The sequence below is a fragment of the Chlorocebus sabaeus genome, chromosome 26 (assembly GCF_047675955.1).
Source record: "Chlorocebus sabaeus isolate Y175 chromosome 26, mChlSab1.0.hap1, whole genome shotgun sequence".
NCBI classification, from domain to species: Eukaryota; Metazoa; Chordata; class Mammalia; order Primates; family Cercopithecidae; genus Chlorocebus; species Chlorocebus sabaeus.
Window position 1 is genome coordinate 11,812,376 of NC_132929.1, and position 72,089 is coordinate 11,884,464.

Below are 72,089 nucleotides of genomic sequence, written 5' to 3' on the forward strand. Positions count from 1 at the left end.
TCTGATTTTGGAGTACATATGTATGGAGATTTTTGCCTTTATAAGCAAAAGTCACTTCAGACATTTCTTTTTCTCTGAAGAGTAGAAACATTTTATTGCATTTTTCCAATATAAGACAATATTACCCACTGCATAAATTAGTTTCTCTCACTATCTGAGTTTTAGAAAACAACATTAAGGAAAATGTGTTTTTAAATCTTCCTAGTGATCCTTTAGGCCTTCAGTAGCACAGAGAAGAGTAAAACATTGCCTACTACTTAGTGGAGGAGTTATTTAATGCTATTATCTGTCAGATGGGTTACCTGACCAATAGTGATACAAGGGGAAAACAAAATCTGGGGGTTAAAGCAAGGATTTCCCTACACCCTTGCTTCCCCCTCCTTTCCACTACCCACTCTTTCCCCATGCCCCACTTCCAGGAAACTGGGACAGCTGGTTATCCATCTCATTTCCCTAACAGTTGCATGCTGACTCTGTCACCAAGCTGTGCATTTGCTAGAACAGTCACTTTTCTTCATAATACTGGTGAAAAGAAAGCAGAAGTACTATGCATTGTTTTTCTTAAGGTTCATCATGTTCTGTGTGTGTGTGTGTGCATGTCCCCTAAGTCAGGGGAAACTATTAGGAGACAGCCAGATTTCTTTAATGAGCCTAGAGGTAATGCAAAATTCATGTGCTTTCACCTGCAGCTGGGTGAAGCCTGGTACACAAACAGAAAAGGGGGTGGCAGGAAGGGTCTGTTTATGATTTTGTTGAAACAGGTACCCTGGCTGCTACTGGGCATCCTGACCCACTTGTTCATTTTTTAGGAAGAAGTAGATACTTTCAATGGGAGCGACTCAAGCATCAGATTTGCTCCTTGGAGCATTAATAAAAGGGCTCAGTTAGCTTCATCTCATTATTTTACTATGAGTATTGACTTTGGCCTAGAGTCATGTATAGATAAAATGGTGCAAGGGCTTGTCCTAAGTGATTACTCAGAATTACAAATCATTTCACGTGTAACTGAATACTGCAGTCTAGCTGGCACCCTGCCCCTTGCTTCTCCCCCCTCCCCTTTCTCTAATAGGAGCGCAAATCCAGCTTTGTCTGAAGAGGCAATTAATCTTATTCACTGAAAGCTGAATTTTAATTCAGCAGCATGTGGAGGACATATTTGCCTATCACACAGAATTAGTTTAACAAGGAATTTAGAAAAAAAATACTGGAGGTCTTGGCATTCTTGGACAGGGAAAATATCTCATAGACATTCCTTTATTAGCCATCTACATACTTGCATATCAGCTTCTTTTTGTAAAAATAACTCTATTAGGGTAAACTGGATTGGCTGATTACATTTTGTTTTATGTTGAAAACACAAGATATGTGTGTTTTGGAGAAAAATGAACATAAGGTAAGAAAGATAAATTTTAGTTTTCTGGTGATTCTAAAAGGCTATTATTTTTAAGGGCACAGTTTAGAGAAGATCAGAAAAATAAAGGGACACATAAAAGTCCTAGACAGCCCACATATATCCAAATCAAATCATAGAGAAGGGTAAGTGTTCAGGTACAAAGTTGACAGGTCTACCAACTCTGCATTGTAGACTATCATGTGAAATCTGTTAGGCAAATACTGTGTTTCCCTAGTGTTTCTGCTGTGCTGTATTTTAACAATTTTCCCCTGAGCAAGACCCCAGCGTTTTGTCTGAGGTTTGTTTCACATGTAGACAAAGTGTTAAAAAAAAAAAAAAAAAAAAAAAAAAAAACCACTTCCTGAAGCAGTTTCTTAGTTCAAGAGATTTGGACAAGAATTTGATTTAATGCATGTCCATGCTTAGTTAGATATCAAATTCCCATAAGGTCAGAAAATACATTTCCTCCTGTTTCATACTTGTATTTAACACGGCACTCCTCAAAGGCTGCGTTATAATACAGGCTAGATCTCAAACCATGTAACTGTGTCCTTTCCAGTGACAGAGAGAATTTCATAAAAAACAAGAGTGCAGATGATCTTGTATGCCAAGTAATTACTCGTGCAGCATAAATCTTAAGAGTTACTCTAGGAGAGTTAAAAGGTGCTATTAGCTTTTCTGTGGCTCCTTCTCCAGTCATGATTGTCTAATACTCCTAGAATTAACCCTCGAACACGATTGCTTCCTTTGCTTCTTCCAGGAGCGCACAATTGAATACTTGAGATGAGGACACAGGGAACCATGGAATGTTTTTCAAAATTTATCCCAATGTTCTAAGAGTCTTTTTACTGTTTATAGGTGTGGAATGTGAGTGGGTGTGTAGGCGGGAATCTATCAGATTAAGTGTGCCTAATGGTCACCAAATGTCATGGCGTAACAGTTTAAGCACGGAGCCATAAACTCACAAAGCGTTATTGCCTTGTCAAACCATTTGCAGTGCTAAATCTGGCAATTATTATTAAAGGAAACAATTTAAAAATTCAAGGTTTTCACATTATTACCAAAAAAAAAAAAAAAAAAATCACTGTGTGTAGTGTCGGTGCCCTAAAGATACATTTTTGGAGCCTCTGTGTAAACTTCACATTAACTATATAATATTTGCAATTTAAATTGCACAGAATTGGAATTTGGATATGTGAAAGCCTGGGAACACATATTTGCAAATACACACTTGCAAATGTCCCAAGATATGAGTGAGGCATCGAAATGTATGGCAGTGTTCACCCATTATTTATTTACTTAATTTTTGTTAAGTTCCACCACTATATGAGATGCCTGTGTGTATTTTGAGAGAAAATGGCTTTTGTGATTTGTTTGCCTATTTTATAGTCAGATTTTCAGTGCTGTTACCATTTGACCTAGAAAAAAAATCAAAGGTAAGGGGAAACATATGAAAAGGCAGAGCTTTCAATGATTTGTTGTTGTTGTTGCTTCTCAAAGCATGAGAAATGTTCTGTCTCCATTCTTCTTCGCAGACATCACATTAAACACACACCATGTAATGGAGATGCTGGATGATATTCAACTAGCTCCTCTCTCTCAGCTATTCAAGTTCATCAGTGTAGTCCTTTCTAGTGCAAAAGTGAAGAAGCCCTTCATCAGTACCTGAATTTGCATGGAGGGCTAGTTTGTCCAGTAACATAAGAATCCAGTTCTCCTTCAAAAGATGTGACATTCTGCTCAGAATTCTTGATGAGGCCCCAAATAAATAAGTATATTTTCATGTAGAATTATTCTTTCCAAGCCTCTAATATTTCGTTTGAATTGTCCTGATCATTCTCAAAGTCTGTCTATTGGTGGTCTGTTTGTCAAGGTAAAATTAATTGAGGTTTTTATGAATGCAAAATAAGGTCACCACAATCATGGCTATGCTCCAAGCACAATCTTATGAGGCAGATCCTATTATATCCATTTAAAGCTGAGAAACAGAGGCCCTATTTTATGTATGTTATATAATGTGTTCAAGATAGAGGAGATATGATTTGAACAAGGACCTTTTGACTTCAGAGCCTATGCTTTAAAGTACTTTACTATTTTGCTTTTTTATATGCTACAAAGAAAAATCATTTCCATGATTTAAGAAATGAAAATGACCAAAATAGAAAGCATAAAGAGAACTAAAGTCAGGAGAGGGATTTGTTTCCAGGTCTTAAAATAAAAATCTCTGGATCTCATCTTTGTTATAGTAGATGGAACAAAGTAGCCTTCCTGTCAAGCAGTCCTAGGAGTACAGTTCCAGGGCCTAAGGCTGGTATCAGCCTTTTGCAGAATCAAACCAGATTCCTGGGTTCACACGTGTGGAGCAGGAAGTGCTTGTTGAATTTGTTTTGAGAAATGTTTAGGATGTTTTAGATTGCAATTCATTAGAAGACTACAAATATCCCAAACAGTATGTATTGTTTTAATTTTTTTTGTGTGTCACATAATACGAAGTTGGAAGGTCAGTATCTCAGGGTTGAGTAATGCCGTGTTTCAACTGCATCACCTAAGGTCTAAATTCTATTCCTTTTCCCATTCTGCCATTCTCAACATGACTACTATTATTGTTGGTCTTGAAAAGGCCACTCAGCTCCAGGTATCACATCTCCATATGCCAACAGTAGAGACAGAAACCGCAACTGCTTTTATCTTGTGTATTTTTGCTAAATAAAGAAATCTTTCCTAGAAGTAATTGTCTCTAGAATATTCTCCTCACATATCATATATTGTCATCCCAAACTTGATCTCATGTTTATCCTGAGAGCAGCCACTGGTAAGGAGAATGGGGTACTTCTCTATGATGAACTTAGACACATTAATGATGATTTACCAGAGTCTGATTGGCTGGGTAGGCCCCATAACAAACCTAATCTCTGCTATCATGGTACTCACAGGGGATGAGATCCACTTGGTGCCCCACACACCATCCCAGTGCTGCAGAAGCAGGAAGAAACAGCACATGGGAGGCAGGAGCAAAGCCCCTTTCCTTTTCCAGTGTCCCTCCAGCACCCTCTACTAACAAAGATTAACCTCATGCCGACTGGCAAGGAAGAAATGTTCCAGGATCACAAGCAGGCAATGAAGAGTGGCTTTGGCGATAAAAGGCAATAAATTGATAATTGGCACAGTTGGCTTGCCTGTCAAATCCTAACTCTTTAGTAAGAACCTTTTGAGATGCTGACAACACGAGCATCCAAGAAGGCTCTGTGAAAAGAAAGCCTAACATACAAAAATGTGACCAGATAATTTATTTTGATGTTATGTTGCAGGTACTGAGAGCAATAGCACTTTTTTGAACTCGAAGAAATAGATTACAAGCCACTATGTTATTTAGATACATGTAGATAGTTTTTATTTAGAAAAAAAGAATATTAGATCAGAAGATGAGGCAAGGGCAGAGGAATTATTTTCCCTAGAAAAAATGCTTGAAAAATAAATTGGAGAAAGGAAAAGAGGGAATATCATTGCATTCTGGGTATTTCCTTTGAGAATCTGTATCCTAAGGAGTATCCCAACTCTTATTCCCTTGTAGTGCATCTGTGGAGACAGAGTGGGCAATAAGCTAGGGTTTACCATCTATTCCTTCATTCATCTACTTAGCAAATATTTATCAGATGCTTTCATATGTCATGAACTGTGTTGAGTGTAGGAATGAGAGTGAGGAAAGAATAGCGGTAAACAAGTCAAGAAAATGAGTAAGATTCTACATAAACTTTGTAGGTCTTTGTCCTGGACAAATCAGGCAGGCTCTCCCAGGAGCAGTGAACTGTAATGCACTAATATATATGACTTTTTTAGGAGATCCAACTGGAACAAGAGGAAAGGGATTCATGTTGTCTGCTAATATTCCAGGGTCCATAACTGAATGTCGTTAGGGAGGAGCTGCCTAGGGGGAAAAGGCCCCCATCATTTTTACTTTCTACCCTTTCTTAGAAGATCTTCAATCCATAAAAGGATTGCAGGGACCATTCCCTTTTTAGGTGCCTAGGATTGTTATCAGTCATATGGAAACTCAATCATGGAAGGAAGGCAAATCCTGCCAGATTATCTAAGCAGAATCATATTTCTATCTGAAAGAAGACTTAATGTTAAAAATATTTCTATGTAATAAATTCCGACTTCTGATGAGGACCAATAAAGCTACTGTGTTTATCCAATCAATTCTCTGAACCATTAAAAAATATAAAACACCCAAATTTATATATCCAAATGTGTATTGAAAAAAATATTTTCGTACGCCCTGAAGACCTCAGAGAAGTATCCTTTTTTTTTTTTTTTTTTTTTTTTTTTTTTTTTTTTTTTTAGTAATATCTGTATTGTTGGAATAAGTAGAATGCCTCCTTACAGGATTATTTTAAATACTCCTCTGTATAATTACTTAAAAAGTGATTGACTTGATTTACACTTTAGAATGATATCTCATGTAAAAGAATTCATGTCCCTCTATATCAGTACCTGCTTAATGATCCCGTAGACGGTGGTTAGAATAAAACTTGGATGCTCAACAATTTGAGGAAGTCTGGAGAAACACAAGATCTACCCTGCTACCATTTGCAGTTTCCAAAAATCAAAAGGAGAGTGTGAAGAGAGAACGAGAGAAAAATGGGGAGAGGAGTAAAAGAGATGAAGAAGCAGAAGCAGAAAAAAATGAAAAGGAACATACATGATTTTGGAAATCTCAATGGGTCACTCTAAAAGTTACAAAGGTAACTACAGAAGAAATGTCCAGATATCAGTATGAAGAGATAAGATATCGATATGAAGAGATAATACACTAGGCACCCTTGAGAATTGGAACTGCTGACAATAGGATTTAAAATGACATCGCACTTATTGGGAAATTGCATTGCTTCTACATATTTCATACAATATATGCCTTTGGGGATTCTGGTTAACATAGTTTGGTTGATGATTACGTTGTTTTAACATCCTGTGGTGAAAGCAATCTGGCAAATTTGCCACACTACAGGACAGGTCCTAAGGGAAATTTACCAAAACAAAGAAAGTTGTCCACTCTCTACTCATTTCTACCTGGTGGCTGTCTTAGTCTGGTTGGGCAGCTGTAACAAAATACCATGAACATTGTGGCTTATAAACACCATAAATTCATTTCTCACAATTCTGGAGGCTGAGAAGTGTAAGATCCAGGCACCAGCACAGTAAATGTCTAGTGAGAGTCCACGTTCTGGTTCATAAATGGTGCATCTTGCTGTATTCTCACATGATAGAAGAGATCAGGGGTCTGTCTCAGGCCTCTTTTATGAAGGCACTAGTCCGATTCATGAGGGCTTCATCCTCACGGCCTAATTGCCTGCAAAGGCCCCACCTCCGACTACCACCACCTTGGGGATAGAATTCTAACATATAAAATTTAGGGTGGGGGATGTTAGGGAGGTGGGGATATTCAGACCATTATAGTGGTCCTATTGAGAACATGAATGGAAACACTTCAAGAGCTTATGTGTTAATATCTGTTGAAATGCACTGAACATTCAACTAAATGATGCTTAATACTTATTATTAATTTTAAATACCATTTATGGAGCTCTGATTACTAGGTTAGATATACTGAATGCAAATATGAATAAGATATAAAACCTACTTCCAAGGATCTTATATTCTGGTATGTCAAATAAACATTTAGGTTTCCATAAAAGGGGAAAAAAATCAAAAGCTATGTTTCTATGATTATTAGAGAGTCACTGGGTCTTAGAGATTATTCTTCTTTTAATTTAAAATTTTGACTATGGCTTATAACTTACCAATATGTGATTTACGGATATGACTTACTAACTCAAGCCCATAGAATTTCTTGAGTTTTTTTTTGGCACTGGTTATAACATAGCCTGAACTAAGATTGAGGAAGAAGTTGGGGATGGATATGGGAAAAAGTAATAATGCAAAAGGGATTTTTTTTTTTTTTTTTGGGATGGAGTCTCGCTCTCTCACCCAGGCTGGAGTGCAGTGGCGCAATCTCAGCTCACTGCAACCTCCGCCTCCCAGGTTCAAGCGATTCTCCTACCTCAGCCTCCCGAGTAGCTGGGACTACAGGCATGTGCCACTGCACCCAGCTAATTTTTTGTATTTTTAGTAGTGATGGCGTGTTAGCCAGGATGGTCTCGATCTTCTGACCTTGTGATCTGCCTGCCTTGGCTTCCCAAAGTGCTGGGATTACAGGCGGCCTAAGGGATATTTTTTAAGCAATTCAATTTGATATTTTTTTTAGCCTTATCCATTAGGTACTAGTACTGAATCAGGGGTGTTAGTCATGCTAACCAGTGAATCATGAGATATTGGTGATAGATATTTTGAAGGATAAGTGGGTGAGGTGAAATGTGCACCCAGATGATCTGAATTAGACCATGTAGCTAAGGAGCCTATTGTCCAAGAGGGTATCACTTACCCTTTTTGTGTGTGTGTGTGTGTGTGTGTGGGCTCAGGTTATGAACTCATGAGAGCTTTGATTCCTAGAAGCAGAGGGAAAAACAAGTAACCCTTAAAAAGAATTAAAAGAGTTATTGAAGATGACTTGTTTATAGCTCTTTGAGATGGAGAATGCATATTCACAAGTTGCTTGTAAATGCATTTTTAAACACGTTAGAAAATCTGACATAAATAGCAGATCCCTAGTAATGCATCTATTCAGCATTTTTGAACAATGACATTTTCTTCAATATTAATTTGGAATATCAAATACGAATGATATAGGTATGGGGCATTAATTCTGTACCTTGAATGGTGTATAGTTCTAGTGATGAGAAAAATTATTAATTGTATTTAGAAGGGGGAAATCTATGTAAACAAATTTCAAATAACACATAGAAAAGCACAAAAGTGTTCTCAACAAAAGTTTAAAGCAAATAGTAAAATACAAAGCACCTCCAAATAATCTATCTCTGTTTTATTTTTTTCTCCATTTGCCTTTCTCCATTTCCTTGGAGCAAGGTGCAGTGTGATTTAAACCCTGAGTATATTTCCTCTTGTTTTCGTAGGTTATAAACATAGATGAATACAGTATGTTTAGTAAATATAGCTGATTTTGGTTATAGTTCTACTTTTGAAGAAGATTGTATTTTGTGGTAATTTCTGGTCTTTAAGAATATTGATTGAAGATGAGTCTTTCTGAGGAAATCAATATTTCTTTCATTCAGATCTGTGGGATTCAAACATAGCATATACCTGTGGATGGTCTATAGTAATTATCTCATTAGTGTATATTGAATTAATTAAGTCATAATAAAAACAAACAAAGCTCAATCCAAATAAACATTTGTCTACTTGATAAAGGAAATATAAGCTTTTATGTAAGTGGCTGTTCCTCAATTATGTAGATGAGTCTGAATCTGTAACACAGGAACTAGACAACATAAAAGCACGGTTCTTTTCTTTTGTATTTGACATTTTGAGTTAATGAGTCCCACCTGGCTGAATTATAGCTAAAGGAAAGGTAATTCTGAAAATGTTCTGTTTCATGTTTGAAGTAAACACCCTGAACCTTTTAAAAATGTTATGATTTTCTCTTAGAAACTCACTAATATCATAACTACAACTAATAAAAGCATAATGTATATTATTAGGTCTGAACTCTTGGCCATGGGTATCTGTGCATTTTAGAGATGGTCTCTGCACAAGTGTCATAAATGACCATTTTATAGATAGATAATGTTCTTAATCCATAATTCTTTATTGCTGATGGTTATTGCATTAGATGATGACCCTTAGCTATTAAGAGTCAGTTTTTAATATCACAACCATTTAGAAAGGTTAATGGACTCGGTTTTGCGACTTAACCTTTGGATGCTGCAGGTTGAGAGGTTATATTTGTGCACTACACTGCCAGAAAATATCTACTTATTTTCATTTATCTATGCACTTTTGAGTAGTGTGGTTTTGTACAGTAACTGTTATTTACAAAGCAAAGGGAAAGAAACAGTGTCCACATAACAAGTTTCTAGAGCAGTGAGATTCTTCTAAAATATACATTTCATATTTGGCTTCTATCATTTTTCATTTAGACATAAGAATTGAAATGTGAACAGATGTAACCTAAATCAGTTGAGGAATATTTATTATGGCTGCTTTAAAAAAAATAGACCAAGATTATAATTCATAGTTTTCTTGGCTTGTTTGGAAAGTTCACATGCGTTGTAATGAGACACTGGGTCATTTAGGAAAGACACAAATCCCTTACAGATGATACCTGTCTGCACTCCAGAGTTTTCCAAGGAATAAAAATAGGGTCTATCTGGTTTCAGTTAATCCCATTTCAGAAATCTAATTAAAGATCCATGGTGGCTATTTGTCATTTATTTAGCCACCCATTATCCATTACTCTTCCAAATATCACCTTATTCTTTTTAATTCCATTCATTTCATTGTGAATAGGTTTTAGGGGAGAAAAATTCCAGGTACTTCCCCTTTATTATGGAAGCTAGAAGCTGAGTGTGTAAATGTAATGCCCCCCAGTGATCATGGCTTCTGTATCCGTGCCGTTGTGGCTCACCCACACGTATATGGACTCCGGGCTTGACTCTGTGACTTGTTTTGGCTGACGGGACCTAAGCAAACATGCAAGCAGAGGCATGAGAAGAGCTTGCACATTGGGGGTGCCCTCTGTTGCATGCTGCTTTTAGAACCCAGCTACCATGTGCAAATGCCTAGGCTATGAGGCATGATGAGAGACCTCTAACCCAGTGGCTTTCCTGCGTATCTAATCGTCAGACATAGGAATGAGGCCACCCAGCCCTAGTCCGTCCTCTGCTGACCTACCGGTCTCCTTTTCCCGTTATCTAACCTCTCATTGACTCTCCCAGCTTTTTGACTGTTTTTCAAGAAATAGCCTTTTACTAAATTAGGTAGAATTGGTCTCTAATGCAAGCAAGAACCCTAAATAATATAGATTCCTAAGTTGAAAATGCAAAGAATAAGAATAACACAAACCACCATGAACATACTTACACAGATATGCTTAGAAGTCAAATCATGAGTCGATTATATGAACCTTGATTTAGTTTGGTTATCAAATATCCTTTGCCATGGAGTGACTGATGGAACCTGTTATGAGCCAGAGGGTGATATCAGCTTAGCCACCACTGGGCAGGAATCTGAGTTTCCATCTCTCATTGACTTATATGTGTTTCATGGAGCTCAATCTAGAAGTTAGGCAAAGAGCAGTGTCCTCAATTAAAGACTTTGTGTACTGTGCAGCATTCTCCTTTTGCTTCTGTGTTCTCTTGTACTTTTTTGTGTTCATTCTTTCCTCTTACCCCATGTTTCTACCTTCTGTGCCCCACAGTGTCATGAAATTTTGCTCCTGAAAACTGCACCATCCCGAGAGCCTCCCAACATTGTCTCTATGGTTTCCGAATGCTGTTGCTCTCTTCTCACATCTCTGAGCTCATCACTTGCTTTGTGCTGTTGAAAATTTCCCCTAGGCCGGGCGCCGTGGCTCACGCATGTAATCCCAGAACTTTGGGAGGCTGAGGCGGGTGGATCACGAGGTCAGGAGTTTGAGACCAGCCTGGCCAATATGGTGAAACCCCATCTCTACTAATAATACAAAAAAGCCAGGCATGGTGGTGGGTGCCTGTAATCGCAGCTACTCGGGAGGCTGAGGCAGAAGAATCACTTGAACCCGGGAGGCAGAGGTTGCAGTGAGCCGAGATCATGCTACTGCACTCCAGCCTGGGCGACAGAGCGAGACTCCATCTAGAAAGAAAGAGAGAGAGAAAGAAAGAGAGAAAGAAAGAGAGAAAGAAAGAAAGAGAAAGAAAGAAAGAAAGAATCCCCTAAAAGCCACATACCCTCCAATTTTTTCCTGATGGATTTGTCCTGGTGAAGGCTCTGTTTATTCTCCTCCCAGCAAGGACAAGGGATTCTTTTCAGGTAAAATACTAGCAAGACCAACCCTCTCTTCAAAATAGTTGCTGGTAACTTAGATTTAAAGAATTACCCAAATGAAACCAAAAGTCAGAGTCTGAGATTATCAAAGTGCCCAACCCCAGAGTCATAGTACTTTTATTAGTATTAACTCATCACTGATACAATGTGAGAATTACCCTAAAAGATATTGTGCTTTTTATTTCAGCCACAGCTCTTTTCAAAAGCTGAACTGCACAATAATTATTGGCAAATGTTTCTGTTTTCACCACTTTAAGTTCAGAGGCCATATCTTGTCCCTGCACTGCTTCAATTCTTTAGTTATAAACTGGTGTTGCTGGTCTGCCAACCTGTGGCATGCGTGGGTGTATGTACTTCATAATGAGAAGATCTTGGCTCTCAAAGACATCTATTGCCACAAAGAGGTAATCATGACACAGGGGATGTTCAATCAATGTTCATTGACTTGAAGTTAAAGTAATTCTCCAAGATTGGAGAATTGGTCTTCATTCTAGAACAAAGAAACCTACAGGTTCTGATAGCATATAACCACTTCTGTAGTAAAAGAAAAAGAAAGATATTCCCTTTTGATAAACAGACTTTCAGTCACAAAAGATGAAGAGCCATGAGATGACATAGAAGAGGGATATGAAATCTAAAATCCAAGAGAAAAAGGGGCCTTGAAGGTTAAGTAACATTTCCCTGTTTTCCCCAGCATCACTCCACCAAAGCTATCACAATCTATTCCCAGACTGTAAATTTGGTATTTTGTACATTAGGAGGTACATTCAACTGACAATACTAGGAAATCCATTTTTACAACTTAACAATTTCTGTCAACATTTAAAAAATGTTTTCAGTATCCATTTCCTGGGAGACTCATAAAGTTGGCTTTCCCGAGTATTCTTGGTTTCTGCTGTTTGTTCATTCTTTAACTATTTTTTCCTTCCATTTCAAGGAAGGCTGTTGGCCATTTTCTCACCCTCTTTGGCTTTGGCTGTGATGTTAGGTGATTCAATATAATTAGGTGAGATGTTTACAGGCCCTCAAAGGCTAACAAAATAATAGATGTGGCAGTTCAAATAATGGCAATCATAGCAGGTCAAGCAAAAAAAAAAAAAAACCCTTTGGACTGGAATTGACAAACTCTAACAATTATCAGAGTTTGGAAATACATCACATTTTCTTTCTTGTTTTTGGCTTTCTTACTTGCTTTTCTGTATTGCATGGGGATATTTGCATTCTGTCTCACCTGTTACTGATTTTTAAAAAATTTTCGATGGACAGATTCTGCTTATGATGAAATACTCACGTATTACTGCAAAATGAATCCTTGACTTTGAGATTACGTTCATTCTAGACTTTCAAAAATATACCCATTTCTGATTACTCTTTTATAAACCAAGTTATCACAAATTTATTTGAAATGCTTTTTTCTTCTGATTTTAAAAGTAATATTAAACATCTGTTGTAGAAAACTGGGAAACTATAGAAAATCTCAAATAAGACAAATTTTTCTCATCCATTATTTACTTTCCTAGTGTTAACACTGCTACCCTATTGTTTTCTAACCTTCCAGTCTCTTTTTTTAAATGACTAGAATCTACATGTGTATGACATTTATACAATTGGAATCATGCTTTTCTGAATAAATAGTAAGAAATACAAATTTCTTGACAATGAAAATAAGGATTTACAAGAATTCAAGCAGTAGGATTTCAAGAGTAATCCTTTTTATAATTAAAACATGGCAGAAATTTTTGATAGTGTGGATCTAAGAACAAACACTCTTCAGGTATGAATAGCTCTCACAAATTTGATGGGTGGGAACTAGTAAAAATGTAACTACGACATATATTAAAATAAGAAAGATTTCAGATGGCTCCGGGAGGAATGTCCTACAACCAATTTTGATATTTGGTTATTTTCCAGGTGGCTTTTGGGCTGCTGTTTTCTCAATCCTCTCCTAGCATTCTGTCCCTCACGAAACTCAGTTGTTACACATAACGGATCCAAGTAAGCAGGGGAAAAAAAAAAAAAAAAAAACTCACATCATTTTTCTTTTATTTCTTTTTCCTTTTTTAAAAGCACAGTTTTATTCATTTTTCCCATCAACACTTGGAAATGCAGCTTCTGAAAGATAACGAGGCGTGGTCCATAGCATGCCATCGCCTCTCTTTTTCTCCCTGCTCACTGCTAACTCTTTTGTTTGTACAATATTCTTTTATTCTGAGCAATATAACATTTTAGTTCTCGTAATAAATGCCTTCATGTGAAGCAGTTCAGCTAAGAGAATGTTATTAGACTGTGCTCCCAGGCAGCACACCTCCTCACGATCAATACAAAGCTGGGCCTCAGCTCATTCCCTCTTTGCTTAAATTCCCAGCAAATGTGCAAGAGAAGCAGCAGAGGGTGTCATCAATCACAGGCCACTGTGACATATGCTGAAACCTGACCAGGGCCGAGATGTTTTAATAAGGCATCCATTAAAACCCTCAAATAAATTGCAATTTGAAAACAGAACATAATACCAGCCAAGTTTTCCTCATCCATCTTGTGGCATGTCATGTAATGTAATTGCGTTGTTAATTTATCCAAGAACTTTCTCAGTACAGTGTTTCGTTGGCACTGCTTAATTTCCCTGTAGACTATTTGTGTGTGTGTGTGTGTGTGTGTGTGTGAGAGAGAGAGAGAGGGGGAAAAGAGAAAGAGTCTGTGTTTATTTCTGTATGTTTGTGTGTCCGTTTGTTCCTTGGAGGAAATAGTCATGTTCTGCTTAGCATGGCACTAGCCAGAGAGCTAGTCAGAAATTTGAAATGGTTGACATTTTATCAATGGCCCCTGAGCACCCCGATGTTGCCTCTCCAAGCCTGGCCTACAGCAGGACCACCTTCTCTCACTGATCAACTTGCCATTGGTTTATGCCCCTCCAGAGTGGGATCACTCAGAGTGCCTGTGGATCCTATCAATAAATATTGACAGAAGTGTTTAGGGGTCACTTAAGATCACCACATAATGATACTCAAAACAGGTCAGTACTGATTTTGGTTCCCTGGCTCCTGGGTCGTAAGTGAGAAGTTTTAACAAGGGTAAGAAAAGTAAGAAGTTATAAATCAATAAGAGAGAATGAAAAAGTATTTCTCTGGAATAATGTCAAAGTGATTAAATTGAAGAAAAAAATATATATATATTTAAAAGCTTGGTGGGAAGATACAGGCAGGCAGGGGCTCCTATAGATTTTGTTTTGTCTTCTAAGCATAAATCTAAAAATAACTAATGCAATTCTTCATGTGGGGCTGCCTCAGCAGATTCTTCACCTTTATTTATTCTTCTGCATTTTCTTGATCAATCTGTTGTCTTGTTTTCTATGGAAGAAGCCAATGGGAGGCACAGGGTAAATTAGCCACACATTCCGTCTCTATTGAGGATGTCACAGTAACCATGATGCCAATCAAATATTGGTTTAAACCTGCCAAATGTATTTTCTAGGTCTTTTGAAGTGATAGGCTGTTGAACAAATGGCAGAGGAGAGAAGACAGCATGACAAGAGAGAAAAATCTATCATAAATCTATTTGTGTTGCTACTGTTTTATTAAGAGCAAAAATTGTTATTTGGGATCTAGCAAAAAAAAAAAGACAATTAAATGCAAAGTGTACTAGTCAATAAATTAACAGCCACTCTCTCGGTAGGTCCTTATATCTAAAATATGTTATAAGTTAGCTGGAAGAACTTGGTGACATTCCAGTGTGCCACCTGCATACAAACCGTTCCTGTCTAAGGCTCCCACTTAACTCTATGCAAACTATTAGATGATCATAGAGTATAAATGGTGCCGGGGAAAGCCAAATTAGTTTCTGCTTTCTGCTAATGGATGACCTTTGTGATTTGGATCAGGTGCTGAAATTCACTTCGTTGGGAAGGCAGGAGAGTGGGGGAAACTTCTAAAATAATTTTCTCTCCCTACAGAGAAGATGCCTGGCTACCACCTGCCCAATAAATGTCAATTGGGTTACTTTTAAAAAAATAAAGAGCCTGATTCAGAAGTATTAGAAGCTGGATTGAGAGGTACAAGGGAGAAGGAGTGAATTCACTTAAGAATATAAAGCCAAGAAAGACAAAACTAAAAGAAAAACCATTGAAAATTAGATATAAGAATGGTTAGTGCTTTCCTAGGAGAGTTTTGTTAACACCTCTCGATTCTACATAGTCTCTTGAAGATTTATTGAAATTTGAGCTGACTTAGGCTTAGTAGAAATCATGTTTGATTTCTTATCATTGAAAATATTTTGAGGTTGAGCTGAAATTTGTTTGGAATTGGGAGTGTAATACCCCAAGCAACATTCAAGGGATCAGAACCAACAGGAACTGGAATATACAAAAACACTGTTTCTCTAGCTCCACGTGAGCCTGAGTTGCCAGCTTTCACATGTTTCTAATGTTAGCTCAAGCTTTCTGGCAGTCCCATTGTGAGCTCCATCTCACAAGCATTCTCTGCTATTTTGGCATTTTTATGTTGGCCTTGCTTCTTTTTATTTCCTTGTCCAGAAATACAGTTATTTAAAAAACACTATAATTATTATTGGATGTGTGTGTGTGTGTGTGTGTGTGTGTGTTTTCAAGTTTCAGCTTGAGATGAATTCTTTCTTGCATTGATATTTAGCTACTATCCTTGAAATGCATGGAAGGAATAGGACATTAAAGACAGAGGACATGGACCTTTAATTCCTCTTGTGTATTTCAAGGGCAAGAATGAAATGTCAGTTCCCAAGGTGATTGTATAGTGAATGTTGGCAAGAATGAAATAATTGTGTTCTACCCAGGGTGGGAGAAATGTATACATGGGGAGATAAAATTGTAAGGGGACAGACAATATAGGGTGAGCACTTGTAGAGCACAAAAGAATTCAATTGGGTGGATGACACAGGTCTTCGGCCTTTGTGGAAATCAATGAAGTGCTGTTTCTGTGTCTTTTTCAAAGCACAGGGACGTTGAAAGGATAAAGCCTTGACTCTCTGATCCACTGAGGCTTGCTCAAGTTAACCCTAGGATATTTTTAAGAAAGTGGATTTGTTTTCCTTTTGATTTCCTTTTTCTCTCAGCTTGCTTCAGCTGATTTACAATTCCTGCATCTATTGCTGCCTTTAGCTCTGTGCACCATTATTCTGCCACCCTTTTTGTAATTAAATTATGTTTGAATTGCTTATAGGCCTAACCTCCTTCCTTAACTTCAATCTGTGATCTCCTGTTTCTAAGTTAGTAAAATTGTATCGGGCACACCATGAATAACCTTTCCTGGATGCTAAAATACCTGGGTCTTAATTCAATTTGAGTTTCATCTTTGTACAAAATTCCCTGCAAACCTGCATGTGAATTTAAAGCCTGATCCATAAAAATCTTCTAGCAATATGATTCTCATTTCAGAAGCCTGGCGAGATGAAGCCATGTGTTATGTTATAAACACCCCAACAAAAGAACTGTGATCTTACCATGTTATTTTTTTTCCCAATGTAGTTTTGTAAATGTTGTTGATTCTGCCTCACCATTTGGAGTCTCTTGCATGTGTTACTCTTCCAAATTCCGGGGTTTAAACTTCCCTAGAGCCTCATAAGTTCTGGGTTTCTTAAAGAAATAGGTTACCCTTACGCCTACCCCTGACACTCTCCCCACTCTTCCAAAAACAATCCCCATACAAAGGTGCCAATAAACTAACTCAGCCACATACAATGATGTTGTCAAGAAAATCTCAGGAGAAAACCATTTAAATTTCATGGCATAAATCTGAGCTCTTGGCCAAACTTCCCCTAACAAGTGGAGAACACAAGTCTCATGCTAATTCTCCACCAAACCTCCAGTTTTATGAAAGCTACATTTTATCTGTTTGGTTATTTGCAGTCACTCGAGAGTTGGAAAAGGAATATTAGCACTACTCACATTTTATTGTGAAAGTCACAGTACTTGGTTGACCCCCTTTTCAGGCCCTATTGAATTTCCTATACAAAGGAAATGAAAATGTTTTATATTTAATACAGCAGCACATAACGAGAGGCTTAGTTATTACACAGAGAGCTACAATTTTCTGCTTTTGTTTCAGCTATTGCTGTAGAGCTGAAATTTCCAAGCACCTTCTTTTATGATTTGTTTATTGCTGGCTTTAGAGATGACAGTGAGAAGGAATGCCACCTTTATGCTACCTACTCTACAGAAAGATACTTTCTGTTTCTTCTTATTTATCCTGCAAAAGCGTGGTCCGGCTTTTTACTGACGTCCCAGTTTCTTGCAAACAAATTTTTAAAATCCTAAAGAAAAAAGTAATCCAGCAGAAATCATAGCGTGAACATACAGCTCTTTCCTGAATTTACTCTCAGGTCCTCTGATATTACAATGGTCAAAGAGAGCTCTGGGCTCTTAGCATGTGCCAGCCACTGGGGCTAAATACGTTACCTTCATTATTTAATCATGACAACAATGACAGTTACATAACAACTAGGTATTCTTGTTACTGTTATTATTACCCTCTTTCTATAGATGAGAAAACTGAGGCTTAGAGAGAGTCTCTAATCTGCCCAGTGTTCCCTAGCTAATAAACAGGTGATCCAACTTTGGTTAGAACCAAGTTCTGATTCCGGAACTGCTACCCCACCTTTTTTTGACAATAATAGTCATTACCACAATATTCTGTGTTAATTATTTTCAGCGTACTTTTCTTGCTTCTTTATTCTAAATTTAAATTTATTTTCTTTTTAAAAGTAGCATAACAAACGCACATATACCCTTCAGCTAGATTCACCAGTTTTGTTGTTTTCCTTTCTGTCTGTCTCTACACACACACACACATTCATATATATGATAAATAGATACGTATTCATCTATGCGTCTCTGTATGTGTATTTATTTTTCAAATTATTTTTGCTAAGCCATCTAAAAGTAAGTTGTAGCCATTATAATGATATACCCCTAAAAATAAGAGGATTCTCACATTTAACCACAATCCATTGCCATACCATAAAAATAAGCATTCATTCATCTAAGATATAATCCATATGCAGATTTCCCAGGTGGCTCCCAAAATGATATTTATAAGTTTTATTAATTTATTTTTGATTCAGGATCTAGCCAGGAAAAAGCCTGCCCACTTGACCTCCTCTACCTGTAGCCTCTTCAGAATACTGGATGTAAAGGGAGGTCTTCACAGGTTGAAAGAATTAAGTAAAAACCTTGTGCCTATGTGAATGTATTATATTGATTTCACAACACTGTAGAAGGTCTATACATTCGAAACCTCTTTTCATTATGATATTCTTGGAGCCTGTTATTCTTTGACTTCAGCTATCTAAAGAATGGAATCGTGGAATAGTTATGTGATTTTCTAAGCCATTCTACAGTTACTTAGTCTTGGAATTAGTAATGGCTATCACATTCAGCCTGATTCTATCTTCCTGTTGCTGAAGTGAGTCTAAACTGGCCTCAGCAAATAGGTTCTTGAACAGGTAACTCCTGACACTCTAGAATTCAAAAAGCCATTTTTGAGGGAGAGAGGGGAAAAGGGGGAGAAACAGGAGTAAGAAACCAGAAACGGCAAAGAACTGGAGAGAGGATGTGAGGGCGAAGAGAAAGAAGTGTCAGAATCTGCTTAATTAAATTTATAATCACAACAACATAGTAACAATGGCCAGAATATATTGGGTGCTTAGCATGCCTTACGAAATAATGAGGGTTTTAAATATATATATATATATATTTTTTTTTTTTTTAATTTTTTATTTATTTTTTTTTTTTTAATTTATTATTATTAAACTTCAAGTTGTAGGGTAAATGTGCACAACGTGCAGGTTTGCTACATATGTATACTTGTACCATGTTGGTGTGCTGCACCCATCAACTCGTCATTTACATCAGGTATAACTCCCAATGCAATCCCTCCCCCCTCCCCCCTCCCCATGATAGGCCCCGGTGTGTGATGTTCCCCTTCCCGAGTCCAAGTGATCTCATTGTTCAGTTCCCACCTACGAGTGAGAACATGCGGTGTTTGGTTTTCTGTTCTTGTGATAGTTTGCTAAGAATGATGGTTTCCAGCTGCATCCATGTCCCTACAAAGGACACAAACTCATCCTTTTTTATGGCTGCATAGTATTCCATGGTGTATATGTGCCACATTTTCTTAATCCAATCTGTCACTGATGGACATTTGGGTTGATTCCAAGTCTTTGCTATTGTGAATAGTGCTGCAATAAACATACGTGTGCATGTGTCCTTATAGCAGCATAATTTATAATCCTTTGGGTATATACCCAGTAATGGGATGGCTGGGTCATATGGTACATCTAGTTCTAGATCCTTGAGGAATCGCCATACTGTTTTCCATAATGGTTGAACTAGTTTACAATCCCACCAACAGTGTAAAAGTGTTCCTATTTCTCCACATCCTCTCCAGCACCTATTGTTTCCTGACTTTTGAATGATCGCCATTCTAACTGGTGTGAGATGGTATCTCATTGTGGTTTTGATTTGCATTTCTCTGATGGCCAGTGATGATGAGCATTTTTTCATGTGTCTGTTGGCTGTATGAATGTCTTCTTTTGAGAAATGTCTGTTCATATCCTTTGCCCACTTTTGGATGGGGTTGTTTGTTTTTTTCTTGTAAATTTGTTTGAGTTCTTTGTAGGTTCTGGATATTAGCCCTTTGTCAGATGAGTAGATTGCAAAAATTTTCTCCCATTCTGTAGGTTGCCTGCTCACTCTGATGGTAGTTTCTTTTGCTGTGCAGAAGCTCTTTAGTTTGATGAGATCCCATTTGTCAATTTTGGCTTTTGCTGCTGTTGCTTTTGGTGTTTTAGACATGAAGTCTTTGCCCATGCCTATGTCCTGAATGGTACTACCTAGGTTTTCCTCTAGGATTTTTATGGTATTAGGTCTAACATTTAAGTCTCTAATCCATCTTGAATTAATTTTCGTATAAGGAGTAAGGAAAGGATCCAGTTTCAGCTTTCTACTTATGGCTAGCCAGTTTTCCCAGCACCATTTACTAAATAGGGAATCCTTTCCCCATTTCTTGTTTCTCTCAGGTTTGTCAAAGATCAGATGGCTGTAGATGTGTGGTATTATTTCTGAGGACTCTGTTCTGTTCCATTGGTCTATATCTCTGTTTTGGTACCAGTACCATGCTGTTTTGGTTACTGTAGCCTTGTAGTATAGTTTGAAGTCAGGTAGCGTGATGCCTCCAGCTTTGTTCTTTTGACTTAGGATATATATTTTTTTCTGTTAATCCTTACAACAGTTTTCCAAAACAGGTAAATATTACCCCCTCCCCATTTTATAAAAGAATTGTTGAGTCTTGTACAGGATAAGTATCCTGTCCATGATTGACTAGCAGCTGTGCTCAAACCCAAGCTGTAGGAGGGAGGAAAGCAGTAGAGCTAAGGATGGTGAGTGGCCACCCTCTGCTCCTAGTGTGCCCCTTTCTTCCCACAAGTTATTAGTCATCATGCCAGTGGTCAAAGATCTTAGTTTTTCTCCATGTTCACTACCACTGCTTTGGTTTAAGCCAACCCCATCTCTAAGCGAGATGCCTGCAATATCTTTTCACAGATCTTTCTGCCACCAGCCCCTCCCTCCTCCAGTCTCTACACAGTGGTCTTTCTAAACATGCCACCCCCTTGTTTGAAATACTGGGATGACTGTCCATTATATGACCACTGCTTCTTAACCCTGCCTGCCCATGAAAAACACCTGGAGAGGTTTACAAAACACAGGTGGCCAGGCCCCACCTCAGAGATTCTATTCCCTTGTTCTGATGGAATACGGTGGCCAGAAAAAAATACAGGACATTCAGTTAAATTTGAATTTCAAACAAATGATAAATACTTTGTATTGTAAGTATGTCCCAAATATTGCACTGGGCATACTTGACTAAAATAATTGTTTATCTAAAATTCAAATTTAACTGTGTGTCCTATATTTGCATTTGCAAAATCTGTCTACATGTTGGTGTATGTTGCAGGGAGATGATCATGAGTATTTTCTAAATCTCCCCAGGTAACTCCTGTGTACATTCAGAGTTGAAACCACTGATTGTAGGAAAAATGATAAATGACATAGATTCTAAACTCCTTATCATGGCATAAAAGGACCTTCAGAGTTTGACCTCTGCCCCCTTTTCAATCTCACCTTCTCTTTCTCTCCACACCCTAAACTACCTGCTATGCGTTTTATACTTTCTTATGTCCTTGTCTTTGCACATACTGCCTCCGAAGCCTGGGACCTCCTTTCTGGTCTGTTGGATGAACTGCCACTCTTCCCTGAAGACCCAGACACATTGGCTATCTGCTTTATCTGCTTTTTCTAGCAATTTATTAGGCCCTTCACATTACATATTTCAAATTCTTGTAATTAAGGTGTAATCATTTGCAAATTTGTTAATTCAAATTAATAACTAAGTTTGTTAGTTGTATTAAAATAGAAACTTTCCAATAAATGTCAAACACAAATTGTGAACAAATCAATCTGCATTACGTTTTTAACTTTAGCATATACTAAAATCATAATATATATTAAATACAGCATATACTAAAATTAAGTTTTATATTTTTGCCATGATTTTTTTCTCTTCCTCTTACCCATGAACCAGTGAACAAAACAAAAGCAGAACAAAATAGCTAAGACAAACACTTGCCTCTACGACTTTAACATCAAAACAGATGTTTATATTTTTAATCTCTCAGCTACAACTTTCTACAGTACAGTTTTTCTCAATCATATTTCAGATGTGTCCTGTATTAATTTATGTGAAGCTCTGTTAAATCTAATTAAAATGTTGCCATATTTCGTATTATGCATTTTGATATAATTTCTTTATATCTAGGCCAGGCATGGTGACTCATGCCTGTAATCTCAGCAACTTGGGAGACCGAGGCAGGAGGATCACCTGAGGCTAGGAGTTTGAATCCAGCCTGGGCAATATAGCAAGACCCTGTCTCTATGAAAAAATCAATCAATAAATAATTTCTTCATTTCTAACAATGCTAACATGTTGTATTGTAAACGTCCATTAATTTGGAGTCTATGGATGGTAGTAGGTTATGATTTGGTTGGAGATTATGTTGAGGCTACTTTTCATTCTCAGTGTTTGTCTTAGTCTGTTTGAGCTGCTCTAACAAAATACCATAAACTGAATGACTTATAAGCAACAGAAGTTTATTTCTTACAGTTGTACAGGCTAGGAAGTCCACGATCAAGACACCAGTGTTACAGGCATTTGAACCAGAGCGACTCCATCTTGAGTGAGGGCTAGGAAAATGAGGCTGGGACTTGCTAGGCTGCACTCCCAGAAAGGTATTTCTAGACTCTATATGTTTATGGTTAAGGAAACAGATTGATAATGTTTACTAAACAGACCCAGACTAGGGAATATCCTAATATCCCCATATCTTGAGAACAAAGGCATTCCTAATTTTGCTTTTAAGGTAATAATATTGATTCTTGCAAAATATAGTAATTAAGAAAATGAATGCTTTATTACAAACCCTTGGAGCAGAGCACATCGCTTCATGATCTTTTTTTATCCTGTATGTAAACGAGTATTATACCTAGGGTGGGCACGTCCTTCCTCATACTTTCGGGATCACCCTGCTCTGTCTATGGAGTAGCTGTACTTTCACCTCTTTACTTTCTTAATAAACTTGTTTTTGCTTTGCACTACAGACTCACCCTGAATTCTTTCTTGTGCAAGATCCAAGAACTCTCTTTTGGGGTCTAGATTGGGACCCCTTTCCTGCAACACTTGCAGATTCCCTGTTTGGTGAGGGTTCAGTCTCTGCTTCATAAATAGTACATTCTAATTGAGTTGTGGTGGAAGGGTAACAAGCTTCTTAGGGCCTCTTCTATAAGGACACTAATTCCAGTCATTAGGGCTCCACCCTCATGACCTAATCACCTCCCAAATTCTCCACCTCTTAATATTGTTGTATTAGGGATTAGGTTTTAACATAGGAATAGGAAGTGGTGGAGGACACAAACAAACCATAACAGTGTTCGTTTTTATCAATGACCTCTTCTGCAGTTGGAAACAGAATGAGAAAGAGAGAAATGTCTCCGCTAATCATAATCCCTAGGTCAAAATCTGCAAGAGTTCCAATTAAGGAATGAGGAAAATGTCTCCGAAGGCAGGAGGGAGGTCAGGTGGTCATGGTTACCCCAAACGTGTTGTTCCTGTTTGTATTTTCCATTTTGAAGGTAGATGGAATGCTCGGCAAAAGATGGAAACTTTTCCTAGTTGAGCTCCAGGCTTTAGAGAAGCTGCTGATAAAAATTACTGGTTTTGATCAATGTTTTGTGAACTACCCTATGACCTCATGACATTTGTTATCACTTTACAAAGCAACCCCAAGTTTACAATGTGCCCCAAATTTTGTCTATATAGGCAAAAATTTGTATTCCACTTTCTTGTAGCACAGGGAATAACTTCCTGCTTCATTAAGCTTTTCCCCTGTCCTGTTTCTCTTTATCATTTGGTAGGGGATGCATGGTCACTCTTAGTCAGTGTCAGGTTTCTCCTGTTCTATGTTAAGTCTTTTCAAACTGCAACTGTAGGTTTAAATGCCTGCTTCCCCACTAAGTTGTGACCTCCCTAAAGACCGAAATTCTCCCATTTACCTTATCCCAGTGCCAAGACCATGCTTGCCACAAAACTGGGTTTTCAGTATGTTAATTTGTTCAAAATTATTTTTTGACATTTCCTGGAAAGGTTCTATTTTCATGTAGCCAACAAAGCTAGTTATTATGAACTTGAATGAACAAATTAGCAAATGATTACGCCTTAATCACTAACATTTGAGATATTCAATGTAAAGGGCTTAATAAATTGCTTAGCAAAAAGCGGATAGCCAAGGCATATAATTTTTAGCAGGAATAGTTAGATCAGTAGGCCTGCGGCTGGGCGTGGTGGCTCATGCCTGTAATCCTAGAACTTTGGGAGGCTGAGGCTGGCAGATTGCCTGAGCTCAGGAGTTCAAGACCAGACTGGGGAACATGGTGAAAACCCCGTCTCTACTAAAATACAAAAAATTAGCTGGGGGTGGCAGCATGTGCTTTTATTCCCATCTACTCAGGAGGCTGAGGCAGGAAAATTGCTTGAATCTGGGAGGTGGAGGTTGCAGTGAACTGAGATCACCCCATTGCACTCCAGCCAGGGCGACAGAGCAAGACTCCGTCTCCAAAAAAAAGGAACAGTAGGCCTGCATGCCAAACCCCGCAGGAGTATGCAGTAGAGAGGACCATACAATTCACTTTGCCTGGGGAAGTCAGATTTGTGTCTTAAAGTTTGACTGGCAGTTCATCCAACAAACCTGAAAGGAAATCCCAGGCTTGGGAGACAGCATGTGCAAAGACATGGATGTAGGAAGGTGTAAAGCTTTCAGGAGGGTTAGTATATGTTGTGGAGAGAGAGAGAGAGAAGGTGAGACTGAAAAGGATGGAGAGACCAAACTCTGAAGGTTCTTCTATGCTGATAAGAAGTTGAGATATTATTTATATTATTTTCCTATAAGCCAGAGGTTGTAAGCCTGGATGCACATGTGACTTACTTGTCTTTGTTCAGTAACTGATTACACTCATCTTTTTCTAGACCCAGAGAGTTTATTTTCATATGACTCATCTGCCTAGTATCCTCATTTCTTTAAAGATGAACTTGTTAGAATAATGATGATAAAAGTCATTTCCATTTGCATAGTACTTTATACCTTTCAGAACAAATAGTTTTCAAGGAAAACATCAGTAATTTATTTTGATCCTCACAACAACTTTGTGAAATTGATAGGGAAGGTGTTATAATCACAAAGGAAAAATACAGAGAAGTTATTATCTTTTGATTCTATATAGCAAGCAAGTGTACTAAAAAGTGACCATCTCCTGCCTCATTGTTCACTCATATTACCTACTTAACATGGAATTATAATGCAAACAACATAAATAATATTTGGTCATCTTAGCAGTAGGCCTAACAATTCCTTGAGGTGGGAAGCCCATATTTGTTGGAACATTTCCATGAGGAGCTCCTTGAAATGAGCATGAGACCCGTACAGAGCATGCTAAAGACACAGTAAGAAGCTTCTAAATGGTTTCGAAGAGTTGCAGTAGGGTCCGATTTTGTCATAGCTTTGGTTTGAATGAATACAAGGTATGCAATTTGGGGACAGAGTTTTGACCTTAATGACTTTCTTTACTAGAGGGGAGAGGCATTTGAGGTTGGAAATCATGATGTCCAGGAAGAGAAGAAAAAGAGCCCACAGAACTAGAACACATGGGGAGAAGAAACTGTTTCACCTCATGCCAAAAAAAAGACTAAGAACAAGAGCTATGCCTGAGGTTGATAACTAGAATGTGTGATGCTATCTCTCTTGCATCTCCCTAAATCATCTTCACTTTCATATACTGCTCACTAATAATTGTGTGTGGAAGCAAAACGAGAATGGAAAGATATCTGGTATTTGTGTAACCTGGCCTAGTCTTACCGATTAAGACAATTTACATACAGTATAAAGCCTATGGATTTTGAAACCAGACAAACATACGAGCTGTGTAACAGAACACTTCTGTTTCCTAAAATAGGATGATACCTAACACATGGGATCCTTTCAAAGTTTAAAGTAGTAATAAAATATCTATAGAACCTAGACTGACATCGGGACTCTGTAACACACAATTGCTGTGTGTTAGCACACAATAAACTGTGGATATGATTATTCATGCAGTTAAGCTCATCTGCATTGATGGATCATAGAAACTCACACATAGATGTCAAGAGTCCCTTGGACCTAGAAGCCACAGCACATACGATCTTTAAGCAAAATGAAGCAGTCTGGGTCCGGTGAGACGTTTTTATGCCATTATCTCCTTCTACCTCCTTCAATCTTTATACTTGTCCCACTGTCATGTTTTCAGACAAGGATGAAAATCTCATTCACACTTGTAAGGTACAAGTATAAGGTACAAAGTTATAAGGATACATGAATCAAAGACTTTTTCCCAAGGGATTGAAAAAACACTTTTATAGGTGATAAAATGAATCTCTAGTAGTGGAATTTCAGGCATCAAAAGCTGGGGCAGTGGGGTTTACAGGGAAGCTCCTCAAGCCATTAAAATCATATCAAGTAGGTAGTCCATTTTCCTACCTGAGCATCAGATATGCATTAGTTCCATTGCTAAGATCACATGCAGACAGGGACTCAGAGTCCTATAATCTAGCAGTCTTCACAAGGGATCCATGTACTTGGGCTGTATGCCATTCTAAGGTCTTTGTGGAAGCAATAGTTGTAACGAAATCAATTTGCTGGTTTCCAACATCCACATGAACTTTTGTCTGGTAATAGGCCTGTGGCTGAGACACAGTGCTCGTTCTCCTCTTCTGCCTCCTCTTTAATAATTGTCCTCCTCCTCCTGCTTTTCAAAAGAAAGCTTCCCCATTCACTTGTCTGGCCCTATGGTGTAAAAAACTCCAGCATGCCAAAAGAAGGAATAATGTTTGATATTGTTATCTGTTATACCACTTTGTAATCAAAGCACCGTAAATTTTAAGGCCATTCTCTTTCTTAAGCATATATCTGTTAAGAAGGACGAGTGGGATTCTTATAAGAATCTTGCCCTTTTCCTCTGCTAAATATCATCAAGCAATGAATGGTTCCCACTGAAGAGCCCCTTGAAAGCAAAGCAAAGAGAGAGCCTGCAGAAATAGGGAGGGTCAGGTAGCCTAATTTCTTCAAGGTGACAAATTTAAGGCAAATCTCCATGACTGATCTGTTTTTATAACTAGCTACCTACTTACTACTGACTTATCTACATAATGTATCCTAGAACTAGAATTCATAAGTAAGATGCTGTCACAGGGGTATGTAATCACATATTTGTGAACTGAAAAATAACATCAGACTTTTTTATATCAAAAATTTAGTTTGATTTGATTGACTGGTTTTAGACAATGAAAACCGACATTACCATGTAGGTTAAATGGTGAATATTTTCCCAAAATGGAATGAACTGAATTTTCAGCTCCAAATTTTGGCAAAATCTATTCAAATTAGAAAGGATTTTTATTTAAAAATACATTCACAGGTGTGTTGAAACTAATAATATTTTTATTTTTCCAACCTTCTTTTGAGTGAATCAGGGCTAAATAAAATGCTTCAAAATGAATGAGTAGCAAGAACAATGAATGGCTCTCTGATAGGTCTTGGTAAAGCCTACTTGGTATACTTCCCAGAAATTGAGGCCATGAATGGGTGACAATGACTTTTGCAAGACAGGTTGTATATATTTCTTTTCTTTTGGTAAAACTGAAGGAGTATCTATTCAAGTTGTTAGATGTAGAACACTAAAAATAATCTTTGATGATATATTAGGGTGTGATATTTTGGCATATAACTCATAGGACTACCAAGAATTGAGATGGCAAGCTGTTAGGAAACCTTAATTTCCATCTCTCTGTATGAACAAAATTTTTCAGTTCTAATAATGATAAATGAGAAAATAAATATAATTGATATGGAACTGTTTAATTCTGGCAATAAAGTTCATCTGTAAACACACAAATCAATTAAAAATGAAGCCAGACACATCCATGTCATTAAGAAATACATGTCCAATGAAATAATGAAATTGATTGTACATAATTTTTGTTATTGAGGTTAATAACTTATTTCTGCTGTTTTCATAATTTGTTTACCAATAAAATTAATAATGGTAACCAAGTCCAAAGTATTTTTACTGTAGAGCCTAATACCAAATAAAAATAAATAAGATTTTAATTTATACACATTGTTAATACAGAGAAGTAACATGGTAATCAATAAAAGACCTTTAAGGATGATAGCGTCTGTATTAAAATAAAATTTAGTAGAACCATTGGAATAAACATACAATTTGAGGATAAAAGGGAAAGCTGTAACAGTCTCAATTATTAAAGATAATCTCTTTTATGTGTTTTTCAAGTAGGTTGTGGTAAACTGAAATCCCAATAAGTTTAGAAAATCTGTTTTTCAAATATCAATAGTCACAGCAAGTCTGAAATTATATAATTGAACTCACGAAGGAACATTTTATCTAACTTAAAAGTAGATTTTCATAATTATTTCAGGGATTAGGAGAACAAAAAGGTTGAAAATTTAAATAATGGGGAATAAACAGTTGTAAACTTTGAGTCGTCTTCCTCTGTCCATTAAGTGAGGTTTTCTAGCTTTGGTCAGCTCTGCACCTAACTGTGCTTGTAAAAGCATCTGCCACGCACCTCCTGCTATGAGAATGTGCAATAAAAATGCACCTGGATAGCTATATACTAGCACATTCTAAAAGGCACTGAAGTTGGACTAAAACCAAAATGCCTCCTGATGCAATTATTTTACATTAAGATACAAATATTGCTAACATAGAAGCTCAGTTCCCAAATGTTCATTGTTTAGAAAAAAAATACACATTGAGCTCTAATAAAAAATGCTTCCCTCCCTAGTTCTTTTATCATTCTTTTCCAGCGGAATCCAATGAACATGATTAATATAAAATTTAGTGGGGATTTGGCCACAGTCCAAATATACACTAAGCAGGGAAACCAGGGACATGATACTGTGCTGACTCCACAGAAATCCCCTTTGCTCCTATTAAGAAGAGTTGAATAAGGAGTTAAGGATGAGCAGCTAAATTTTTTCCAGATGTATTAGGAAATAACATGTTCATGAATACAAACACACCTGGAAGTGGTCACCTATAAAGGTTTTAAAGACTACATTTATGTGCAACATTGACTGAAGGCAGACTAATGAATCAGATGACTATGATTGTTGGCATTCTTCAAAAGTCATCATAGCCAACGGTTTGAGGTTCACAATGTGCTGTCTAAGTGCTTTTCAAACACAGTTCTGAATACATTCCCCACATTAACTAAGGTGAGCCTCACAACAAATCCATCCATTAGACTAACATCACCCCCAGTTTACAGATGGGGAATCCAAGGCACAGAGGAGTTAAGTACTCTTCCAAAAGTCACTCAGCCATGAAGTGGCAGAGCTGGGGGTTGAATTCAGTCACTTTGGTTCTAGAGCCTTGAACTTAACCCCCGCATTACACATTCCTCTATGGAAACTTTGCTGCTGTAGACAAATTTATACTTCTTGAAGGTGGATTTTTAAAAATATGGCAAGGGCAGATGGAGGAGGGGGTTTGGGATAGTTCGGCCCTCTGCCTAGAATTAAACATTCGCTAATTTTCTTTTGCTCTCTCCTGTTTCTAAGTAAATTGCTCTACACACTTATTTTATTATCATTATTTCTATCTGACATGCTGTGCAAGAACATCATGATTTAAAATATCTTAATAACAACCCAAAGAAAGGGACTTAAAAGTAATGTTCAGAGAGAAAACAGATGGCCAGCAAGTGCAAATACTGAATTCTTATATTTTTATAAAGGGAGTAGATGTGGTTGGTAAAAGGTTATGCTAATAAGCAAAATGTTCTTGTATTGTTATGAGCTTATTATTTAAAAATCATTCTGAGATTTTTAAAGTGTTAAAATAGTAACCAAAGTAGATACTGGCAAACTAAACTCCAATTCTTTCTGAAGAAAATAATCTGATTTAAGCAGATTCTTGAGAATCAGTTAAAAACTCAAAGATTCAATGTCGGGATCTACAGGATGAAACAAGTTCTATTCATTTAAGGTAGATGCTCTTAGGTTATATGTGAAGATATCAACACACTGTGTAAACCTGGACCCCACACTGGAGCTATTTTTAAATCCTTAACTTCCTGGGGAAAAGCTCAGTAAATAGGGCCAGGAAACTTGAATCCAGGATCCAAACACTTACGGCCTCTCTTGGACACCTTTGAACTCTGTCTTGCAGTATTCCCAAGTCTGTGACTGCTGGCTGGAGTCTCCACTTCACAGAAGGTCATGTCCTAGTTCCAGCGCCCCACTGTCCTTTGCTTCACCCTTTTCTGAATGACAACGGTTTCCTTCCGTTTTGGCTGTGGAAATAGTGCTTTGGGATTTTAAAAAAAGATAAGCAATCTCTAAAATCCCCTACACAATTCTACCAGCAGGATTTATTCCTATTCCTGGTCTGGCCTTGTTGGTGTTATCCTCCTAATCCAGCTGTGCTGATGTATTGTACTGGCTGCCTGCCACACGCAAAAGCCTACCTCGGGACATCCTGCTGGAGGCAAAAGGCCAATCCGGCCTGTTTCTCAGTAGTTGGATTGACAAGCTGATACCCCAAGGACAATGATAATAGTGTATGTGTATATATTTAGAAACACACATACTCTACACATGTGCTTATGTTGTGTGCACGTATATACATACACACACGTCTGTGCCATGTATGCTGTCAGCTCCATCTGCGTGTGTGTATACATACATATACACGTGCTCAGATTCCAGATGTGCTATAATCTTCCTTTTTTAGTCTAATATGAAATTCATCTGCCTCCAGCTTGCTTTCTGTCCCTCTCAGTCTAAAAAGATGTTGTTCATTCTTCAGTGTACTCTCAGCACTACTCTGCCCTTCTTTATTACGTTGACATGTTTTCACTTCGAGAATCCTTAAAGTACTAACACACCTTCTAATATGCAAGTGGCAAGCATAGTAATGTTAAACATTATGCTTTGTGTTTCTTGGTTACCTATTCACACATCATTTTACTTTTATAAGCAAGTAGAGGAAATACCAATCCAAATAGATATCAACATAAACCTTAAACTTCCAGACCTTGAGGTTTAGCATGGATTTGCCTCTACTCTATAAATCACTGTCCTAGATTCTACTAAATCTAGCTAAGCAAGCTATATCAATATTTTGTCTGACAACACAGACACAGTTTGGAAACAAGTGAAGGAAAAAAAAGGTTACAAGTCCTGGAGATTCTTGGACGTTTCTCTAAATCTCCTATGCAATTAGAGAAAGCAAATTTGGATGGATTTTAACAGATTAAAAAGAGAATTGTAATGAAGCCAGGATTTCCTCTTGAAGAATTTTTATTCAAAAAGTGTCTGGGATAACTGTGCACGAAGACAGCAATGTGTGCTTTAAATGAAAAAAAAAAAAAATAGTTAAAGCAAAGGTTAGGGCCAGAAAATGGAGTAATATCTAAAATAGATCTTTTTTTGATAAAGAGAAGATTATTTAAAGGCATAAATAGGTACTGTAAATATTTTAAATATCAAAATAAGTCAATTAAATAACCTTAAACATGTTATCTGTTCCAAGAAATCTGTGCAGTCCAACATGTAGGCTTTCCTCTTTATTGTCTTATTTTAGTGCTTTAAATTTCCCAACTGTTTCTATTTGAGACTGTAATCTGATAATGAGTCCTTTTGTTCTGGATCTTTTCATGTAGAAAACATGTACAACAGAAATTTGGCTCCACTAAGGCACCATGTTTGAATCTCATCCGTGTGCCATTTTTCATTTCAGTGACAAAATGATACAGGTTATTATGAACGGAATTTCATTCAAATTGCATTTAAGGTCATTGTGCACAAAATAGTTCTTAGTTTGAGACAGAGTCAATAAGAAATTCTATTTTAGCAAGGAAAACTGAAAGTAATTTGAGGACAATTAAAAATGAACGTACAAATAAGCCCCTATTTTTGAGTACAATAGAAGCACAGAATACAGGAATGATCAAAAGAGTGAGTTGGGGGAACTTGGAGAATGTTAGATTTTGATGTTCGCATTATATCCTAGTGATCTCCATTCTCTGCTATGGTAATTGTCTGTAAAATAGGAAGGCCTCTCATTTGATTTTATACAGTGAACTAAAATTCACACTTCCAATGCCAATTCAGAGGTTATCTTCTCTGAAATGCCTTTCTGACCCTCCAGTGGAGAAAATCATTCCCTCCTTGGTGCTATTTCTGTGCTTGATGCATGCATCCATATTTGCACTAATCGGTTAGTCGTCGTTTTTGCTGCTTACATGTTGTTTTACTCTTCTTAACTGTGAACACTTTGAGGGTAGAAACTATCTGAGTGCAGAACCCTGTACTGTGTCTTACTCAAAATAAATGTTTTATGACTTGGTGAGTGATGAATGGCTGGTTGATAGGTAACAATATTAAACAGAATGCTTGACACTAAAAGTGAGAATACTGTGTTAAGACATTTCATATCAACTCTTCCACTATGGCTTCACTTAATTCCCCTTTCCCGTCAAGTGGCATTAGGAATAATTCTGAAAAACATTTCTTTAAAAAGTTTCTTTTTCCCTGCAAGTGGAATTAAGAATAAGGAAGGTTTCTGAATGACATTTTTAATGTTTTTTAAAAAATATGTCACATAAGGTATTACTAAATAGTTGAAAGGATTTCATCCTCTTGCAAGTAAATCTCTGCTATGAGATAGGGACCCACCTGGGAATGTTAATGGCCAGGTGAGAACTCTCCAGGATCTGCTGAATAAAGAACTTTGATGAGCTGAATAGATGCTGTGAAATCTAAACTATATCAGTGATGTTTAGAATATATCAAGTCTGAAATATATCAAGTTTTCCCTAACCCAAATTAATAGTTTATTCGTGACATCTGCCATAGCCAAAAACTTCTAGATGATCTCTAATCAAAACTGGCCAAAAAAAAAAATCACTAATTTAGGGTCTGATTTTTGAAGTGGTATATAGAGTTTTAACAGGGTTAAATAAACTGATTTTGACATTTTTCTTCCCAAGAGACTAGAGTTTTTGAGAGTATTTACAATATCCATGTATATATATTTAAAATACAGTTTATAAAATATTCCTCTCCAATACCCTTGTATATTTGCTGCAATTTGGAAAAATATTGTGAGCCTTTGACTTGTGGTGTTCTGGAATTTCACTACTATTGCAATTGCCATTGATCAAAACAAATATTTCACTCCTATTTATCAAAGAACTGCATTTCACCCAATGTTGTACAGGAGTTCGCTGAACAATTTACTAGAAATGAAGTCTTCCTTCCAACAAAACACTCCATTATAGGACATTTGATCTTCTGCTATGGTTGGCCACCTTACAGCTACAAGAAATTAATCTGTGATGGAATATTTTGAAATTGTTTCCAAATAGAAAAAAAATTTACAAAAAAATTGAGAATTTACTTTATTAGGTTCTCAACACTGCCTGCCAGCTCCATCTTCTTTTTTCTTTACAACTATCTCAAGTTTCCACTACTTTCCTCAGGCCTATACTCCACAACCTCTTTGCAAAAAATATGTGAAAAAATCCTGCCAAATTTACAGACATCCTGTTCCTTTCACCTCTTTTAACTTGATGTAAGAAGACTGCATCCTCTTACTCAAGGCACAGATGGCTAACTACCCTGCACATTCCAAGCCTAGCCCTACCCTCCTCCTTAGTTCCCTCAAAGGCTCCTATCAGAGTCCAGATTGGATTTATCTCCAGCTTCAACCTCTTCACCATATTGATGTCTTCTCGTCGTTCAAGTATTAAAAATCTATCTACTGCACACCACTCCACTATCTTCACAGTTAATGTATTTGAAAGGATAGTGTCTATCACTGCTCATACCCTACCGCCTAATTTTTCCTGAAACACATTACACTATGATTTCTCATACCAGTAATCAAAACAAAAAACAAAAACAAAAATCACTGCCCTGCCACCCTGATAAATACAATGGAGACTTTTCAATTATCCTATCTGATTGTAATTGAATTAGACAAAATTAATCACTCAGTTCTTCCTGAAGACTGTACTCCCATTGGCTTTCATGGCCATGTTGCCACTTTTGCTCAGCTTTTCTCAGCTTTTCTCCCACATTTCCAGTTACTTCTCCATGTGTCTTGTGAACTACTTCTCTGTTCACCTTTTACAGGCTGCTCCATCCGTGTTTATTTCTTCTTTTCTTCTCACTCTACAAGTCATTCTTCAATGAACAGATCCATTTCAGTGGCTTAGTGAACCAGCTGATTCCACAAATATATTTGCTGAACGCTCTCTATGTGTTAATGAACTCTATATATGCAACTTTATTCCTGACCTCTTTTCTGATCTCTAATCCATATTCATATCATAGTCAGCCTATTTCATAACATCATAAGAAGGACCCACAGGCACCTCAAGTTGGTGAGCTCTTGATAAATGTAGGCAGAGAATAAAGAACCAATGACTGACTAGTGAAAAATCAGTAAATTTCTCCTAATTCTGCCCAGAAATTTCAGAAACAAGTGCTTTTTTCTGAAAACTCAGAATCAAAAGAGAATCCATACATCTGAAAAAGAGAAAGGCAAAGTATATATGTAAATGTTTAGTTGTGATTAAGCAAGCACTCAAATGAACACTTAATATGCATATTCCACAGCCTGTCAGTTTCCTATGCCATCTCTTGCTAGTTATGTGATCATGTATAAAGGTCTTCATTTATTTATTCAACAGTTTGTGTTGAATGTTTATTATATGCTTGGCATTGTTTTAATGCTGGCGGATGCATTATTGAACAAAATCAACAAAATTCCCATTATCATACTCAACTTCAGTTGCTTATTTGTAAAAAATAAATAATATCTACCTCATAGAGTTTCATGAATATAAAATGAGAACTAGTATGTGAGGTTCACCTAACACAATGATGGTAATTAAGCAGGTTCACAGTAAATGGTATCTTGATTACTACAAGATTTCACCTATGGAATTTTAATAACTTTGACCTTAGATAAAAAAGAATCCTAACGTCACCAGGTTTTTAAGAGCTTCAGAATGGAATACCAAATATCAGGCTTTTGGGGGCAGCTGGTTGGATGGACACACTGAAGTGAGTGGAGGGAGAAATATCACTGGATTTTGGTGGTTATTTAAGAAACTCAAGCCGCCTTCTCTTTACTTTCTATTTCTAGCCTAGAATTTCAAGTAATAGTTATAATGCCTTCTACTTATTATTCATATTTGATATGTCTTACTGGTTTTTTTAGATTGCCTTTCATACATGATAGAACCTATAAGGAATTAGTACTCTTACTTATTATTACTATTTTATATGAGAGAAAATCAGGTTCAAAGAGGTTGATCAATGAATGAATGCCACATTTAATCCATGCAGGGGTAGGACTGTAGTCTGGCTGCTCTACCTCTGGGCCTGTGTTTTTCTATGATTCTCACACATCTCTCACACATCTTTATTTTGGTTTAAGGGCCCAGTTCTGATACATTCTGTTGTTGATTGCTTTATGGCATGTGTGTACTAATGGGCCACAACCAGGAGGTCAAGGTTCAGGCAGGCCAAGGCCTAGTGTGCTCGCTTACCTCTGGTCTAATCTGTTTCCAAGCCCTCCTGATAAGCCAATCTGGGATTGTTCCATTTGCTTGAATGTTCTATTACAGCCTTCTGAATCTTGTGCCCTAATGGCTCGGATTGACTAGGTCATGGGAGTTCTAGGAAAGTGCCCTTCGCCTTTTAACTTATGGCCAGTTTCAACCTTTTCAATGATAGTAAGCACCATCCAAGAGACTGATTCAGGGTTACGATGTTGGACTCTGTTCTGGGTGAGGGCTGGTACAATAGCCGAACCCCTAGCTCCAAGCAGGGTTCTAAGACCTCACTTCCTTGAAATTCTCCAGGGAATGTTTCTCCAGGGTCCCTGCTTTCTGAACTCTTGATATCCATGAACTTTGACTCCACTAGGCCTTGACCTACGTGAACCTTGGTGTCCTGAACCTACTTCCTCACTATCATATACCAGCGTGCACAGCTTAACCCCTTCGTTCCTAATCCATCACTCACTGCAAACAGGGGTCACAAATCTGACAGCTGAAACATCTCCCTCAGAGTTTTGATTCTTTCATGGTTTAGAAATTTTTGTTAAGGTGTAATTTCTTTTGTATGCTGCCAAACTTTTTGTGAAAATTAAAAATAAAGTAAATATTTCCAAAACTGTATATGGTGACTTGAGAAATGATGTATTAAAAAGGACAAACCAAATTAACACATTTATTTTTATAAGGTAAGTTATACATGTTAGATATGCATTTTCAACATTTATGGTAACTAAAGTAGAATATTATAACTGCTAGCATTTTCCTTTGAGAAATCTCATAGACATTATCTATGAGACTGAAGTTCATAAGGCATTTATTGACAAAAGGCTCCATTAGTAGTCCCTTTTGTGTAAATTTAATAAATAGATTTGAAAAGTTAATAAAACCATTATTTTAATAAACATATTTTATAATATAGAACTTGCTGTAATATGTTGCTTTAAAATGTAGCTTCTTTAGATGTTGTAGATAGGAAGACTTTAAGAGAGGAGATAAAGTCTAAGAGATCTGAATGTTTGTTAAGCTGCCTCCTGAGAAATTCCTGGATTAAAGAAATTTGATGAGAAATAGTTGAAAATATATATTTTTAGTCACAATCAACAGCTACTTATGTTTAAGAATTTTCATTACTGTTTATAGAAAAAAGTCTAAATGTCCAAGAGTTGGAACGTTTTGTGTTTTCAATGGAAATTTCATATCAATGACTTTTTTCTTCTGTGTTTTTTGCAGTTTTAAAATTTTTATTTATTTTTGTGGAGAGAGGGTCTCACTCTGTTGCCTAGGCTAGTCTCAAACTCTTAAAATCTTCCCACCTTAGCCTCCCGAAGCATTAGGATTACAGATGTGAGGAACTTTGCGTAGCCCTTTTTTTGTATTTTTGAAATTTTCTGCAGAGCAGACAAAACACTGTGGGTAGATATTAAAGCATAGTGCCCAGCAAAGAATGTTTCTTTGCTTAATAATTTGAGAGATTTTTTCAATTTGGGGGATAAGGGATAGAAGGAGGCATAGTAGGTAGATATTAAAGCATAGTGCCCAGCAAAGAATGTTTCTTTGCTTAATAATTTGAGAGATTTTTCAGTTTGGGGGATAAGGGATAGAAGGAGGCCAATAGGTATGATCTTATTTATGTAGGAAGACAAAAGAAAACAGAATATATTTAAACAAAGATTAAGTGTTTTTTAAAAGCATCTCCATTTGTTCAACAGATTTGCATATAAAATCTATCTATCTTCATGTTTCAGCCATAGCTAGTTATCTGGAATTAACATAAAGTCAGCCAAGACTTAGAGAAAAGGTCTGAGATTGTCTCAGTTGGGTGACAAAATGGGCAAATTAGGATGAGATTTAAAAGAAGCAGAAGGATAAGAAAAGTACAGAAGGAGAGAACAGGATGAGTTATGGAAAAGTGAAAAAAAAAAACCAGATGGTGTGGAGGTTGGCAGAATTCATTTGTTTTAAGTACAATGTATAGCCTGAACTTTCATTGGCTTTGGCGAGCTCCATATTGCCAATGCAATGTTTGCTTGGATTTATGAAGTTTCCTTTTCTATTGCTTCCAGAAATGAATATGAGATTAAATACCAATAATGTTGTAAACTTCAAACCGCAGGTAAGCTGTAGATTTTTATAAGTAATGTAATTCACTGAAAGAATGCATATTACTAAGAAGCTTCAATCTTAAAATAAAAAGTAAACCATAAAGAAAAAATAAAACAAACTTTGTTAAAATCATTTATGTTCATTTCTATAGAGGATCACAAGTTTTGCTTCCTTTTAGGGTCTAAATCATTACTAATCCCCCCTTTACTTTAGAGCAGATATGACATTGTGCAACATTTTATATAGCATTCTGGTTGAATAAAGTTCATAGGACTCAAATCTTAGCAACTATGTGTCTTAAATGCCTATTGCCTATAGTATAATGTGCTTATGTCTGTTTTACACACATGAAAGATATTAGCACATTTGGAGCACATATTTTTATCTGGAAATTCAATAGGCTTCAAGAGGAATCTAGGTGTATAAGACAAAGACAGAATGGATAGAGGAAGGGAGAAACAGTTGAGAGGTAAGAATGAACATATATTTTTGTGTGGAAATTTTCACATGGAGGGTATAATATTACTTTCCTGCTGAGATCTTGTCATCTTGTCTTTTTATTTCATGAACTCTTCAGTCTCTTCTGGTTGAATTTTTCTTGGAAGGTCACCCAGAAGCTCTAACCTGACTGGCAATGGAGAGAACAGCTGATTTAAAGATGGTTTCAGAGAACTCTAAAACAACATGGTTTATACTACAGCATTAGGGATTTAGGTCATTTAAATGGTAGAGATTACCACCCACAGGCCTGGAGTGTAAATAGGCTTTCAGACCTTCATTTGCCTTTCAGCTCACCTACACTCTTTATATTAGTATTAATGAGATGCCACTCCTAATGCAGAGAAATGTTTTTAATGCCTCACTATGAGTTGATATGTTCCTTGATTTATTTTTCTGAACATGATGATAGGAGCAGAATTGAGTAATGCTTTAAAGTGCAGCCTCGGGCTAGACACCTGGGTTCAAATCCTGGCTTGACCACTTAGCTGTGCTTGAAAAAAAAAATTAGCCTGTGTATGCCTTAGTTTAACTTATGGAAATGGACATCATCAGGATAGTACATATTTAACAAGGGTATTGTGCATGTGAGCTATTAAATGTTAAATACTTGGAACAGTGAAGGATACATAGAGAATGCTCAGTAAACACTGGCTATTATCATGTTACTGTGTTTTCCATTTTCTCTCCTGTTTACTTTCATGAACATATCATTCATGAGCGCTAGAAATGCAATTTGTGATCACAAGAGTTTGACCCTCCTAGAAAGCACATTTCAGTGAGCACTTTCTCTTCATGACTGAGCTGAGCACCAGGCAACTTGAGAATAAATATCTCAAGCTAGTTTGCTTTACCCAAAGGTAGCTGGATAGAAATATTTGAAATTGGATAGAATCTTCGAAAACAAACAAACAATTGAGCACTTGATTAGGTCAGAATGTCCCAAGGAAGTAAGACATTTGCCTTGCATATGGCTTCAGAGGAAGCTGGCAGCCATTTTGAAGCCAGGCCCAATTTTTCCAGATGGCTCCAGGTCTCAGGGAAGTTGCTGCCATGAGCACGTGACTGGCTGCACTGGGAAGCCTCTTTACTGGCTCAGGCCTGTAAGGCTGTAACCGTTACTGCCAGCAGTCCACCAATTTTGGTTAAGAAAAGTGGATTTTAAATTTATCTGCTTTGGAATATCTAATACATTTTAGTTTTTTATGACATAACATGATCGTTTATCTGTCCTAGAATTTATTTTGTGGCATCTCGTCTATCTATCATTGACTGAGAGCAATAATAAAATGATCTGTGTTACAATCTCAGCGAAGAGAATACTATTTCTGGAATGTTTGATACTGCAAAAGGCAGATGAAGAGATAAAAGCTAATATTTGTTGAGGGGTAATTATGTGCCATCTATCTCATTTAATCTTCATAAGAACTCTATGAGGGAACTGAGGGTGAGACAGATGAACTGACTGGCTAACTGGCCAAGTAAGTCCGGTTCAGTAGGACACTTAATTTTCTGTTTTCATCTTTCGTTTCCCACACCGTCCAATCCATCATCAAGTTCTGAGTCCTGGATCTTCAAAAATCACAAACCCACCCACCTTTCACCACCCCACTACCACTACCACTACACCACTACACTGGTCTAAGCCTCCACTATCTCTTGCTTAGATTATTACAAGAAGCTTTTGGTTGCTCTCTCTGCTTCTACTATTGTCCCAGCACCACTCCCTACTGCCCTCCCCAGCCACCCCAACCACCACTACAGTCTGTTCAGCACAGAGCCACAGAAGAATCCCATCTCAGTCAAAGCACAAAGTCTTGACATTAACCTGAAAGATCCTACATGACCCAGCTCCCCTAAGTCCTTGACCTCATTCCCTACAACTCTCTATCTCAAAATGGCTGCCCTAATTGCCTTAATTCTAACATATTCCTTTCTATAAATAATATTTAGATTTTTCAGCCTATGGAAATAGAAGGATAAATCTATGAAAAATGTCAAAGATTCCATTTCTGATATTAGAAGAAGAAAAGAGGGGGAAGTAAATGAGATCCTTTTTGGAGCAGAAGAAGAGAGAAACCATTTCCCTATACCTTAAAAGAAAGAGCTGTATTCTTTGAGCTTTATACTATAATAAGCTGTCACTCTTTTTAGTAATTCAGTATATTGACTTATTATGAGAGTGGTATATATAAGAAAATTTTCAAAAGTCTCTTTTGCAGTAAAAAATACTGTATTTTTAATACTGTTTAAATTTGGAGACCATACTTCAATATTGCACCACTACTTTCATCATAGAATATGTACTTTCATCATAGAATATGTCACAGAAGAATAAAATAGAAAATCCATGGCTCACCCAAAAAGTATTTTCCTAAGAAAACATTAATGTGAATGACATACAATATCATGACCTGTCTATAATGGCCAAGAGGATAATAGAAGAGGATACTGGATTAAATGAATGAATGAATGGATTATTGGTCTGGGTTTTCCCTCTAAGACAGTAAGTTAGTTTGGCTATCCCCATCATTACCATTGTCATCTATCATCATCATTATCAATATAATCACTATTATTTATTGAATAGTTGTTCATCACTGGGCATTGTACTAAATACTTAACAGGTGTTTTATTCTTTAATCCTCACAATACTACAATCTCATTTTACAGCTACAGAAACTAAGGGTCAGGGATGACATGTTACACAGCTAGCAAGTGACAGAAATATATTCAGATTTAATTATCTGGCTCTAAAGGCTTGATGCATCCCATGATTTCATAAGATAAAAAACATTTCATCTTATATATTATCCAAAGCACCCGAGTGCTAGCTATATTATATATTAGTGGTCCCCAACATTTTGGGGCACCAGGGACTGGTTTCATGGAAGACAATTTTTCCATGAATAGTGGAGGGGGTCGATAGTTGGGGGATGAAACTGGTCCACCTCAACCTCAGATCATCAGGCATTAGATTCTTATAAGGAGCACTTGTGAAAAGTAAAGTAGAGGTTCCTCTTCAAAGAGACTTTCCTCCCTGTCTAATTAGGAATAAATAGTAACTTCTCTTAAAAACAAAATGTATTCAAAGACCTGTGCTAACATTCTTTGTTTTGTTTTCTTTTTTGAGACAGAGTTTTGCTCTTGTTACCCAGGCTGAAGTGCAATGGCATGATCTCAGTTCACTGCAACCTCTGCCTCCCAGGTTCAAGCGATTCTCCTGCCTCAGCCTCGCGAGTAGCTGGGACTACAGGTGCCTGCCACCACACTCGGCTAATTTTTATATTTTTAGTAGAGGCAGGGTTTCCCCACGTTGGCCATGCTGGTGTCAAACTACTGACCTCAGGTGATCCACCCACCTCAGCCTCCCCAAGTGCTGGTTTACAGGCGTGAGCCACCTCGCCTGGCCAACATTCTTAAATATCTACTAGCCATAAGAAAAAAATCAATATACTTTATGTTCTTTACTCCCATAATTTAGCCTAAATATTTGCCCTAACATACTTATACTAGTCCAAACAAACATTAAGTCATAGTCTGTTCCTCTTCCTTATTTAGAGGTATTTTTACCTTTCTCAACATTCCACAAGCTCCTTTCTCCTTCCTTTGTTCTCCTCTGCCTTTGCTTCATTTAAAAAGTTCTAAGTTACTAGCCAATCCAGACACATACAAAACGTAGAGTCCTGTTCCAGCCAATAAAAACTGGACACAGAAGTAGGGTAGCGACGTCAGGATATAAATAACCCTGTCTCCTTTGTTCAGTATACTCTCATAACAAAACTGTTGACAAGTATACCCTTTCTACAAGAAATAAAAATAGCCTTGCTAAAAATATTAAATTTATGTTCAAGTGCTATTTCTTTACAGCACCGGGGAACAAGCATTTCAAACACATGCAACCTAGATCCCTTGCTTGTGCAGTTCATAATAGGGTTCGTGCTCCTTTGAGAATCTAAATGCGGCGCTAGTCTGACAGGAGGCGGAGCTTAGACCACAATGCTCTCCCGGTGGCTCTCACCTCCTGCTGTGCAGCCCGGTTCCTAACAGGCTGTGGACCAGTACCAGTCCGAGGCTCAGGAGTTGGAGACTTCTGCTATAGATATTTAAAATACTCAGAATAAAACAGAGTTGGACAAAACTTTAGAGGTAATATTTCTAATCTTCCAGGGGGGGATCTAAGACTGACATTTTAGAATACAACTTTGAAAACTCTCTTCTTTCTTAGAAGCAAAGCCAGACAGAGAACTCAAACCTCTGAATCATAGCTTGTACTACTCCGTCAGAGTCCTTTTGTGTTGACCGGTGTGAATGTAATGCTTATAAACATGTTAAATCATACATATAATTGTTTACATAGGATTACATACTGAGCTTGTAAATCATTTTTATTTAGTGGAATTCCAATTCCAATCCTTTTATTTTACAGATTAACCAAGACAGTTGAAACTTAGTCTGAATCAGAAAAAAAACAAAACAAAACCGTAAAAAACTATAAAAGCATACCCTCATCTCATAAATCTACCCTTCTAATGTGTCAAACTGCTGGCAAATCTATTTATGTGTTGTACATGTATTTGCATGTATGTTATACATAGGCACACCCATATAATCTGGCAATACTTCCTGCGTGATATAAGGATTATGTAAATCAGAATGGTGAATAAGCCCTTTTAAATCCTTAGGTAAAGTTAACATTAAGGGAAAATTGTGGTGACATGCATAAGTTCGTGTTTGCTTTCCAAAACTAATCATCCTGTAGACTGTAAAAAACACTGGCCCTAACCAAAAGATTATATACCAGGTAAGGATGCCAAATAAGGTTCACACAAAGCAATTACAGTAAAAGCTGTGAGTTTTACTACTGCTTGGGGAATACTTTACACATTTACTTTTCCTCAATGAAAGAAACTTGTGCTGAGAAACCACTGCCTTCTCTATGCAAATGGAAAATGTGGGCTACCTGAGGAAAGTGTAAAAATGCAGTTTAATTTCTATGTAAACCTTGGCAAATAATTTAAGAAGTCAAACTGATGTGAGGAAGAAGTAAAATAAAAGGCTTCTCATTCCTGAACTGGCTCTCCTTAGCAGTTTCTTCCTTGGGTATAATCTGATTCAGAGCAGGAACATACAGTACAGTTAGCATTCAACTTTAATTGCAATGAGGTGACAACATACTGGGTAATGAGTTGTTTATGAGTTGTAGATGTGTTTACAATGAGTTGACAATGTGTTGGATAAAGTGTTCTTCTAAAGTTGTAGATCTATTTACAGTAAGCGGTGGGGGATGTTCATTAGTTGTCGATTTGTTTGTTTACATTGTTTTCGATTTGCAATTGCTATGAAACAAATTGCACACTGATGAAGGATGATTGTTTGTGTGCCTTAATGATTTACTGTAGTAGCTTGTCTGAAAAAGTACTTAACTCTGCCTCATCTGTCAGTTTCTACTGCAAAAACTCCTAGTCACAATAGTTTTATTAGCATAGCATGGACCATTTGTAAGAACATTATGCATCTAAGAAATCTCAGGACTTTGCTATTCAGCCCATTGTATTTGAGCCAGCAGACCTGAACAGAATTCTTTCTGCTTGGTACACGTTTATATCTTTTTAAGTTATAACGTGATTAATAGTTTTCAAACTCCCAGCTACAGAAAGAATTCAAGTCCTTTGTAACTCAAGGTACCGTTAATTTTCCACCTTGTCTTTGACCCATTAACTTCTCTGAAAAGGCTTTTTAAAAAAAATTCGGACTTATTTGAGTGTTATAATACAGTTTTACTAAATATGTGTTTTTAACATATTGGAGGACAAAAGAATAGTATGGGTCCTATATTTTAAAATTTACAATAAGCCAGTTTGATCTGCCTTAATATGTATTACTTCTGTGTCTTGGGTATTTAATAACTTTTTTGATAGAAGGGAAGAAATGAGAAAAAGAAATGGAACACCCAGACCTTCAGCATCTCACAATTCACTATGTCCCCTGTATGTAACAGACCTACATGTATTCACATGAGGGAGCTGATACCCTTATACACTGTGCCTTAGTCATACTCATGCATATTCCATTAATATACCATGATAAATAAAGCCACCTTGTAGTAATTTGACCATGAAAAGATATGACTCAGAATTCACAGGCCATGCCTAAAGAACCTGTAGTCTTTAAGGCATGAGAATTAAATACTGAAATATTTAAATTCCTGAAATCAAAAGTACAAAGAAACACCCAAATCTAAGAGAATTAAAAGGGACAAGACAAGCTAGTAAAAGCAAGTGTAATGTGAGTTTAATGTATAATAACAAATACCATTCATCTAAAATTTCCAAAGCTTATAACATACAATATCTTCTTTAATTGGTCCCAAAATGCTTGGGACAAGAAGTGTTTTAGATTTCATATTTTTTTATTTGGAATATTTGCATTATATGTTTATTGGTTGAACATTCCTAATTTGAAATCTGAAATGCTCCAAAACCCAAAACTTTTTGAGCAATGACAAAGGAAATGCTCATGGGAGCATTTCAGATTTGGGATTTTTAGATTAGGGATACCCACCCTGTATAAAGATGCAAAGTGGTACTTTTATCCCCATTATACATGTAAAACAACTGATACTGCAGAAGCCAATGGCTTTTTTGAGGTCGTGCAATTAGGAAGGACAGAACTGGAATGTAAACCTACAGGTTTTGATTTAAATCTAGTGTTAATCTTACCAGTTTCTGTTCTATTTTGCTTTTATTATGACAAAAGTAAAATCCCAAAACACTAACACTTACACTAATGATTAACACTTTTCCCTTTAGTTTGCTGAAGTCATAGAAGACATCTACTGATTTTTGTTTTCTCCTACCAGTACACTGTTATTTTCCATAATACACTTAGCTCCATTTGAGATTTCTAACTCATGGAAAAATAAGGGAACGTGATAAAAATCACACAAAATTAGTGTTCTCCTAAACCCTTGACCCTCACTTTTAGACTTCTATTATTAATAAGTCTGGTTTCCATGTTTGTCCCTGAGGAACATGTTTGGCCTCCAAACCTGAAGTCAGCTTCATAGACATTTTTTTTTTCAGGCCAAATGAGAAAAAGAAAGACACTTTTAATTGTCTAAAAAATTTAAATTGATAGATATACTAAACAAGTATTTCTAACGATATAACCTAATAGGTCCCAAATGCTAAACTGGGCTTTTGAAGATCACATAGGGGCTTTCACTTACTAACATCAATGGTGCCAAAGCAAACAAGAAAGAGATTACATTTTCCTCTCTTGATGTACCACTGTGAGCTTGAAAAAATAAATTCTTCGCGCTTTCCAACATGCTGACCCTGAAACAAATCTGTCATTGGAATCTAAAGGAAAGGCACTGGATGAAGTGCTGAGGTGCTGCTTCCTGAGAGTCATGTTAGCATATTCATGTTGGAAAGGATTTCATCTTGGAGGCTTCTGTTCATCTAACCAGATACTTTGCAAGTAAAAATGCATGAAATTTAAACCAGCTTTCACGTGGCCATTTTTTATGGCAGACCATTTCAGCAGTGTAACAGGGGTAGACACCTATAAATGTATAATGTGATGAATTCAATTGTAATGCAGCCTGGATACATATGGAGGTAGTGTTTGCCCTTCAGTGCAAATCCATTTTTATGTCAAAAGGAATCCATTGAAATTAATAGGGCATTATCCAAGCAATAAGTAACTCTATACATACAATGCAAATATTTCTAGCAGGAAGACACATTTTCTCTAAATAATGTAAAAAATAACCATGCTAAGAAATTGCATGGTAAATTAATGCACTCAGAAGTGGTAACATTTCTTATATTTTAAAAAAGAAAACAGGTGCATAGATGATTAAGATCTTTAATCTTTATTGGGATAATATCAACTAGCAAAATAAAATTTATTACTTTCTAAAACCACATTTATTTTGAATGCAGGCACACAGGTTTTTTGGTTTTTTTTTTTTTTTTTTTTTTTTTGGACAAAATTAGCTGATACACCAATGTCACTGTACGTATTTCACATATATAATGCAGTTCAGTTTGCTATCCAAGAAATTATTTCATTCATTCATTTGTGGGTTCATTTTAAAAGTATTTTGGGTTTCTACCATGTCCTTAAAAACCAAGTCAAGTGGAGGACAGGGTAATAAACACAATAGACATGATCATTGTCTTCATTGTGTTAAAGGGTGAACTTTCCAGTCTCTGAATCTGAGATTTCTAAACTTTCCTCTGCAGCATTATTTTTTAATATTGAATTACTCTTTATATGTCCCTTGACTATTTTCATATTTCACATTCTTGTGCCCAGTGCTTTTTCAAAATGATGATATGCTCTCATACTTTGTTCTTAAAGTAATTTTTATCATATCTAGTTTTTACTGTTGTATATGCTCAATTTTTCTTTTCTCATCCCCAAGAAGCATTTTCTGGCTATAAGAAAGACAAAATGTCTATTCCTCAGCAGGTACCCAATATATATATTACTTTCACCACCCCACCTGTAATGTAAAATACTGATCTCTTCACTCCTCGTGTGCTTTACAGAATTCAATGAAGAACCATTAAAGGGGGTTGGGAACAGAGTTTATAGTCACATGCAATCAATATTCTTTATCTTTGCTGTCAGTACTAAGTCGTGGTAGGCACTGGCCAGATAGATCTGGAATGACCAGATACAGAAGTCGTTTGATTAGGGGAACCTGGCAAATGGTATTTATCTTGTGGCAGGTAATCAAGAAGAAAAGGAGTACCGACATGTCAGAGTGGGCAGGGCCAGTAGCTGCAGCTGGGTACTGAGTCTAGCTTTCAGTGGCACTGAAATGGGCCAGCAGAAAGCACAGGCCACATCAGGAGTTCCAAAGCAAATGAGGGCAAACAAAACACATGAATTGGTACAAACCAGTAAGTTGGCATAAGCCCCAGGGCCTGAAGGAGCAGTCAAAGAACAGATAAGTTCTCCCAATGTAGGTTGTTCTCTGTGTTCCAGAGATAGTGGAGAATGGGGAAGGAGGGGCAGTCAAAGGTAGCACCCCTCAAAACATAGATTCTCAGCAGTAGGACCACACGTTGTGGCTGAAACTCAATAAACACGTCTTCCTTTTAAATAAATTATACAGGCTGTTAAGTGTGATCTGAGGATAGAGAAATGTGCTTCACCACCTTTCTTGAAACTGGGTAAGGGCTCTTCTACGAGATGTGTGAGGTAACCACCACTTGAGCCTTAGATGTATGAGGATCTTACTGGCCTGAGCCTTGGCCTCTCCATCAACCTCCAAGGTAGGTGCATGGAAATGAGGAGACTTGATATGAACATATTCCAGCCTCATTAACCTTCTGCAATTTGCTTGACCTACAATCTATTTTCAGCTATTGTGTTGTGGGGAGATTGCTTTCTGGAACCTTTATTGCAAAATTTGTGCAACTAAATGTCAGGTGTTTATTTAGAATCAATAAAACTGATTATGTACCAGATAAAGTATGAAATAGATACAGCCTTCTTTGAAAGGACAATTATGTCACCTGCACTCCTGTGATTGTGGCCACTGACTGAACAATGGGACCACTGGCTGGTTCAACCAGTTAGTGCTCAGAAATGCCCTGATCATGCTCTGCTCACATACAGAGTCATGCATTTGCTCCAGCTCTCCGGCTTCTCTAATGAGGCTGTAAAAGAAGTTTATGTGGCACTTCATAAGCTGCATAGGGCAATTGAAAGAAAGAATTATCCACTCATAATAAAATGATGATATGCCCATCCCCAAAATGTCCGTGAGCAGGACACGATGTACAAGGGCAGATCATTTGCAACAGGCTGGACAAAAAGTTGAGGATGGGTCTTTTTGGAAGAAGGCAACTTTCTTTTGTCTTTAAGTGTAAGGAATAGAAGTAACTTCCCTGCTGAATGAGAATAGGACAAGTTTAATATGTGTGGAAGAAGCAAGACAGGATCTAGCTCAAGGTTCCCCAGATAATCAAAATAATTCTTCATGGCCTAGATCAGTAGTTTTCAAAGGTATGCTCAAAAATTACCCGGAGAGCCTATAAAAATGAGGAATCCTTGGCTCCATCTTCAAAGGTTCTGAATCAGTTGATGCGGACTTTGACTCAAGTATCTGCATTTTTTAAGAAGCACGTCAGTTGCTGTTTTAAGACAGGTAGTTTGCAAATCATGTGAAAAACATGGTCCTAGAGTCTTGGTGGAGTAGATCTTGACTTCCACCCATGGGCAATGTGGTGTGTACTCCTCCCAGTGGTTTGAATCTCCTAAAAGGCTCATTTATGAGTACTGGGATCGAAATCTCTAGATCTCTTAGGAAAGAAGCCATACAGATCTTCCCAATGAGTCAACTGTTAAATTTCTTACTGAAAATGCAGAATGAAGCTTTGAGTGCCAGCAAATCTGGTTTAGGAAGGAAAAGATGTATCATCTTCCCCTTACAATAAAGAAACCTCAACAAGTAGAATAAAAAGGCCAAGTAGACTATCAGGGATTTTACTGTGAGAAGAGAAGAGATTCCTAAAAGTAGAGCAAGCTATTTATTTGAATTTTCCTATACCCTTTAAATATCAGCTTTCTCAATGTTACTTTTCAGAGACTATAACCTTTTAAGAAGTGAAAAGTCACCAAAAAGCTATACATTATATTGAAGCCGTTAATCAAAATGTCACCCAGCAGTTGATGCCAATTGCTAACAAGATACTGTGTTTCCTTATTTAATTGGCCGGCTTACTTAATTATGGCTGCCTTTGGATATCTATTGATGGTGTCTTTCAAAGGAACAGAAAGCGCCGTTTGAGGCAATTTTATGTAAATATATGAAAAGGGAGAAAAACGAAGGGAATATTCCCCAATAAGAATTATTCTTAGATAATAAAATTTACCTGTTTGCACGGGTCCTTAATTTGTAGAAACACCTCCATAACATATCCAAAACAAACCTGGATAATTGCCAATTACCCATGCTGTTGTACTGTCCAGAAGTTATCTTAGCATACAGCTCAGTAGAAAATAGGAAGTACCCTGGAAATTACTCATAAAATGTGAATACCACATGTCAGAGTCGGTGAGCTTTGGATGAACTATAAAGGGTTTTCATTATTTAGGTCTATGAAAGCAAAGGAAACAGAAATATATCCAATAATGTAAGGCAACGGAACCAGGAAATTTATAAGGCTTAATCCGTGAATTTAATTTAAAATATTGGGTCCTGTTCAAACTGCGACATTAAAAACATTATCCCTGGCTGTGGTAGTGATCACTCAGAGGTCAGGAAAAATAGAATGTCAAACATCTCAAGGTTTTTAGACAAAGGACATTTAATGAATCACTTTCCCTCCAGCTTTCCTTTTTTTCCTCTCATGTGGACATGAAAGACAAAATCTTAACACATTCTATAATCAATGGAGAGGCTTCCCAGTGCCACTTATCTTAAATACTATATTAATCTTATTTATTACCCCTAGGCTGATGCCATAGATAATTAAGTGAGCCTAGACCAATCCATTTTAAGAATGCTAACTCTAAAAATTTCCAAATCACAGAGAATTAGACAGGATAACACCAAAACTCACTGCCCTGGATGCTATCATCAAAGTATTGCTCAGCTTTGGGAGAGACAGATAATATCAGAGGTAGCATAATCTTGGGTTCTCTCTACAGTATCCATTAAGTTCGGTGAAAAAGCAGAGCTGTCTCAATCTAGAGTTCCTGGGGAGGAAGTCTGGACATGCTTAGCCTGGCTAGTCCCAGTGATTGTCAGGGCATCATACCCAGGGCTTTTGGGTACAGCTGTGCAGGATGCACTGCTCAACTCCGGAAGCTGAGATGCATAGGTGCTACCACATGAACGGTGCCCTATTGAGCAGAGCAATCCCAGATACCCAGTTTATTTCACTTCTGAAATATTTGTGGTGCTGAACACAGAGAGAAAATTAAATGAGGCAAACAAAGCCAGTTAAAATTGTTTAGGGTGTTAAATTAACTATTTTGTAATGAAAATAGCACCTGTCTGGGCATGTCCTGAGAGAGCACAGGCATGCCACTGAGGCCTGAGACCAGTGTAGAGCCTAAAATGTTTTCTCTCATCTGGAAGGCATCAGAGACTCTAAGAACTCACACTGACTTTTGCCTAAAACTACCCGAAAATGCTAATTGCTACATTGGAGATCGACATTTCACTTACACTTCTCACTCTTCTCTTATTTCCCCCCATGAGAATGGCTGCATTAAGGGTTCATTGTAAGGAAGAGAAACATTATATATTTATTCATTTATTTATAAAATAATTTATTAAACCTGAAGTGGTTTAGCAATACTATTACAATGAGATGATCATATATATAATTTTGGTTCTAAAAATGGCGACTTTATTCAACCTAGTTCTTTGAACTTGGCCTAGGTGTGAATGACAATTCTGTCTAATTAAAGTATGTAGTAAGATTCTTTATGGAATTGCTTCCTGGGTATGTTGAAAAGTTTATGTGGTGCATTTGATCACTTTCAAATATCTAAATTAATCACAAGAGCAGCTTAAGGAGTAGCTATTAGGGAGAAAGTGTAATGTGATAAGATGAAGAATAACAATACAGTTAACCTAACCTGGCTACCCACTAGAATTCCAGCCTCCTGAGGACCCCGGAGGTGAGAATGAAATGAATGCTATGATCATATATATAACTGTGGTTCTAAAAATGGTGACTTTATTCAACCTGGTTCTTTGAACTTGGCCTTCGTGCAAAATGACAATTCTGGGTGTGGGGCCGTGTCACGAGCTGAATTGTTCCAACCCCCCAAATTAATATGTTGAAAGCCTAACCCCTAATGTAACTGTATTTGAAGATAGGGCCTTTAAGGAGGTAGTTAAGGTTAAATGAGGCTATAAAAGTAGGGCCTCAATTCAGTAGTGCTGTTGTCCCTAGAAGAAGATAAATGAGTACTCAGCGTCTAGGCAAATAGAGGAAAGGCCATGAGAGCACACAGTGAGAAGATGGCCATCTGCAAGCCAAGAAGAAGAGAGGCCTCCAGAGAAACCAAACCTGCCAATACCTTCATCTTGGACTTCTAGCATTAGAACTGTAAGAAAATAAACTTCTGTTATATAAGCCACCCAGTCTGTGGTATTTGTAATGGCAAGCCAGGCAGGCTAGGACAAGAGGGGTCCCGTGGATAACTCCCATGTGCTCACAAATGACTATGTTTTCCTCCTTTAGCCTACACATGATTCTTTGTCATAGTCTCAAGGTATGGCTGGTATGCATTTGTGTGAACATTCGAGAGCAGCTACTACTACTGTCTTGTCCTCTGGTGTCCCCACATAGTCTGTTTGAATCCCAAACTTTGGAGGCTACTGTGATGACCTGGGATGTTTCTTTAGCAGTCACTCAGCTGATATGAAAAAAAAAAAAAAAATCTTCTAACTTATGGGCTACGCTTTGTACCAGCCTATAGTGAGGCTTCCTGGTGCTCTCAGTTTGTTTGTTTGAGACGCTCTGAAGACAGTAGTTTTTATTTGTTTCCTTAAATTAATTATAGTCCACCTTTCCCTTGAAGTATGCTTCCAAAATCTGAATAAAACTGGAATTTTCCAACTTAAGATTCATCTTAGCTTAATACTACAACTAAGCAAAATACCAGTCCAAAGCATAGAAAAATATAGCAAGTCTTTATTGAAATTTCCTGATAAAGAAATGAAAACAAAGGAGGAAAATTGCATCACAAAATGTACAACAAAACTTCCTAAGATTCTATTTTATTCACCTGTGTCTCAGAGTTCAACACAGTGTGGCAAGTACCCTGTCCAGAAAATAGTTATCATAGCAGGCCTGAGACTGCTATCCTTATAAAGGCCTGCATGCAAAGTTGACTGATGTCTATGACGTTGGAGTTCAAGAGAGTTCTCACCACTGTAATTGATAAGAATTGCTAACTATGCCTAAACTGTTTGCATAAACGATGAGGTTTACATTGAACACCTGCTTTCCTTCTGGGAGTCTAGAATTTTGTTATGTGCCTGGTAGAGGGAGCCTATGTGATAAGCTACCAGTAAAATCTTTGGACACCGAATATCTAATGAGCTTCCCTGGTAAGTAACATTTTATACATATTATTACAATTTGTTGCTGGAGGACTTGAGTGCAATCTATGTGACTCCACTCAGAGAAAACTCCTGAAAGCTTATACCTGGTTTCGTCTAGACTGGTCCCCATATGCCTTTATTTTTTGCTGATTTTGCTTTGTATCTATTAACTATAAAAAATCATAGCTGTGAGTACAACTGTTTGCTGAGTGCTCTGAATCCTCCTAGTGAACCATGGAACCTAGGTGTGGTCTTGGGGACCCCTGACACATGCTCTAATCACTCTTTTCTCATTTTTCTGTTAAAATTCTAGCTATGCCTTTCCAGTGCTACAGGACTTAGAAAGTAGAAATCAATTATATGAAAATATACATAGAAAATAGGAAATATGAATCAATTTATATTTGACATTAGCAAACATGATAGAGTAGTGAACTCCAAATTATTTTCTCTCACAAAGCAGTGATTAAGCTAGCAAAAACTATCAACATCAATTTTTTAGGTCTCTGAAATCTAATCAAAAAGTTACCACAACCAGAGAAATGCCTAATAAATAAATAATAGTTTGATTTCAGTAAAAGAGCTCGGTTTTATTTTACTAGGCTTGCTACCATCCTGTACTTCCTAGTACCATCCTGTACAGTCTTGAAGATGGCAGATTGCATTGCTACTATAGGTTGCTGATACCAGGAAGTGCAATATGGGATAAACTCAAGGAGATTCATATTGAGCCAAATTTTCAAAAGCCAAAATAAAATAAAATCTTGAAAGTAGAAACAGAAAAAAACAATTTGTCATGTACAAGGACACCACAATAAGATTAACAGCCAATTTCTCATCAGGAAATATGAATGCTAGAAAGCAGTGGGAGGCTATATTAAAATGTAAACCAAGACTCCTATATCTGAGAAAATTACCCCTCAAAAATGAAAGAGAAGTTAAGACATTCCCAGGTAAACAAAAACTGAAAGAGTTCATTGCTATTAGTCCTTGCTAATGAGAAATGCTAAAGGAATTTTCTCAGACTGAAATGAAAGGACACTAGACAGTGACCCAACGTCATATGAAGTAAATAACAGTAAAGGTATACATTGGTAAATATAAAAGCCATTATTATATTTTGGATTTATAATACCTCTTTCTATGTGACTTAAAAGATAAATGAATAAAACAATAATTATGAAGCTATGTTAATAGGTTCATAGTGTGTAAGGATGTAATTTGTTATGGTAACAACACGAGGGCAGAACACAGATATATTGGAGTAAAGTTTTTCTATCAGGCATACCTCAAATATATTGCAGGTTTGGTTTCAGACCACTGCAGTGAAGCAAATATAATAAAGTGAGTTGTGCAATTTTTTTTTTTTAGTTTTCTGGTTCATTTGAAAGTTATGCTTACACTCTAGTCAATCAAGTGTACAACAGCAGTATATCTAAAAAACAATATGTATACTTAATTTTAAAATACTTTGTTGTTAAAAAATTCTAGCAATCATCTGAGACTTCAGCTAGTTATAATTTTTTTGCTGGTTGAGGGTCTTGCCTCAATGTTGATGGCTGCTGACTAATCACTAAACAGGATGGTGGTTGCTGAAGGTTGCAGGGGTGGCTGTGGCAATTTCTTAAAATAAGACAATAATGTTGCTGCATCAATTGACTCTTCCTTTCATGGAAGATTTCATGAGATGCTGTTTGATAGCATTTTACCCACAGTAGAACTTTTTTCAAAATCAGAGCCGATCCTCTCAAACCCTGCCACTGCTTTATCAACTAAGTTTATGTAATGTCATAAATACCTCCTTGTCATTTCAATAATGACAACAAATAATTCATACCATCTTCACCAGGAATAGATTCCACTGAAGAAATTACTTTCTTTGTTCATCCATAAGAAGCAATTCCTGATCAATTCAACTTTTATTATAAGATTGTAGCAGTTCTGTTAAATCCTCAGGCTCTATTTTAATTCTAGTTCTCCTGCTATTTCTATCATCTTCAATTACTTCCTCCACTGAAGTCTTGAACCCCTCAAAGTCATCCAATAAGGTCGTAATCAACTTCTCCTAAACTCCTGTCAATGTTGATATTTTGACCTCCCCCTGTAAATCATGTTTTGTTTGTTTGTTTGTTTGTTTGTTTTTGAGATGGAGTTTCACTCTTGTCACCCAGGCTGGAGGGCAATGGTGTAATCTTGGTTTGTTGCAACCTCCACCTCCCGGGTTCAAGCAATTCTCCTGCCTCAGTCTCCCAAGTAGCTGGGAATTACAGATGCCTGCCACCATGCCTGGCTAAATTTTGTATTTTTAGTAGAGATGGGGTTTCACCATGTTGACCAAGCTGGTCTCGAACTCCTGACCTCAGGTGATCTACCTGCCTTGGCCTCCCAAAGTGTTGGGACTACAGGCATGAGCCACTGTGCCTGGCCAATTACAACTTTCTTAATGACATCTAGAATGGTGAATCCTTTCCAGAAGGTTTTCAGTTTACTTTGCCCATTTCCACCAGAAAAATCACTATGAGTGGCAGCCAAAGGCTTATTAAATGTATTTCTTAAATGATAAGACTTCAAAGTAGAAATTACTCCTTTATCCATGGGCTGCCAAATGGATATTGTGTTAGCCAGCATGAAAACAACATTAATCTTCTTGTACATCTCTGTCAGAGCTCTTGGGTGACCAGGGGCATTGTCAATAAACAGTAATATTTTGAAAGGAATCTCTTTTTCTAAATAGTAGGCCTCAGCAATGGGCTTATAATATTCAGTAAACCATGCTGTAAAAAGATGTGCTGTCATCCAGGCTTTGCTGTTTCATTTAGAGAGCACAGGCAACATAGATTTTGCATAATTCTTAAGGGCCCTGGGATTTTCAGAATTGTAAACAATATTGGCTTTAACTTAGTCACCAGCTGCGTTAGTGCCTAATAGGAGAGTCAGCCTGTCCTTTGAATCTTTGAAGCCAGGCATTGACTTCCCCTTGCTAGCTATGAAAGCTTGAGATGACGTCTTCTTGCAATAGACGGCTGTTTCACCTGCATTGAAAATAGGTTGTCTAGTGTAGCCACTTTCATTAATTATCTTAGCTGGATCTTCTGGATAATTTGGTGTAGCTTCTACATCAGCACTTGCTGCATCCATCTTGCACTTTTATGTTACAGAGATGGCTTTTTTCCCTAAACCTCATAAACCAACCTTTTCTAGCTTCAAACTTCTCTTCTGAAGCTTCCCTCTCTCAGCCTCCATAGACTTGAAAAGAGGCCTTGCTGTGGATTAGGCTTTGGCTGAATGGAATATTGTGGCTAGTTTGATCTTCTATCCAGACTACTAAAATTTTCTTCAATACAAGCAATAAGGCTAATTTACTTTCTTATTTGTGTATTTACTAGACTAACACTTTTAATTTCCTTCAAGAACTTTTTCTTTGCCTTCACGACCTGGCTAACTATTTGGCACAAGAAGCCTATCTCAGCTTTCAATATATTTTCCTTACTAAGCCTAATCATTTCTAGGTTTTTGATTTAAAGTGAGAGACATGTGACTATTCTTTTCACTTGAATACTCAGAGGCTATTGTAGGCTTATTAATTAGCCTAACTTTAATATTGTTCTATCTCAGCAAATAGGGATGCCTAAGGAGAGGGAGAGAGATGGAGAAATCGGCCAGTCAGTGGAGCAGTCGGTACATACACAACATTTATTAAGTTTGCTGTTTTATATGAGCATGTTTTGTACATCCCAAAACAATTACAATAGTAACATCAACAATCACTGATCACAGACCACCATAACAGATATGATAATAATCAAAAGTTTGAAATATTGTGAGAATTACTAAAATGTGACTCAGAAACATGAAGTGAGTACATGCTGTTGGAAAATGGCACCAATATATTGCTTGATACAGGATTGCTACAAACCTTCAATTTGAAAACTACAATATCTGCAAAGCATAGTAAAGCAAAGCACAGTGTCACAAGGTATGCCTGTACTATTGAGTTGCTATTAATTTAAACTAGGTTATTATAGGTTAATATGATAATTGTATTCCCCAGAGTAACCACTAAGAAAATGACTACAAAATAAGCAGAAAAAAAGTGAGAATCCAAATGATAATCAGTTAAACACAAAAAGTGGCAGTAATGGAGGAACTGCAGAATGAAAAAGATAAGTCATACAGAAAATAAATATCAAAATGGCAACAGTAAGTTCTTTCTTATCAGCAATTATATTTGATGTAAATGAATTAACCTCTCCAATTAAAAGGCAAAGATTGGCAGAATGGATAGAAAACATGATCTAACTCTATGGTATATATAAGAGATTCACATAAAATCCAAAGATGCAAATGAGTTGAAAGTAAAAGAATGGAAAAAACACAATAGCCAAAATATAATCTACTTATTCTGCTGCTCCACTATATTCAATTTTTTTTAGACAATGCTGACATTTAGGTAGAAAAAACTCAAATATTCATCTACTGATTAATGGATAAACAAAACATTGTATACAAAATATTATTCAGCCATAACTTAGGAATGAAGTACTGACATATACTGCAACGTGAATAAACCTTAAAAATATGACCCTAAGTGAAAGAAGCTAGACAAAAAGACCACATATTGTAAAACTCCATTTAAAAGAAATATATGTAATTAGACATATTCATAAAGATAGAAAGCAAATTAGTGATTGCCAGGGGCTGAGAATGGGGACTGACTGCTTAAAAGACATGGATTTTCATTTCGGAGTGTGGAGAGAGTTCTGGAACTAGACAATTGTAATGGTTGGACAACATTGTAGATATACTAAAAGTCACTGAATTATACACTTAAAATGGTTAAAAATGGTGAATTTTATGTGTATGAATGTTACCCCCCGATCCTAATAATTTTAAATCAACAGCCATTCTTCTTTCAGTTCTTTTCTTCTAATCCATTACTTCAATCATCACCATAAAGTTCTGGAAAGCAATAATAATAAAAGTAGCTAACATTTTGTGTACTTCTTCTGTGCATGCACTCTTTTATTTTAATCCAATGCCAACAACTCTAAGGAATAAGTAATAACATCACCCCACTTTGTAAATAGATAGTAGCATTGAGGCAAGGTCAGACAGTAAGTAAGCAGCAGAAATGGAATACCAACTAAGGCAAAATTGCATTCTAAACTATTGTCTATAATACTATCTTACTGGGTAAGCAGATAGTGGTAAAACTGTGAATGCGTATATGTTAATATTTTTCACACACCATCAGGCTATACATTTTTAGTGTTTGGATTAGAGAATAATTTAAGGGGTAGATGCAGAGATTTGTTGAAAGTTTTCACTCTGTTCTGACACCAAAACCATCTTTGGAGCAAGTGTGTCTCCAAAAAGTCTGTCACTTCTTTGAGATCCTTCCTTTGGTGTACTCCCTTGAGGGTGGGGTAGGTAACCATTGTCCCACTGGTCTTAGTCTAGGAGACTATGATGGGAAGGATTAAAGTTACCTTCCATCAGGAATCTTATTGTTTTTTCCCATGAGGTTCCTGGAGTCACCAGCTAGGATTTCCAAAATTTGTATTAAGTACACAGAAACTCTTACCACATGCAAAACAGACATGTATCTCAGAGACAAAAAGCTTTGGGATAGAGAGATGGGGTAGGCAGAGAGAAAAGTTGGGACTTTGTATTTAAAAGAAAAAAACTCCAACACATTTTCTGTGTAAAGAAATTATTCTGGTTTTAAATATAAATGATCAAATCAGGCAAATACCAGGGCACAGTGGAAAGCAAATAGGATATAGAGGCTAGTGAGGCTGGGATGGAGACCAGGCTTAGACACTTACGAGCTGCAGGACCTTGAGTAACTGATTAATTTCTAAGATTCCTTATTTGTCAACATGAAAGAGCACCAACTATTAGGGGTGTGAAGATTAGAAATAACAGACGTACAGATCTAAACAATGCCATGCAAAGAAAATACTGTCCTTAGGACTGTACATTACATAAATCAAATTTAAAAGGAGGTATCATTAACCCATCCCCAAGTTAGAGTCTTTCTCCGAACTTGAGGAGCTAAGCAGGATACCCTGTTGTGAATGCTTGTTGCCATGTGAGACACAATGATACAGCTTTAGAGACACCTTATAAATATTTGCAAAAGTTACTGGTATTAAGAGAAATGTGAAACATATACCAGAAAACTTATGTACCCAAAAGGCACTTTCAGAAAAAGATGTTCCTTCTAGCTGAAGAGTCAGGAGAGACCTTCTGGAAGAAGATAACTCAGATTGGCCCCGGGTGCTGAGTGTTGCAGCTGGGGCAGCAATTTGAACAAATAACAAGAGGTTGAAACGCGAGAGGCCTGAGCAGTTGAGTTTAGCTAGAGCTGAACATTCATACTTGGAAGGTAAAGAGGCAAAGAGGAAATGCATTTCAGTAAAAAGCTCTGGAAAGATTTGCCTGCCAGGTACGTAAGTGTTCAAGCTTTATCCAAAAAGCAGCATTGAGAAGTTAAGCCTCAGGTAGAGGGAAGTTTAGTGAAATGGTAGTGAAATGGACTAAGGCCAGTGCACACAGAATACTCTTTCATAAACTCAGGGTTCCATACATCTGGCCCTTCTCCATCATGAATCAAATTTCTTCAGGTCACAGGATTTTAAAAAAGATTTTGCAATTCTTAACTAAGTGCATACTCAGATTGGAATTCAAAACATAAATTGGGGGATGAGTTAGACAGGCACTAAACCGTCTGGACATAAATAGTCTCCTCCCTTTCTGAGATTCTTGTTTCTAGCAAGCAAATATTCATAATTGATTGCTCCTTATTTTTATTCATGAGTCACACTTGACACCCATCTGAAACTCTTGCAGTGTCCCTGTCACTCTTCATCATGCAGCTGAAGTGAAACACTGACTCTGTAAAAATCTGATGTTCGCCTCTCCTCACTACTCCACTTCCTAAAAGTGTGCCCAGGGTGAGAAAGTGTTGCTCCCAGGGGCCGAATGAAAATATCTGACCATGTAAACAAGAACTAAATTACTCCTTCTTGGTTCTCTTCTCTGTAGATTTCCTGTCCATGCATCCTTCTTTACTTGTCCTGGCTGTCCTCCTCATTTCTAGTCCAGCTTCTGTAATCCTTCCACAGGTTCGCTCTCATCGACACAGTTCATAAACCAACTCTCCTGTTTCCATGCCTGTGAGGAAAAAGCAGTACAAATAATCCAAAGGTCATTTGCTTTCAATTTTGGAATGTCACCTTCGGTTAAAAGCAGACTCACCACTTAATTGTATTTGTTTAGTAGTATATCAGCATTATTCAGCAATGCCTGAAAACCATTGGCTGGACAGTGGGACAGTGGAACAAGGAAATCATGTCATCTGCTGTGAGGCAAGGTGGACTAAGCTATAAATAAGCCACTAAGTAGATAAGCAGATATTTAAAAGCAGATTGAAAAATCGAATACAAGGGAAAATATGTTAATATGAAATCATTTGGAGGATTATGTTTTCTTTTTCAAATCAAGTTGTTAAAATACCTTTGGCTTTCCCCACTTTAAAAGAAACACAATAGACTTCTGGTTCTGAACCATCACACATAGGTCAGGACTGAGGAAGGTGCATCCACATACATCTTCCCAACTGCTCCACAGGCACTTTGACGTGAACATTAGCTCATTATCTCAAAAATCATCTTGTCTTAAACTGAGCACAGCATTTTCCCCTGGAAGCTACTGGCAATCTCAATGTTCCAAACTTCCTATCACTTATTCATTTCCCTCTTTAGTAATCTGTGTTGAGGGGGGACCCCATTTGCCCAGGTGACTTTAGAGTCAGCAAATGCCGCACAGTAAAATATAAATCAAAAAAAATTTATGAGATAATTCATTTGTAACTGTATGGACAGATACCCAAATGACCCTATTCTGTATGTAACTGATACAAAACAACTTATAAGTTTGAAAAGCTGATGGTTCATCTGTAAAATGCCAAAGAAATGAAAGTCAAAGAATAAGAATTAAGTATTATTTTTCCACTGCACTGTACATAATTTTCATGAGCTTCTCTGTTTTGTTTCATGCTATATCCTCAGTACATGGAGCAGTAGCTGACATAGAGGTAACATTTATAAATTGCTGTCTGACAGATTAAATGGACACATGAATGAATAATTCACCGTCTGGTGAGAGCACACCAGACCTGTTCGTCCAGTCATCAGAGCTGATGACAATATCTCTTAAAATGGGGATTGAGAACCTAGAGACCTAATAGTAACATTCATAAGGAGATCTAGTAGGTTCTGTGGTGAATTGGAGACAGCATGCATCATCTTGAGGAAACAAACAACTATTCTCCAGTTCAGGATAACTATTACGTTCTGTATTGAGGGTATGGTGTTATCAGATTTTCTGAGTTATCAGTCAGATTAGAGAACTGTTTTTTTTTTAGACGGAGTCTTGCTCTGTCTCCCAGGCTGGAGTGCAGTAGCGCTTCCCAGGCTGGAGTGCAGTAGCACGATCTTGGCTCACTGCAAGCTCCGCCTCCCAGGTTCATGCCATTCTCCTGCCTCAGCCTCCCGAGTAGCTGGGACTACAGGCGCCCGCCACTACGCCTGGCTAATTGTTTGTATTTTTAGTAGAGACGGGGTTTCACTGTGTTAGCCAGGATGGTCTCGATCTCCTGACCTCGTGATCTGCCTGCCTTGGCCTCCCAAAGTGCTGGGATTACAGGCATGAGCCACCGTGCCCGGCCAGAGAATTGTTTTTATCAGGTCTAGACAGGCCATCAAAATGCAAATTTTTGGCCATTATCTGAAGGACAGTATTCCCATAACAAATCTAAAAGTGATTCAATAGTGTTAAGAGTATGCTGAGATAATCTGAAATAAAAATCATATTTCAATATAATACTCCAGTAATTATTTTCCAGAATAGAGACCAGATTTCATCCAATCCATCATAAAACTTCCACTATTAGATTAAAACTTAAACTGGCTTCTGGCTTCCAAGGCTTAGACATTTCCTTAGAAAATTTTTGAATTACATAAGATTCCTATGCCTATTTCTCACTTAGCCTGGGGGCGCTCCATGAGGCCCATTGTCCTCATATTCAGGTTTGTCAGTGCACCCAAAGTAGGATACAATCAAATATTGATATGCATAAGCCAAACCATTTACAGAATAATTTCTAAGTTAAAATTGAATCCTTTCTTTTTTTTTTTTTTGAGACAGAGTGTCTCGCTCTGTCGCCCAGGCTGGAGTGCAGGGGCGCTATCTTGGCTCACTGCAAACCCCACCTCCTGGGCTCAAACAATTGTCGCGCCTCAGCCTCCCGAGTAGTTGGGATTACAGGTATGCGTCACCACGCCCGACTAATTTTTGTATTTTTAGTAGAGACAAGGTTTCACCATGTTGGCCAGGTTGGTTTCAAACTCCTGGCCTCAGATGATCCACCTGCCTCCACCTCCCGAAGTGCTAGAATTACAAGCATGAGCCACTGGGCCCTGCCAAAGTCATTTATTTAATGATGAGGCAGACAAGCACATACACATTATCAGAAGAAGCTAAAAACAATCAATAAGTGAGTCAGAGTCCCAGGAAGAGGTAGAGGGCACATGGAAAGTAGAAATCAAAGAGCATGGTGGTTATAAGTCTGTTTAGACAGTTAGGATCAAGATTTAGGGTTGATGATGGAATAAAGAAGCATCCAAGAAATTTCAACACAGTATCATAATGGCAAGTATTCCCAGTGCTCGGCCTGAAAGGCCGAGGGGAGAGAACTGTGACCAGAACCTGATGGGAGCTGCAGTCCTGGAAAAGAGGCCACCTGACAGCAGCTGCAGTTGTAGGTAGAGGAAAGCAGTGTGACCTCTCCTTCTGCACCCCAACCTTCTGCTGGGGCGTTCCAACCTCTACCACACTGGCCAAGAGCAAGTGAAAGCTTTAGGTGAGGAAGCACTAACATATAGTCGGGGGAGGGCAACCTCCGATGGCACAGAGCAAGGCAGAGAAGGGTGGAGAGGAGATCTGGACGGGCAAATGGAAACTTTAGCCCACAGAGTCAGAGCTCACAGAAATCCTAAGTAATAATTTTATCAATGCCATGGAAGAATGAAGAGATGATTCCTTCCTCAGAAGGCTCCTATCCTCCTAAATTCAGAATCCCTCTCCCTTTGACAGTGCTGACAAAAGTTCATATTCTCCAACTCATCTTTTTATTTATTATTCTTATTGTTATTATTTGAGACAGGGTCTCACTCTGTCACCCAGGCTAGAGCGCAGTGGCATGATTATAGCATGCTGGCCCCTCAAACTGCTGGGCTCAAGGGTTCTTTCTGTCTCTGCCTCCTGTGTAAGCTAGGACTACAGGCACATGCTACTACTATGCCCAACTTTTTTTTTTTTTTTAATTTTTTGTGGAGATGGAGTCTTGGTGTATTGCCCTGGCTTGAGGCCAGGTCTTGAACTCCTGGTCTCAAACAATTCACCCACCTTGGCCTCCCAAAGTCCTGGGATTACAGGGATGAGTCTGCCTAGCCCAACTCATCCTTTATGACTTGGTCCAGGCCAACTCATTTCTGCTAACACCTCTCTTTAGGCACATTTTAACTTAAGTGACTCCTTACTGGTTTCCAAAGTCATTCTATTTCTGAGCTAAAGTTGAGATTAGATTCTCATTACTCTCATTACCTAGATCAGGCTTGGGCATTCTTAAGGTTTCTCAGTCACATATCACAGTTCTGAGGTGATTGTCTGCAGATAGCTGCCATAAACGTTTGAATTTTTTCTCATTTCACTCTCAGATCTCCATGTTCTTATGGGGAAAGTGGAGCCCACTATAGCTTTTAATGTTTTTCTGATGTTATCTGTGGCATTTTTCAAAACCTCCCTTTCTCCCTTTAAAATAACAGGGCATGGCATGATTTTGTCAACAATAGTATTGACTGAATAAAGAGCAGGTGAACCTTGTTCATAAAGCTTCATTCTATGTTTATGAGAGAGATCTATGGGAGTTAACAGTCCAATTAGGAAGTTTCTGTTTACAAAGTCACATAAAGCTGAATGTCATTTAAAGAAGTCCAAAGCAAGGGTGAAACGGGATTAATTAGATTTGGATTTGGGAATAGAATGCACATATTTTGGAAAAAGGAGAATTTTGTTTGCAAAAGGAGCACACAAACTGTATGAATTGGGCAGCAAAACTTAACCTGAAAGAGAGTGAAATAACAATTTGTCAAGGCCAAACTAAGTAATTTGTATTTGCTAGTACAAACACCAAGAAGTCCATGGAGTAAGGCATTTAAGGAAGCTTTTCTAAAGTTAAAAGCTATATGATTATCTATGTTTAGAAGACAGAGGTGAAGCCAGCTGGACTTCCTGGGTTGAGTGGGGACTTGGAGAACTTTTCTGTCTTACAAGAGGATTGTAAAATGCACCAATCAGCACTCTGTAGCTAGGATTGTAAAACGCACCAATCAGCACTCTGTAACTAGCTAGAGGTTTGTAAAATGCACCAATCAGTGCTCTGTAAAATGGACCCATTACCACCCTGTGAAATGGATGAATCAGCACTCTGTAAAATGGGCCAATCAGCAGGACATGGGCGGGGACAAATAAAGGAAAAAAAGGCTGACCATCCCAGCCAGCAGTGGCAGTCCACTCGGGTCCCCTTCCACACTGTGGAAGGTTTGTTCTTTTGCTCTTCAGAATAAACCTTGCTGCTGCTCACTCTTTCCGTCTGTGCCACCTTTAAGAGCTGTAACACTCACCGAGAAGGTCCACAGCTCCATTCTTGAAGTCAGTGAGACCACAAACCCACCTGAGGGAACCAACTCCAGACACAGAAGTATAATGGTAATGGTTGGGGCCTAACTTGTGGTGGTCAGTCTGGAGATGGAAAGAAGGTGTGGGTCTCTCTGGTATGTCTAGTGCACAGATGATGTTAAGGATGAGATAACGGAAAATGACTGCGTGGTTTCAAGAGGAAGCAAACGAAGTTGCTAATGACTTGAAAACAATGGAAAATTAAGAAAAAACATCAAGTTGTAGAGTAGAAAAATTGCCAACTTTAGTTTCTGACTTGTCTGTCCAGCTTTAGGTTTTTGTAATTAATCTAAGTGAACTTATCAATAGAAAACTGAAGCTTCCTAACCACAAGAGGATATTCAGGCTGAGAGAAGACAAAATAAAACTGGTAAAATGTTTCTTCTGAGTAGATGATTTCCCTAAAGCAAAAAAGAGAAGGAATTCTGTAAATATGTTAGGAGTTGCCAACTCTCATGGCAAAAAGTAATCAGAGAATAGCAGTTGAGAATTAAGGTCAGGAGCATAATATATCAAGGAAGTCAGGAGTCGAATACAATGTCAGATGGTCAGAAGAAAAAATAATTGGTTTCCAAACAACAGACTATAAATGTAATGTAAGTTCCATTCCTGAAGACTCTGTTCTGTTTCCTAAACACAATAATAAGATTTACTAAATATGTTGCATACACATAAAAGAATTAACTCCACCCAATAATTACTTAGCTAATAAATCTGTTATCACAATATTCAATATGGATTTTACATTGCAAAGTCTACAGCAGTAATCAGATTACCTTGGATTCTGCTAAGTTAATACATTTGCTTTTTCTAAATAAGTTAACAATTTTGATATGTTATAATCTGAGGACTATTAATATAATTATTGTAAATATGTGATATGTAACTTGAACAATTTTTTCTGCTGTGGTAATTATTTGGAATACCTCATTTCAGCTTTCACTAAAGCAATTTTCACTAAAATTTGTGTATGTATGAAAGTGAGATGTGAATTTCTCTGTGTGAGTGTATGTGTGTGCTAGATCATAAAATGGAATATGTTAGGATTTCTCTTATTGGTAAAAAAGTCTTGAAAATAAACAGTTGAGATTCTTTTCCCAGTCCTTTTTCAAAGAATGTTTGTTTTGTATTAAAGGTTTTGATGTGTATGTTCCATAAATAGTAATACAGTTGTAAATGGGTTCAAACTTCGTTTGAGAACATCAAAGACCATATCAGGAAGCCAAGAGATGTCAGATTATTACTCAGCCTACTAAATAAACACCCATTGTAAAATACAGTACATTAACTGGAATTGCTACTTCAATGAAAGCAAGTATGGGGAAGTTAATGAATATCACTGTCTCCAATATTGAAAATAGTCTAAACATAGGCTGAAATAAAACTTATTTCTAGTCCGGTTGAATTAAGGGTAGATACAGGTACCTAAATATAAGTTATACAATTATGAGGGCAAGCCCAGATACATGCTTCTGAATTTATTAGCTGGCAAATGTCAGTCTTCTACTATTCTCAAAAATAGATTTGGAAAAGTTAGGGCAAAAGCTATTAAGGAAGGAGAGCATCACATACAATATTATTTTTCCCGTATTTTCTACAGTTTAACGTACAGCTACAATTCTTTACCTAACGTCATGTATTCTGTTTGACAGATATTTCCATTCTTTGTTACACATTTCTTAGAATGATTTTTTTTTCTTTTTCTTTTGTAAATTCAAGACAAAACACACAAAATTTGTCATCTGGAAGATTAAGAGGATAGTTTTTTTTTATCTTAAAAAGAATGTGTGTTTCACATTTTCTAGAATAAAAGTCCATCTATAATTCCCTGTACTCAGACTTTCTTGCAGTTTTCCATTTTTATTTGTCCTGTCCATAATGAAAGTAGCAACTTTCATTTATAAATTTTTTTATAATGCTATCTTTCTGTTAATAATGTATTTTGATATGGCCAGTTGGTAAAGCAATACATATATCAAGGGCCTTAATAATGTTAATTCTCCTTGACTCTGGAATTCTAATAGAAGGAATTAATCCTTGAAGATTCTAAGAAAATAATTTCAACATGCAAATTTCTTTATATGCAGATGTTTATGACAGATACACGGTTGTGAAAAACTCTAGAAATAGCATCAGTTGCCAACAATAGGAGAATGATTTAAAAAGGTGGTGTATATGGACTTGATGGATTTGTATTAGTCATTCATTACTGTGAGTTTGAACACTAGGTGATAGATTGGAAATACTGTGATTTTGTAGTATTAAAGTATATAACAATACAAACCAGCACCAAAACTAGTGTCATTATATATATTTTTTGAGTAAATGAATGAATTAGTGGATAAATGGATTGTGGTCATATCTGGTACACTACTAAATATTTTTTCTAGGCCCTTCTTGTGTCTGTAGAATTAGAATAAAATAAGCACTAATTTGCTGCATGACAGTTGGGGACAACTATCAAAATAAGATTTGCACAAAAAGAGAGGACAGTCAAATACATCACATTTCTTCAGACTATAATACAACTTTGGAACTAAATTTTGGAATGAATTCTCATTGTTGATGTAAAATTTTTAAAACATTAATTAAGAAGCTTTAATATACTCCATAATCAACAAAGAGAAAGGCAATAGCAGTAATAATACAATGATGAATTATTAATAAAGACACGTTTAAAAATATTTTCCAGGATATTTTCAAAATACATCACTCACACATTTTTGCCTGCAAATCAGGCAAGTAGTAAAATAAGTATATGTATATATCACCTAGGGACCAACTGAGATAATATTTCAATTGAAGTCATTTCAGCCTCACAACTGTACTATATGTTCTGTAAACACTAGGTTAGATGGACTGTAGAGATCATAGGTATAGAGGTATGATGTTCCCTTACAAACATTCTCCATCAGTGACATTTGTGCTCATGATATTTTTTCTTCTGTTATCTATGCCCGTTAAAAGCCCTGCTCCTTACTGGATGACACTTACGTTGGCCTGTGTTGAATAACACCTTGTCCAACTGATTCTCACTCTTCTGTGAGAAACAAGAACACATTTGGGAAACTGTCAAGTAGTCTAGGGATTCAAACAATGCCTGAATATTCTAGATCATATCAATATTGTGTCTGAATGGAAATTGAAGTGATGCAGTTTCTACCACTAGTCCTTTTTGCTTATTGGCATGTCAATATTCTCTCAGAGCAGCCTCAAGAAATGACTATGCATATGAGTAGCCTAGAGCTTCCTTTTTTTGCATTATAATTAGAATGACCATATTATTTGTCAACCAAATTAGAGTATTTCTGAGTGAAAAGAGAAATTATTAATAGTTATTTGGAGATAATAAACATAAAATGGGAATGTTGTGGGCAAACAAGGACATATGGTCATCTTAATTGTAATGATCAATAAGAATACCTTAGTAGAAACTTGTTAACTTGGTTATCTAAAAACTTTTTTGTTGTGCTGATTAAGCTGCAATGAAAATGGAGCCTTAAAGTGCAATCATTTTCTAAGGGTGTCTGTGATCTAACTGCTTATTATTATTATATGTTGATGTTACTATTATGATTACATAACATGCTCTATGATAGTCCCAAGGTGCACTTACAAGTTAATCAAATTGTTCAAATCACGATAATACAATCTCATAGAAATCAAATAAAATATCTTAGAGCTCATCTAGTCTCATCTTTTTATTTTACAGGTAAGAAAACTAGTATCCAGGAAGGCAAAGTAACTTGACCAGTGCTATATAGTCAGTTAATTGCAGAGCCAGAGATATAGCACAGGTGCCCTAGTTCCCAGTTAACACCTATCAGATTGAACACACTACTTCAATTATTTAATATCTGCTTCTTTCCTTTTAATATATTTAAGACAACTGCTTAGAAGTAGAGTAGAATAGCTCATAGCAGCACACCAACGTTCTAATTGAGAACCATTAGAAAAGTCATACATTTAAAAAAACACCCTATTAAAAGCATCAGAGTGGTGCTGAAGCAATATGGGCAATAAAGAAGAAAGTTTACAGAGCAGAGAAACTGAAAAGATGAGCTTACCTTCGGTAACCATTTTCCTTTGGGGGCGTTTGTTTATTCTAGGGCGCAGGGTAAAAAGTTGAGAATCTAGATTTTGTGTGGATTGAGAGCCATCGATGGGGCACAGAGAAATAAGCAGGTGTAAGACTACAGAGACAAAATTGGAAACTGGAGAGTTTAAGATCACAATGGGAGGACAAAGATAAGCAATGGGGCCTAATACACAGCTGGTGTCCCCCTCAAGATATTTGCTGCATTCTGAAGCTACAGGGGAGAGGAGCATATGAAACTAAGCAGAACACTTTTAAAACTCAGAGAGGGATTTTAGATTTTGTTTTTGTTTTTGTTTTCAGTCTCACCTTACTGAAGAGATAGTGCTGAGGATAGGAGCCCCCCACAGGGGGTTCTGATGAACATACCACATCCTAACATGAAAAACATGTAGATCTATACCCTAAAAACAAGAGTGAAACTAGAGGTGGCCTGAGTTTTACTAAACCTGCAATCTTGTCTTGGCTCAGTTCAATATTTGATTTGATTATGGTGAAAACCTCCACTCTCTTTGCCTAGAAAGCACTCTCTCTGAAAGAAGATACTATCAGCTGGAGTCCCTGTGACTTTTTAGATATACACTATCTACCATTCAGTTAAAAATAATTAGTCATTTCAAAGGAGAGAGGCATACAACAACAAAAAGCAAAACAACCAGGTGATCCAGGTATTTGAGTTAGCAAATAGTTTAAAATAAACTATTAACGGTATATTCAAAAAATAGAGAAAAAGATGGATGAAATAGATATAAAATGGAGGATTTCACCAGAAAATTAGAACTATGAAATATAATTAAATGGAAATTCTAGGACTGAAGTATATAACTGAAACCAAGTACTAAATTAGATGGATCTAACAGCAGATTCAACACAGCAGAAGTCGGCATTAGAGACTTGGTAGATGGATAAATAGGAAATATCCAAACTGAAGCACAAAGAGAAACAATAATGAAAAATAATAAAAGAGCATGAGAGACTCATAAGACACATTGAAAAATACATCACGTACTACAAATTAGAGCCCCAGAAAAATAAGGGAGAATAGGGTGTGAAAAATATTTGAAGAAATAATAGCTGAGACAATTTTAAAAATTACTTTTTGATAATTATTTTTTATAACCGTTGACATTGGTCTGTATCTTTGTGTGAGCAAAGCAATAGAGCGCACTGCAGGAGATTAACCATGGACTGCTGAACGATATTATCCCTTCCCAGGCCAGCGCTTCCTCCCTGAAGTCCCTTGCTGCTTTTGAGAACTGTTCGCCAGACCACTTCTGCTCCAGTGACCCATGGCAATCCATGCTCACCACTGCCTGTCTCTGACCCATGTTTGTAAAGGTTGTATCCAGTGATGTGATTTTAAAGGTCCAACAAACCTCCCTTTCCTCTCAGGGTACTTTAAATATCCACTATCAAACTAATTCACTTGTGAGTTAAAGCACTGTTTCTGAAGGCCCTTCTTAAGAAGCAACAAGAATAACAAGTTAATCTCTCCACATCCAAAAATATCTTAGCCAGTAATATTCTTTTTACTTCTGGATTGACCTTCCCTCCCTTCCCCACTCTGCTGTGTTTCCCAGTGTGTTCACAGATTGCAGCAACAGGCTCCTCGGATGAAGACTGTCCACAATATGGCACCAATATAAGCAGCCTTACTTCCCACAAACTCCAAACGTCCTCTACGATATGCCAGTTCCCTGCCTTTACACGCTCTATTCTCTCTGTATATAGTGCCTGCGTTAGTCATAGCTATCTGCCAAAATCCATTCTACTTAAAGAATATATCTCAATTACCACCTTTCTCATGAAGTTTTTTCTTATTGCCTACACGTAATTTTTCCCTTCAACATTCTTCTTGAGAAGAATTATGTCATAAAAAACATGATCTCTGGAATTACATATAACTCAGTTTGAACCATAGCTCTACTGTTTACAAACCGTGTGACTGTAACAAATGCTGTGACAACCAAGGCACAGGGTACCCAGGAAGAGCACCCAACATATCCTTGGGAGGAGACGGGGTCAAAGGTTTCCTGGAGGCTGTGATATTGAAACTGATTATAATCGATCAAATTGGATTTGTCAAGGAAGGGGAGAAATGGAGTAGATATTCATCCATAAGCTGATTCCTCTAGTAAATGTTTAAGGTGATTGTAATGTAGAAAGTAAAGGAATTCAGTAACCTAGAGAGAAATGTAAACATGTACATGAAACCATTCCACTTTCAAGAAGATTTTACCTAATAAAGGAGGAAAACAGGTAATTTTCTGGGGTATTAGGAGGCATGTGATTACTACCGCATAATTGACTTAGACAAAATACTCTAAGAGCTCAAACACCAGAGGCCTCGTCTCTGCCTGGGACTGTCACGTTTTGGGACAAGCATGGAATAGAGGTATCTGAGCTGAGTATTAGAATAAGAATAACTGAATTATGTGGTTTTTTAAAAAAAGATTAATTAGATAATAGAGCATAAGATAAATAGGAGGGAAAGGAAAATAAAACCATTAGGCAGTTATTGGAATAGCTGTGGTTAAGGGATTTGAAACTGAACTTCTTTGAATTCTTACCACCAGAACTTGGAGTGACTTAAGAATGATGTAGAATGTAGGGTGTTAGAAAGGAACACTCTAATCAAGCTACAGAAAAAAGATAAGAATTAGATTCCTGTGCTGATTTTTCTTCTACATCCCATCCCATTCATGAATCTGGTCTGCATCCTCCTCTGTCTTGCTCAGTGACCAGTTGACTGATGCCTAAAGACTGCTCTTGGACTTCTTCTGTCTGGATTCAACCCATGGGAGACACTGGCAGCAGGAGAATGTGTTTGGGGTCTGTCTTCTGTGCTTCCTCTCTGCTTTGTCTCCTCTAGAGATAGCCACCTTCTTCCCTGCCTCCTGCTTGCTCTCTGAGCTCCAGTGATCCCATTTTCTCACTTTTTCCTTTAGCCTCAGAGGTGTTCATGGTTTCTTCTGTTGCTGGTTTGTAAACTCCTCACCATTCTTTAACTGTTCCTTAAATCCTGCCCACACCTCCTTTCATAAAAGTCTCTTCCTTTTGAATGATGTGGGGAAAATTCTGTTTTGTACTGTGAATCAGACTTATACAATGAAACAAGGACAGATAATCTAAAGAGTTCTAGAAAGGAAACCAAATTATCATCGAATAGATGCTGATTTATTTATTCTTAAACATAACAATACTATTTTTTTCAAGACAAACACCTGAAGAAGTCATCTTGGCCAGCCCTCAGTTTTAGGTATAAGGACTGTACCTGAGACTGAAGGAGACTTATATGCCTTACACCTAAAATGAGAGTTGGCCGAGATGACTGCTGTCAAGAAGAACAGATCTGGACAAGAGCATGGAGGGCCAGGTGGGAAGAGCAGGAGCAGGCATTCAAGGCAAACTTTTGCCTATTTCAGATTTTCCTTCAGTGCCAGCTTTGGCCCTGAGCGTGTGCTGCTGATTTTAGAAGAGACTGAAAAGGAAAAGCAGACACACCTATGAGCCTGTGGTTGTCAGTCCTGGGCATCTGTGGCTGGAGTGATGGACTCGTGACCACCTGTCGCTCTGGGGATGCATCGCTTGGTTATTCACAAAGCTGAAGATCCTGACTATTTGATAACACAGCACACAGCCCAACTCCCTTACACCATTGTGATGTCTGGGATGCATCTTTCTTGTCCTGACCATTAGTAACTTATCAGTAGGTAGGGACTCAGTAGTTGTATACATTTTCCAAAGTGCCCTGTTTTAGCTTGTTGTATAATCTAATCATGGCTTTCCTAGTCATAGCAGCTTGAGGACCTGGTGGCATTTTTTTGTCTTTATTTAATGCTTATCAATGTTTCCCACTCTCTGGCTACTTTCTGCACTTGGGAAACCTATTCA